The sequence below is a fragment of the Electrophorus electricus genome, chromosome 6, assembly GCF_041902795.1.
Source record: "Electrophorus electricus isolate QZ-2024a chromosome 6, ASM4190279v1, whole genome shotgun sequence".
Lineage (NCBI taxonomy): Eukaryota > Metazoa > Chordata > Actinopteri > Gymnotiformes > Gymnotidae > Electrophorus > Electrophorus electricus.
This window is the reverse complement of record NC_137502.1, coordinates 33,425,530-33,497,618: the sequence shown is the minus strand read 5'-3', so window position 1 is coordinate 33,497,618 and position 72,089 is coordinate 33,425,530. Positions and strand designations below refer to the sequence as shown.

At 42.1% G+C, this 72,089-nt stretch overlaps 8 long non-coding RNA genes across 8 annotated transcripts; all 8 read left to right on the top strand.

Annotated features, from left to right (window-relative positions):
• The first annotated feature begins 16,689 nt into the window (after nucleotides 1-16,689).
• Nucleotides 16,690-17,453, top strand: LOC145658453 (uncharacterized). The gene is made up of 4 exons (XR_014124022.1): nucleotides 16,690-16,770; nucleotides 16,862-16,939; nucleotides 17,080-17,179; nucleotides 17,306-17,453. It is a non-coding gene; the product is annotated as an uncharacterized LOC145658453 (long non-coding RNA).
• Nucleotides 17,454-23,721: 6,268 nt separating this feature from the next.
• On the top strand, nucleotides 23,722-24,501 carry LOC145658448 (uncharacterized). The gene is made up of 4 exons (XR_014124017.1): nucleotides 23,722-23,818; nucleotides 23,910-23,987; nucleotides 24,128-24,227; nucleotides 24,354-24,501. It is a non-coding gene; the product is annotated as an uncharacterized LOC145658448 (long non-coding RNA).
• A 6,268-nt stretch (nucleotides 24,502-30,769) lies between these two features.
• LOC145658450 (uncharacterized) lies at nucleotides 30,770-31,549 on the top strand. Its single transcript, XR_014124019.1, has 4 exons — nucleotides 30,770-30,866; nucleotides 30,958-31,035; nucleotides 31,176-31,275; nucleotides 31,402-31,549. It is a non-coding gene; the product is annotated as an uncharacterized LOC145658450 (long non-coding RNA).
• Nucleotides 31,550-37,817: 6,268 nt separating this feature from the next.
• LOC118241174 (uncharacterized) lies at nucleotides 37,818-38,597 on the top strand. Its single transcript, XR_004775882.2, has 4 exons — nucleotides 37,818-37,914; nucleotides 38,006-38,083; nucleotides 38,224-38,323; nucleotides 38,450-38,597. It is a non-coding gene; the product is annotated as an uncharacterized LOC118241174 (long non-coding RNA).
• A 3,561-nt stretch (nucleotides 38,598-42,158) lies between these two features.
• On the top strand, nucleotides 42,159-42,938 carry LOC118241173 (uncharacterized). The gene is made up of 4 exons (XR_004775881.2): nucleotides 42,159-42,255; nucleotides 42,347-42,424; nucleotides 42,565-42,664; nucleotides 42,791-42,938. It is a non-coding gene; the product is annotated as an uncharacterized LOC118241173 (long non-coding RNA).
• A 3,561-nt stretch (nucleotides 42,939-46,499) lies between these two features.
• Nucleotides 46,500-47,261, top strand: LOC145658447 (uncharacterized). Its single transcript, XR_014124016.1, has 4 exons — nucleotides 46,500-46,596; nucleotides 46,688-46,765; nucleotides 46,906-47,005; nucleotides 47,132-47,261. It is a non-coding gene; the product is annotated as an uncharacterized LOC145658447 (long non-coding RNA).
• Nucleotides 47,262-50,836: 3,575 nt separating this feature from the next.
• LOC145658437 (uncharacterized) lies at nucleotides 50,837-51,628 on the top strand. The gene is made up of 4 exons (XR_014124006.1): nucleotides 50,837-50,933; nucleotides 51,025-51,102; nucleotides 51,243-51,354; nucleotides 51,481-51,628. It is a non-coding gene; the product is annotated as an uncharacterized LOC145658437 (long non-coding RNA).
• Nucleotides 51,629-55,192: 3,564 nt separating this feature from the next.
• LOC145658436 (uncharacterized) lies at nucleotides 55,193-55,984 on the top strand. Its single transcript, XR_014124005.1, has 4 exons — nucleotides 55,193-55,289; nucleotides 55,381-55,458; nucleotides 55,599-55,710; nucleotides 55,837-55,984. It is a non-coding gene; the product is annotated as an uncharacterized LOC145658436 (long non-coding RNA).
• The last annotated feature ends 16,105 nt before the right edge of the window (nucleotides 55,985-72,089 follow it).

Below are 72,089 nucleotides of genomic sequence, written 5' to 3'. Positions count from 1 at the left end.
TCATTCCACTGAATTGGTGTGTTGGCAAAGGACCCATTATCTTGGCCACTGTAGTGGAAACTATGCCAAAATTCACACATTCCATGTAAGAAAGCTCTCAAAACAAATGGGGTGGTTTATATGCACTGACTTGATCAATGTAAGGGCAGGTTTTTTTGTTTTGTTCCCCCCCCCCCCTTTTAGTTGTACTACAACAAACAATCTTCCAGAAATGACTGACTGACTTGGGGCAAACATGATTACACACCACAATCAATGAGGTCTTGCCTGACCTTCCAGAGATGATGAAGGATATTCTAGAAGAGACCTTCCATTCCCTTGGGCTGGTGACATATGATTTTCAGTTCAAGCCTGCAAAGTCCTGGCTGCGTGGGAGCTGAGATAGTAGGCTGCATTCAAGAGAAAGCTAAAATATAAAAGCATTCACATTGTATTCTTACACAGAAAATTATTTATTTTATTTGCAGCCTAGGCTCCTGAAACCAGTAGCACTTCTGTTGATGCCTCCCCAGGACCACCTGCATTCTTGCAGTCACTTTCACCTACAAGTTAATTCTCAACCTCGTCCAACAGCTGCCAAAACCCTCATACAGAATGGATGGATACCTTTATGATCCATGGGCTACATTCCCAGACAAATTGATGCGATCATTCGACAGAGGAAAAAAACCTACCTAGACCACGAATGAGAAAGGAAGCGATCTGGATTGTAGTGTGTGAGATGATGTCCAAGACTTTATGCATAAATCAAAGGAACTCTACTGATGGTGGCAAAATATCCTCCATCTGTGCAAGACAGAATAGAGATGTGATTGGGCTGGATGAATAAATGGAGATATTGGCTTGGTGCTAACACAAAATAAATATGTGAAGGATCTACTTCATTTAGAGGCTGAACAAATTTAACCTTACCCCTAATATCACCAACTACCAAAAACAAGGACTTCAATATAATTTTTTAAAAACTGATGCAGTAGAATCTTTTTAAACTTGATCTGGTGATAGCCAAGGGCCGCCATTCTCGCAGTCAAACTTGCCCTAGAGCAATGGAGACACTGGTCAGAAGGGGCTGAACACCGCTTCTTGGTATACACAGACCATCGAAACCTAGAGTGTCTACGGTCAGCTCGATGACTCAATCCAAGACAAGCTAGGTGGTCTCCCGGTTTAACTTCACTGTTTCTTACAGACCCGGTTCCAAGAATCAAAAGGTAGATGCCTTGTCACAGATCTATGACAAGAGAGAGACCAACCCGAATCCAGAGACCATCCTGCCTATTAGTTGCTTCCTAGCTCCCATACGTTGGCGCTTCCAAGACGACCTGGAGAATGCTCTGAAGGATGACCCTAGCCCAGAGGAATGCCCCCCAGAAAAACAATACATTTCAGCTTCCCACAGAGGAACATTACTAGAATGGGCTCATACGACCTTATGTAACGGACATCTGGGTATCACTCGCACCACGTAAGTTTTGGTGGCCCTCCCTTCCTCACGATATGTGTGCTTTACATGATGTCTTGTGTAGTCTGTGCCCAGTCACGCACCCATCGCACTATCCCTGCTGGAAAGCTACAGTCCCCGCCACATCGCCCCTGGACCCACATTGCAACAGACTTCATCACAGACTTACCTGCCTCTGAGAGAAACATGGTCATAATGCTGATAGTGGACAAGCTGTCTAACATGTCGCCTCATTCCTTTTCCTCACTTGCCTATGGCCTTGGAAACCGCAGAAGCCATGTTCGCTTATGTATTTTGCATATTTGGTCTACCAGAAGAGATCTGATCATGGTTCCAAATTTACATCAAGACTGGAGGAAGTTTTGTAAACTAGGAATATAACTATGAATCTCTCCTCTGGTCATCATCCCCAGTCGACTGGGTAACTCAAGAGGTCGGAAGGTTCCTCAACCAGTGGTGTACCTCACAAACTGACTGGCACAAATTCCTCACATGGGCGGAATACGCCCGCAACTCGCTCACGCACTCCTCCACTTGGCTCACTCCCTTTGAATGCGTCCACGGTCATCTAAGATGCTCCTAGTCTGCCTGTAGTGTTGAGGAATAGTACATTATTAAAGCAAGTGACAGTACATTATGTAAAAAACAAACAAACAAACAAAAAACAGTTAAATGAGTCATATAATGAGGATTTGACAATTAAATAATGCTGTTTGAAATGCCACCTGCATAGAAGTATTACTGAAATGATTCTCTTAAGAGTGTGATCATGTTAATTTATCAAAAAAAAACCTCTATTGGATTTATTGGTTCTAAATGTACTATTTTGTCAATTGCACTAGTTTTAAACTGTACAATTTATAAATTGTTCTGTAAAGTTGTTTACATGGTTACTGTATTGTCAGAATATCTCAGCAAAAATCACAGGTTCTAGGTTGTGTTTTGTTTTTTCTTCGTAAAAACAACATTTTTTATTTTCTACAGCGTGCGTTTCAGAAGTGGTCAATCAACTATTATTTTTAGCATTTATCATTTACTAAACTATAGTCTTGTTTAGATTGTGTGCATTTTCCTGATGCCTCACGATTAGCGTAGGCATATTCGTTATACATTTGGCTTTCTTTTGGCACATAGGAGAGCTGGTATTCACAATGAGAGTTCAAGGCTGCAATGCCTTACCATGAACTACTTGGTAGCTTATTCTGTTACCATCATACATTGTTAACGGGCACAGTCATTCCACTGAATTGGTGTGTTGGCAAAGGACCCATTATCTTGGCCACTGTAGTGGAAACTATGCCAAAATTCACACATTCCATGTAAGAAAGCTCTCAAAACAAATGGGGTGGTTTATATGCACTGACTTGATCAATGTAAGGGCAGGTTTTTTTGTTTTGTTCCCCCCCCCCCCCCCTTTTAGTTGTACTACAACAAACAATCTTCCAGAAATGACTGACTGACTTGGGGCAAACATGATTACACACCACAATCAATGAGGTCTTGCCTGACCTTCCAGAGATGATGAAGGATATTCTAGAAGAGACCTTCCATTCCCTTGGGCTGGTGACATATGATTTTCTGTTCAAGCCTGCAAAGTCCTGGCTGCGTGGGAGCTGAGATAGTAGGCTGCATTCAGGAGAAAGCTAAAATATAAAAGCATTCACATTGTATTCTTACACAGAAAATTATTTATTTTATTTGCAGCCTAGGCTCCTGAAACCAGTAGCACTTCTGTTGATGCCTCCCCAGGACCACCTGCATTCTTGCAGTCACTTTCACCTACAAGTTAATTCTCAACCTCATCCAACAGCTGCCAAAACCCTCATACAGAATGGATGGATACCTTTATGATCCATGGGCTACATTCCCAGACAAATTGATGCGATCATTCGACAGAGGAAAAAAACCTACCTAGACCACGAATGAGAAAGGAAGCGATCTGGATTGTAGTGTGTGAGATGATGTCCAAGACTTTATGCATAAATCAAAGGAACTCTACTGATGGTGGCAAAATATCCTCGATCTGTGCAAGACAGAATAGAGATGTGATTGGGCTGGATGAATAAATGGAGATATTGGCTTGGTGCTAACACAAAATAAATATGTGAAGGATCTACTTCATTTAGAGGCTGAACAAATTTAACCTTACCCCTAATATCACCAACTACCAAAAACAAGGACTTCAATATAATTTTTTAAAAACTGATGCAGTAGAATCTTTTTAAACTTGATCTGGTGATAGCCAAGGGCCGCCATTCTCGCAGTCAAACTTGCCCTAGAGCAATGGAGACACTGGTCAGAAGGGGCTGAACACCGCTTCTTGGTATACACAGACCATCGAAACCTAGAGTGTCTACGGTCAGCTCGATGACTCAATCCAAGACAAGCTAGGTGGTCTCCCGGTTTAACTTCACTGTTTCTTACAGACCCGGTTCCAAGAATCAAAAGGTAGATGCCTTGTCACAGATCTATGACAAGAGAGAGACCAACCCGAATCCAGAGACCATCCTGCCTATTAGTTGCTTCCTAGCTCCCATACGTTGGCGCTTCCAAGACGACCTGGAGAATGCTCTGAAGGATGACCCTAGCCCAGAGGAATGCCCCCCAGAAAAACAATACATTTCAGCTTCCCACAGAGGAACATTACTAGAATGGGCTCATACGACCTTATGTAACGGACATCTGGGTATCACTCGCACCACGTAAGTTTTGGTGGCCCTCCCTTCCTCACGATATGTGTGCTTTACATGATGTCTTGTGTAGTCTGTGCCCAGTCACGCACCCATTGCACTATCCCTGCTGGAAAGCTACAGTCCCTGCCACATCGCCCCTGGACCTACATTGCAACAGACTTCATCACAGACTTACCTGCCTCTGAGAGAAACATGGTCATAATGCTGATAGTGGACAAGCTGTCTAACATGTCGCCTCATTCCTTTTCCTCACTTGCCTATGGCCTTGGAAACCGCAGAAGCCATGTTCGCTTATGTATTTTGCATATTTGGTCTACCAGAAGAGATCTGATCATGGTTCCAAATTTACATCAAGACTGGAGGAAGTTTTGTAAACTAGGAATATAACTATGAATCTCTCCTCTGGTCATCATCCCCAGTCGACTGGGTAACTCAAGAGGTCGGAAGGTTCCTCAACCAGTGGTGTACCTCACAAACTGACTGGCACAAATTCCTCACATGGGCGGAATACGCCCGCAACTCGCTCACGCACTCCTCCACTTGGCTCACTCCCTTTGAATGCGTCCACGGTCATCTAAGATGCTCCTAGTCTGCCTGTAGTGTTGAGGAATAGTACATTATTAAAGCAAGTGACAGTACATTATGTAAAAAACAAACAAACAAACAAAAAACAGTTAAATGAGTCATATAATGAGGATTTGACAATTAAATAATGCTGTTTGAAATGCCACCTGCATAGAAGTATTACTGAAATGATTCTCTTAAGAGTGTGATCATGTTAATTTATCAAAAAAAAACCTCTATTGGATTTATTGGTTCTAAATGTACTATTTTGTCAATTGCACTAGTTTTAAACTGTACAATTTACAAATTGTTCTGTAAAGTTGTTTACATGGTTACTGTATTGTCAGAATATCTCAGCAAAAATCACAGGTTCTAGGTTGTGTTTTGTTTTTTCTTTGTAAAAACAACATTTTTTATTTTCTACAGCGTGCGTTTCAGAAGTGGTCAATCAACTATTATTTTTAGCATTTATCATTTACTAAACTATAGTCTTGTTTAGATTGTGTGCATTTTCCTGATGCCTCACGATTAGCGTAGGCATATTCGTTATACATTTGGCTTTCTTTTGGCACATAGGAGAGCTGGTATTCACAATGAGAGTTCAAGGCTGCAATGCCTTACCATGAACTACTTGGTAGCTTATTCTGTTACCATCATACATTGTTAACGGGCACAGTCATTCCACTGAATTGGTGTGTTGGCAAAGGACCCATTATCTTGGCCACTGTAGTGGAAACTATGCCAAAATTCACACATTCCATGTAAGAAAGCTCTCAAAACAAATGGGGTGGTTTATATGCACTGACTTGATCAATGTAAGGGCAGGTTTTTTTGTTTTGTTCCCCCCCCCCCCTTTTAGTTGTACTACAACAAACAATCTTCCAGAAATGACTGACTGACTTGGGGCAAACATGATTACACACCACAATCAATGAGGTCTTGCCTGACCTTCCAGAGATGATGAAGGATATTCTAGAAGAGACCTTCCATTCCCTTGGGCTGGTGACATATGATTTTCAGTTCAAGCCTGCAAAGTCCTGGCTGCGTGGGAGCTGAGATAGTAGGCTGCATTCAAGAGAAAGCTAAAATATAAAAGCATTCACATTGTATTCTTACACAGAAAATTATTTATTTTATTTGCAGCCTAGGCTCCTGAAACCAGTAGCACTTCTGTTGATGCCTCCCCAGGACCACCTGCATTCTTGCAGTCACTTTCACCTACAAGTTAATTCTCAACCTCGTCCAACAGCTGCCAAAACCCTCATACAGAATGGATGGATACCTTTATGATCCATGGGCTACATTCCCAGACAAATTGATGCGATCATTCGACAGAGGAAAAAAACCTACCTAGACCACGAATGAGAAAGGAAGCGATCTGGATTGTAGTGTGTGAGATGATGTCCAAGACTTTATGCATAAATCAAAGGAACTCTACTGATGGTGGCAAAATATCCTCCATCTGTGCAAGACAGAATAGAGATGTGATTGGGCTGGATGAATAAATGGAGATATTGGCTTGGTGCTAACACAAAATAAATATGTGAAGGATCTACTTCATTTAGAGGCTGAACAAATTTAACCTTACCCCTAATATCACCAACTACCAAAAACAAGGACTTCAATATAATTTTTTAAAAACTGATGCAGTAGAATCTTTTTAAACTTGATCTGGTGATAGCCAAGGGCCGCCATTCTCGCAGTCAAACTTGCCCTAGAGCAATGGAGACACTGGTCAGAAGGGGCTGAACACCGCTTCTTGGTATACACAGACCATCGAAACCTAGAGTGTCTACGGTCAGCTCGATGACTCAATCCAAGACAAGCTAGGTGGTCTCCCGGTTTAACTTCACTGTTTCTTACAGACCCGGTTCCAAGAATCAAAAGGTAGATGCCTTGTCACAGATCTATGACAAGAGAGAGACCAACCCGAATCCAGAGACCATCCTGCCTATTAGTTGCTTCCTAGCTCCCATACGTTGGCGCTTCCAAGACGACCTGGAGAATGCTCTGAAGGATGACCCTAGCCCAGAGGAATGCCCCCCAGAAAAACAATACATTTCAGCTTCCCACAGAGGAACATTACTAGAATGGGCTCATACGACCTTATGTAACGGACATCTGGGTATCACTCGCACCACGTAAGTTTTGGTGGCCCTCCCTTCCTCACGATATGTGTGCTTTACATGATGTCTTGTGTAGTCTGTGCCCAGTCACGCACCCATCGCACTATCCCTGCTGGAAAGCTACAGTCCCCGCCACATCGCCCCTGGACCCACATTGCAACAGACTTCATCACAGACTTACCTGCCTCTGAGAGAAACATGGTCATAATGCTGATAGTGGACAAGCTGTCTAACATGTCGCCTCATTCCTTTTCCTCACTTGCCTATGGCCTTGGAAACCGCAGAAGCCATGTTCGCTTATGTATTTTGCATATTTGGTCTACCAGAAGAGATCTGATCATGGTTCCAAATTTACATCAAGACTGGAGGAAGTTTTGTAAACTAGGAATATAACTATGAATCTCTCCTCTGGTCATCATCCCCAGTCGACTGGGTAACTCAAGAGGTCGGAAGGTTCCTCAACCAGTGGTGTACCTCACAAACTGACTGGCACAAATTCCTCACATGGGCGGAATACGCCCGCAACTCGCTCACGCACTCCTCCACTTGGCTCACTCCCTTTGAATGCGTCCACGGTCATCTAAGATGCTCCTAGTCTGCCTGTAGTGTTGAGGAATAGTACATTATTAAAGCAAGTGACAGTACATTATGTAAAAAACAAACAAACAAACAAAAAACAGTTAAATGAGTCATATAATGAGGATTTGACAATTAAATAATGCTGTTTGAAATGCCACCTGCATAGAAGTATTACTGAAATGATTCTCTTAAGAGTGTGATCATGTTAATTTATCAAAAAAAAACCTCTATTGGATTTATTGGTTCTAAATGTACTATTTTGTCAATTGCACTAGTTTTAAACTGTACAATTTATAAATTGTTCTGTAAAGTTGTTTACATGGTTACTGTATTGTCAGAATATCTCAGCAAAAATCACAGGTTCTAGGTTGTGTTTTGTTTTTTCTTCGTAAAAACAACATTTTTTATTTTCTACAGCGTGCGTTTCAGAAGTGGTCAATCAACTATTATTTTTAGCATTTATCATTTACTAAACTATAGTCTTGTTTAGATTGTGTGCATTTTCCTGATGCCTCACGATTAGCGTAGGCATATTCGTTATACATTTGGCTTTCTTTTGGCACATAGGAGAGCTGGTATTCACAATGAGAGTTCAAGGCTGCAATGCCTTACCATGAACTACTTGGTAGCTTATTCTGTTACCATCATACATTGTTAACGGGCACAGTCATTCCACTGAATTGGTGTGTTGGCAAAGGACCCATTATCTTGGCCACTGTAGTGGAAACTATGCCAAAATTCACACATTCCATGTAAGAAAGCTCTCAAAACAAATGGGGTGGTTTATATGCACTGACTTGATCAATGTAAGGGCAGGTTTTTTTGTTTTGTTCCCCCCCCCCCCCCTTTTAGTTGTACTACAACAAACAATCTTCCAGAAATGACTGACTGACTTGGGGCAAACATGATTACACACCACAATCAATGAGGTCTTGCCTGACCTTCCAGAGATGATGAAGGATATTCTAGAAGAGACCTTCCATTCCCTTGGGCTGGTGACATATGATTTTCTGTTCAAGCCTGCAAAGTCCTGGCTGCGTGGGAGCTGAGATAGTAGGCTGCATTCAGGAGAAAGCTAAAATATAAAAGCATTCACATTGTATTCTTACACAGAAAATTATTTATTTTATTTGCAGCCTAGGCTCCTGAAACCAGTAGCACTTCTGTTGATGCCTCCCCAGGACCACCTGCATTCTTGCAGTCACTTTCACCTACAAGTTAATTCTCAACCTCGTCCAACAGCTGCCAAAACCCTCATACAGAATGGATGGATACCTTTATGATCCATGGGCTACATTCCCAGACAAATTGATGCGATCATTCGACAGAGGAAAAAAACCTACCTAGACCACGAATGAGAAAGGAAGCGATCTGGATTGTAGTGTGTGAGATGATGTCCAAGACTTTATGCATAAATCAAAGGAACTCTACTGATGGTGGCAAAATATCCTCGATCTGTGCAAGACAGAATAGAGATGTGATTGGGCTGGATGAATAAATGGAGATATTGGCTTGGTGCTAACACAAAATAAATATGTGAAGGATCTACTTCATTTAGAGGCTGAACAAATTTAACCTTACCCCTAATATCACCAACTACCAAAAACAAGGACTTCAATATAATTTTTTAAAAACTGATGCAGTAGAATCTTTTTAAACTTGATCTGGTGATAGCCAAGGGCCGCCATTCTCGCAGTCAAACTTGCCCTAGAGCAATGGAGACACTGGTCAGAAGGGGCTGAACACCGCTTCTTGGTATACACAGACCATCGAAACCTAGAGTGTCTACGGTCAGCTCGATGACTCAATCCAAGACAAGCTAGGTGGTCTCCCGGTTTAACTTCACTGTTTCTTACAGACCCGGTTCCAAGAATCAAAAGGTAGATGCCTTGTCACAGATCTATGACAAGAGAGAGACCAACCCGAATCCAGAGACCATCCTGCCTATTAGTTGCTTCCTAGCTCCCATACGTTGGCGCTTCCAAGACGACCTGGAGAATGCTCTGAAGGATGACCCTAGCCCAGAGGAATGCCCCCCAGAAAAACAATACATTTCAGCTTCCCACAGAGGAACATTACTAGAATGGGCTCATACGACCTTATGTAACGGACATCTGGGTATCACTCGCACCACGTAAGTTTTGGTGGCCCTCCCTTCCTCACGATATGTGTGCTTTACATGATGTCTTGTGTAGTCTGTGCCCAGTCACGCACCCATTGCACTATCCCTTCTGGAAAGCTACAGTCCCTGCCACATCGCCCCTGGACCTACATTGCAACAGACTTCATCACAGACTTACCTGCCTCTGAGAGAAACATGGTCATAATGCTGATAGTGGACAAGCTGTCTAACATGTCGCCTCATTCCTTTTCCTCACTTGCCTATGGCCTTGGAAACCGCAGAAGCCATGTTCGCTTATGTATTTTGCATATTTGGTCTACCAGAAGAGATCTGATCATGGTTCCAAATTTACATCAAGACTGGAGGAAGTTTTGTAAACTAGGAATATAACTATGAATCTCTCCTCTGGTCATCATCCCCAGTCGACTGGGTAACTCAAGAGGTCGGAAGGTTCCTCAACCAGTGGTGTACCTCACAAACTGACTGGCACAAATTCCTCACATGGGCGGAATACGCCCGCAACTCGCTCACGCACTCCTCCACTTGGCTCACTCCCTTTGAATGCGTCCACGGTCATCTAAGATGCTCCTAGTCTGCCTGTAGTGTTGAGGAATAGTACATTATTAAAGCAAGTGACAGTACATTATGTAAAAAACAAACAAACAAACAAAAAACAGTTAAATGAGTCATATAATGAGGATTTGACAATTAAATAATGCTGTTTGAAATGCCACCTGCATAGAAGTATTACTGAAATGATTCTCTTAAGAGTGTGATCATGTTAATTTATCAAAAAAAAACCTCTATTGGATTTATTGGTTCTAAATGTACTATTTTGTCAATTGCACTAGTTTTAAACTGTACAATTTACAAATTGTTCTGTAAAGTTGTTTACATGGTTACTGTATTGTCAGAATATCTCAGCAAAAATCACAGGTTCTAGGTTGTGTTTTGTTTTTTCTTTGTAAAAACAACATTTTTTATTTTCTACAGCGTGCGTTTCAGAAGTGGTCAATCAACTATTATTTTTAGCATTTATCATTTACTAAACTATAGTCTTGTTTAGATTGTGTGCATTTTCCTGATGCCTCACGATTAGCGTAGGCATATTCGTTATACATTTGGCTTTCTTTTGGCACATAGGAGAGCTGGTATTCACAATGAGAGTTCAAGGCTGCAATGCCTTACCATGAACTACTTGGTAGCTTATTCTGTTACCATCATACATTGTTAACGGGCACAGTCATTCCACTGAATTGGTGTGTTGGCAAAGGACCCATTATCTTGGCCACTGTAGTGGAAACTATGCCAAAATTCACACATTCCATGTAAGAAAGCTCTCAAAACAAATGGGGTGGTTTATATGCACTGACTTGATCAATGTAAGGGCAGGTTTTTTTGTTTTGTTCCCCCCCCCCCCTTTTAGTTGTACTACAACAAACAATCTTCCAGAAATGACTGACTGACTTGGGGCAAACATGATTACACACCACAATCAATGAGGTCTTGCCTGACCTTCCAGAGATGATGAAGGATATTCTAGAAGAGACCTTCCATTCCCTTGGGCTGGCGACATATGATTTTCAGTTCAAGCCTGCAAAGTCCTGGCTGCGTGGGAGCTGAGATAGTAGGCTGCATTCAAGAGAAAGCTAAAATATAAAAGCATTCACATTGTATTCTTACACAGAAAATTATTTATTTTATTTGCAGCCTAGGCTCCTGAAACCAGTAGCACTTCTGTTGATGCCTCCCCAGGACCACCTGCATTCTTGCAGTCACTTTCACCTACAAGTTAATTCTCAACCTCGTCCAACAGCTGCCAAAACCCTCATACAGAATGGATGGATACCTTTATGATCCATGGGCTACATTCCCAGACAAATTGATGTGATCATTCGACAGAGGAAAAAAACCTACCTAGACCACGAATTAGAAAGGAAGCGATCTGGATTGTAGTGTGTGAGATGATGTCCAAGACTTTATGCATAAATCAAAGGAACTCTACTGATGGTGGCAAAATATCCTCCATCTGTGCAAGACAGAATAGAGATGTGATTGGGCTGGATGAATAAATGGAGATATTGGCTTGGTGCTAACACAAAATAAATATGTGAAGGATCTACTTCATTTAGAGGCTGAACAAATTTAACCTTACCCCTAATATCACCAACTACCAAAAACAAGGACTTCAATATAATTTTTTAAAAACTGATGCAGTAGAATCTTTTTAAACTTGATCTGGTGATAGCCAAGGGCCGCCATTCTCGCAGTCAAACTTGCCCTAGAGCAATGGAGACACTGGTCAGAAGGGGCTGAACACCGCTTCTTGGTATACACAGACCATCGAAACCTAGAGTGTCTACGGTCAGCTCGATGACTCAATCCAAGACAAGCTAGGTGGTCTCCCGGTTTAACTTCACTGTGTCTTACAGACCCGGTTCCAAGAATCAAAAGGTAGATGCCTTGTCACAGATCTATGACAAGAGAGAGACCATTCTGCCTAATAGCTGCTTCCTAGCTCCCATACGTTGGCGCTTCCAAGACGACCTGGAGAATGCTCTGAAGGATGACCCTAGCCCAGAGGAATGCCCCCCAGAAAAACAATACATTTCAGCTTCCCACAGAGGAACATTACTAGAATGGGCTCATACGACCTTATGTAACGGACATCTGGGTATCACTCGCACCACGTAAGTTTTGGTGGCCCTCCCTTCCTCACGATATGCGTGCTTTACATGATGTCTTGTGTAGTCTGTGCCCAGTCACGCACCCATCGCACTATCCCTGCTGGAAAGCTACAGTCCCCGCCACATCGCCCCTGGACCCACATTGCAACAGACTTCATCACAGACTTACCTGCCTCTGAGAGAAACATGGTCATAATGCTGGTAGTGGACAAGCTGTCTAACATGTCGCCTCATTCCTTTTCCTCACTTGCCTATGGCCTTGGAAACCGCAGAAGCCATGTTCACTTATGTATTTTGCATATTTGGTCTACCAGAAGAGATCTGATCATGGTTCCAAATTTACATCAAGTCTGGAGGCAGTTTTGTAAACTAGGAATATAACTATGAATCGCTCCTCTGGTCATCATCCCCAGTCGACTGGGTAACTCAAGAGGTCGGAAGGTTCCTCCACCAGTAGTGTACCTCACAAACTGACTGGCACAAATTCCTCACATGGGTGGAATACGCCCGCAACTCGCTCAGGCACTCCTCCACTTGGCTCACTCCCTTGGAATGCGTCCACGGTCATCTAAGATGCTCCTAGTCTGCCTGTAGTGTTGAGGAATAGTACATTATAAAAGCAAGTGACAGTACATTATTTAAAAAACAAACAAACAAACAAACAAACAAAACAGTTAAATGAGTCATATAATGAGGATTTGACAATTAAATAATGCTGTTTGATATGCCAACTGCATAGAAATATTACTGAAATGATTCTCTTAACAGTGTGATCATGTTAATTTATCATAAAAAAGGCAATTGGATTTATTGGTTCCAAATGCACTTTTTTGTCAATTGCACTAGTTTTAAACTGTACAATTTATAAATTGTTCTGTAAAGTTGTTTACATGTTTACTGTATTGTCAGAATATCTCAGCAAAAATCACAGGTTCTAGGTTGTGTTTTGTTTTTTCTTCATAAAAACAACATTTTTTATTTTCTACAGCGTGCGTTTCAGAAGTGGTCAATCAACTATTATTTTTAGCATTTATCATTTACTAAACTATAGTCTTGTTTAGATTGTGTGCATTTTCCTGATGCCTCACGATAAGCGTAGGCATATTCGTTATACATTTGGCTTTCTTTTGGCACAGAGGAGAGCTGGTATTCACAATGAGAGTTCAAGGCTGCAATGCCTTACCATGAACTACTTGGTAGCTTATTCTGTTACCATCATACATTGTTAACGGGCACAGTCATTCCACTGAATTGGTGTTGGCAAAGGACCCATTATCTTGGCCACTGTAGTGGAAACTATGCCAAAATTCACACATTCCATGTAGGAAAGCTCTCAAAACAAATGGGGTGGTTTATATGCACTGACTTGATCAATGTAAGGGCAGGTTTTTTTGTTTTGTTTCCCCCCCCCCCCCCTTTTAGTTGTACTACAACAAACAATCTTCCAGAAATGACTGACTGACTTGGGGCAAACATGATTACACACCACAATCAATGAGGTCTTGCCTGACCTTCCAGAGATGATGAAGGATATTCTAGAAGAGACCTTCCATTCCCTTGGGCTGGCGACATATGATTTTCAGTTCAAGCCTGCAAAGTCCTGGTTGCGTGGGAGCTGAGATAGTAGGCGGCATTCAAGAGAAAGCTAAAATATAAAAGCATTCACATTGTATTCTTACACAGAAAATTATTTATTTTATTTGCAGCCTAGGCTCCTGAAACCAGTAGCACTTCTGTTGATACCTCCCCAGGACCACCTGCATTCTTGCAGTCACTTTAACCTACAAGTTAATTCTCAACCTCGTCCAACAGCTGCCAAAACCCTCATACAGAATGGATGGATACCTTTATGATCCATGGGCTACATTCCCAGACAAATTGATGTGATCATTCGACAGAGGAAAAAAACCTACCTAGGCCACGAATGAGAAAGGAAGCGATCTGGATTGTAGTGTGTGAGATGATGTCCAAGACTTTATGCATCAATCAAAGGAACTCTACTGATGGTGGCAAAATATCCTCCATCTGTGCAAGACAGAATAGAGACGTGATTGGGCTGGATGAATAAATGGAGATATTGGCTTGGTGCTAACACAAAATAAATATGTGAAGGATCTACTTCATGAAGAGGCTGAACAAATTTAACCTTACCCCTAATATCACCAACTACCAAAAACAAGGACTTCAATATAATTTATTAAAAACTGATGCAGTAGAATCTTTTTAAACTTGATCTGGTGATAGCCAAGGGCTGCCATTCTCGCAGTCAAAGTTGCCCTAGAGCAATGGAGACACTGGTCAGAAGGGGCTGAACACCCCTTCTTGGTATACACAGACCATCGAAACCTAGAGTACCTACGGTCAGCTCGATGACTCAATCCAAGACAAGCTAGGTGGTCTCCCGGTTTAACTTCACTGTGTCTTACAGACCCGGTTCCAAGAATCAAAAGGTAGATGCCTTGTCACAGATCTATGACAAGAGAGAGACCAACCCGAATCGAGAGACCATCCTGCCTAATAGCTGCTTCCTAGCTCCCATACGTTGGCGCTTCCAAGACGACCTGGAGAATGCTCTGAAGGATGACCCTAGCCCAGAGGAATGCCCCCCAGAAACACAATACATTTCAGCTTCCCACAGAGGAACATGACTAGAATGGGCTCATACGACCTTATGTAACGGACATCTGGGTATCACTCGCACCACTTAAGTTTTGGTGGCCCTCCCTTTCTCACGATATGTGTGCGTTACATGATGTCTTGTGTAGTTTGTGCCCAGTCACGCACCCATCGCACTATCCCTGCTGGAAAGCTACAGTCCCCGCCACATCGCCCCTGGACCCACATTGCAACAGACTTCATCACAGACTTACCTGCCTCTGAGAGAAACATGGTCATAATGCTGGAAGTGGACAAGCTGTCTAACATGTCGCCTCATTCCTTTTCCTCACTTGCCTATTGCCTTGGAAACCGCAGAAGCCATGTTCACTTATGTATTTTGCATATTTGGTCTACCAGAAGAGATCTGATCATGGTTCCAAATTTACATCAAGTCTGGAGGCAGTTTTGTAAACTAGGAATATAACTATGAATCTCTCCTCTGGTCACCATCCTCAGTCGACTGGGTAACTCAAGAGGTCGGAAGGTTCCTCCACCAGTAGTGTACCTCACAAACTGACTGGCACAAATTCCTCACATGGACGGAATACGCCCGCAACTCGCTCACGCACTCCTCCACTTGGCTCACTCCCTTTGAATGCGTCCACGGTCATCTAAGATGCTCCTAGTCTGCCTTTAGTGTTGAGGAATAGTACATTATAAAAGCAAGTGACAGTACATTATGTAAAAAACAAACAAACAAAAAAAAACAGTTAAATGAGTCATATAATGAGGATTTGCCAATTAAATAATGCTGTTTGATATGCTACCTGCATAGAAATATTACTGAAATGATTCTCTTAACAGTGTGATCATGTTAATTTATCATAAAAAAGGCAATTGGATTTATTGGTTCCAAATGCACTTTTTTGTCAATTGCACTAGTTTTAAACTGTACAATTTATAAATTGTTCTGTAAAGTTGTTTACATGGTTACTGTATTGTCAGAATATCTCAGCAATAATCACAGGTTCTAGGTTTTGTTTTGTTTTTTCTTCATAAAAACAACATTTTTTATTTTCTACAGCGTGCGTTTCAGAAGTGGTCAATCAACTATTATTTTTAGCATTTATCATTTACTAAACTATAGTCTTGTTTAGATTGTGTGCATTTTCCTGATGCCTCACGATTAGCGTAGGTATATTCGTTATACATTGTTGTATATTGCGCAAATAAAATCTTCATTTAACAGGGAAATGTTTCATAGCCTAGAATCACAAAAGGTCTCATTCCAGCCCTACTATGGCGCTCAGGAATAACATTAATGCAGCCGCAGTTTTGAATTGTCGGTTGAACTGTTGCTTCGTTTATCTTAAAGCAACGTTTTTTTTTCACTGACGGCATGTTAGTAAAGTGTTCAGCAACACTTTAACTGATAACACATGTTAAACAACTATGTTGAACAAAACTGCCATGAAATCGTTACATCAGCGCCTCGCTTCATAAACAAGTGGTCATTTCAAAGTGACAACCGTGTGCTAAGGCATCGCGTTTTATCGCTCCTTCAATCTGGCGTTCATTTCCCAGAGGAGAGGAGCACTACGACATAAGGAAAGCAATCGAGGACGAACAATTCATAAAGGTATTATGTCTACACATTGTCCCCCGTTAGAATTCGTCACATCGAACAAGCTCGTAACAGCAGATTCGCTGTTTGGCGCACACAATAACTGAACACTATTGTTAAATTAACATTATTGTTAATGAAGGCCAGGTGAGATGGGCACCTCGTCTCGGATTGTGTTCAGCTATTTAAAGCCCGGTTCGATTCATGGAAATAGCTAGTCTTCCTTATTATCAGTCTCTCTAAACTTTTGTTTGGCTCTAATGGATGCATCAAGAGTCTTTGTGTTTGTGCTCCTGATTGCTGTCCTTAGTCTTGGTAAGTGTATTTTGGTGTTTCCTTTTTTCTTATGTGTTTCAGTGGATGACTTCTCCTGATAATCAACTTGACCACCCATCTCATGTTGTAGTATTAAGTTCTCCAGCAGAGCGACAGCAGCGAGGTGAAACTGGCTTGTTGCTATCACGAGTGATCAGAGACCACGAAGGTTTGAGTGCTCTTGACATTACGGTGTCTTTTTGGGATTTAACTACCAGGGCTCGGATGACCACTGTAGTTGTATCTGCAACTTATTTTGGCTAGGGTTAATGTCTACATCTTGCAGCTACCTGTGTCGTGTCTGTTTAGATGCTCATGGTGACCTACTTCAGCTCCAGGATGAGGAAGGTGGCAGTTCAGCTTTTGAACGTTCTGTAGTGGTGAAGGGAGGAACTAAGGGTGTTTGAAGGTAAAGTGTAAGCACTGGAGTGCTCCAGTCTGTTTTGGAGAACCTGTGTAGTAGCAAACCACTCACTCATGTGGGTGTAATCCTCCAGGATTTGAAATGGTTCATCAAGGAATGTTCTGCTTTCAGGTGGTGTGAGTCTAAGGGATGGCGTTCTCTGCAGCTATTGCCCTGTGCTGTGAACTTGCAGCAGGCCACCAGTACATGCCATCTGAATTGTCATGTGGGTCTGCATGGTCACAGGCTCTGGCAATTGAGTCTACCCTGCAAATGGTTTCTGAATAAATGTTCTCAAACTACTGGTCAACTTGCTTTCTTTTCCCAAAGACAAGTTTGCCTGGAGTGGTCTGGATCTTTTAAAAGCAGTATTTAAATTCCTGATTACATGAAGCCTACATTCCTGCCAATCTTGACTTAAATGGACCAAAAGACAGGTGAATTTACTGTTAATTCAGCTTGAATGAGTGGGGTGGATGTGTAATATGTCTGTATTTTGGAATGGAAGTACAGAAAGCTGGCTTTCTTTTGGCACAGAGGAGAGCTGGTATTCATAATGAGAGTTCAAGGCTGCAATGCCTTACCATGAACTACTTGGTAGCTTATTCTGTTACCATCATACATTGTTAACGGGCACAGTCATTCCACTGAATTGGTGTTGGCAAAGGACCCATTATCTTGGCCACTGTAGTGGAAACTATGCCAAAATTCACACATTCCATGTAAGAAAGCTCTCAAAACAAATGGGGTGGTTTATATGCACTGACTTGATCAATGTAAGGGCAGGTTTTTTTGTTTTGTTTCCCCCCCCCTTTTAGTTGTACTACAACAAACAATCTTCCAGAAATGACTGACTGACTTGGGGCAAACATGATTACACACCACAATCAATGAGGTCTTGCCTGACCTTCCAGAGATGATGAAGGATATTCTAGAAGAGACCTTCCATTCCCTTGGGCTGGCGCCATATGATTTTCTGTTCAAGCCTGCAAAGTCCTGGTTGCGTGGGAGTTGAGATAGTAGGCGGCATTCAAGAGAAAGCTAAAATATAAAAGCATTCACATTGTATACTTACGCAGAAAATTATTTATTTTATTTGCAGCCTAGGCTCCTGAAACCAGTAGCACTTGTGTTGATGCCTCCCCAGGACCACCTGCATTCTTGCAGTCACTTTCACCTACAAGTTAATTCTCAACCTCGTCCAACAGCTGCCAAAACCCTCATAAAGAATGGATGGATACCTTTATGATCCATGGGCTACATTCCCAGACAAATTGATGCGATCATTCGACAGAGGAAAAAAACCTACCTAGACCACGAATGAGAAAGGAAGCGATCTGGATTGTAGTGTGTGAGATGATGTCCAAGACTTTATGCATAAATCAAAGGAACTCTACTGATGGTGGCAAAATATCCTCCATCTGTGCAAGACAGAATAGAGACTTGATTGGGCTGGATGAATAAATGGAGATATTGGCTTGGTGCTAACACAAAATAAATATGTGAAGGATCTACTTCATGAAGAGGCTGAACAAATTTAACCTTACCCCTAATATCACCAACTACCAAAAACAAGGACTTCAATATAATTTATTAAAAACTGATGCAGTAGAATCTTTTTAAACTTGATCTGGTGATAGCCAAGGGCTGCCGTTCTCGCAGTCAAACTTGCCCTAGAGCAATGGAGACACTGGTTAGAAGGGGCTGGAGACACTGGTTAGAAGGGGCTGAACACCCCTTCTTGGTATACACAGACCATCGAAACCTAGAGTACCTACGGTCAGCTCGATGACTCAATCCACGACAAGCTAGGTGGTCTCCCGGTTTAACTTCACTGTGTCTTACAGACCCGGTTCCAAGAATCAAAAGGTAGATGCCTTGTCACAGATCTATGACAAGAGAGAGACCAACCTGAATCCAGAGACCATCCTGCCTAATAGCTGCTTCCTAGCTCCCATACGTTGGCTCTTCCAAGACGACCTGGAGAATGCTCTGAAGGATGAACTTAGCCCAGAGGAATGCCCCCCAGAAACACAATACATTTCAGCTTCCCACAGAGGAACATGACTAGAATGGGCTCATACGACCTTATGTAACGGACATCTGGGTATCACTCGCACCACGTACGTTTTGGTGGCCCTCCCTTCCTCACGATATGCGTGCGTTACATGATGTCTTGTGTAGTTTGTGCCCAGACACGCACCCATCGCAATATCCCTGCTGGAAAGCTACAGTCCCCGCCACATCGCCCCTGGACCCACATTGCAACAGACTTCATCACAGACTTACCTGCCTCTGAGAGAAACATGGTCATAATGCTGGTAGTGGACAAGCTGTCTAACATGTCGTCTCATTCCTTTTCCTCACTTGCCTATGGCCTTGGAAACCGCAGAAGCCATGTTCACTTATGTATTTTGCATATTTGGTCTACCAGAAGAGATCTGATCATGGTTCCAAATTTACATCAAGTCTGGAGGCAGTTTTGTAAACTAGGAATATAACTATGAATCTCTCCTCTGGTCACCATCCTCAGTCGACTGGGTAACTCAAGAGGTCGGAAGGTTCCTCCACCAGTAGTGTACCTCACAAACTGACTGGCACAAATTCCTCACATGGACGGAATACGCCCGCAACTCGCTCACGCACTCCTCCACTTGGCTCACTCCCTTTGAATGCGTCCACGGTCATCTAAGATGCTCCTAGTCTGCCTTTAGTGTTGAGGAATAGTACATTATAAAAGCAAGTGACAGTACATTATGTAAAAAACAAACAAACAAAAAAAAACAGTTAAATGAGTCATATAATGAGGATTTGCCAATTAAATAATGCTGTTTGATATGCTACCTGCATAGAAATATTACTGAAATGATTCTCTTAACAGTGTGATCATGTTAATTTATCATAAAAAAGGCAATTGGATTTATTGGTTCCAAATGCACGTTTTTGTCAATTGCACTAGTTTTAAACTACAATTTATAAATTGTTCTGTAAAGTTGTTTACATGGTTACTGTATTGTCAGAATATCTCAGCAATAATCACAGGTTCTAGGTTTTGTTTTGTTTTTTCTTCATAAAAACAACATTTTTTATTTTCTACAGCGTGCGTTTCAGAAGTGGTCAATCAACTATTATTTTTAGCATTTATCATTTACTAAACTATAGTCTTGTTTAGATGGTGTGCATTTTCCTGATGCCTCACGATTAGCGTAGGCATATACGTTATACATTTGGCTTTCTTTTGGCACAGAGGAGAGCAGGTATTCACAATGAGAGTTCAAGGCTGCAATGCCTTACCATGAACTACTTGGTAGCTTATTCTGTTACCATCATACATTGTTAACGGGCACAGTCATTCCACTGAATTGGTGTGTTGGCAAAGGACCCATTATCTTGGCCACTGTAGTGGACACTATGCCAAAATTCACACATTCCATGTAAGAAAGCTCTCAAAACAAATGGGGTGGTTTATATGCACTGACGATCAATGTAAGGGCAGGTTTTTTTGTTTTGTTTCCCTCCCCCCCTTTTAGTTGTACTACAACAAACAATCTTCCAGAAATGACTGACTGACTTGGGGCAAACATGATTACACATCACAATCAATGAGTTCTTGCCTGACCTTCTAGAGATGATGAAGGATATTCTAGAAGAGACCTTCCATTCCCTTGGGCTGGCGACATATGATTTTCAGTTCAAGCCTGCAAAGTCCTGGCTGCGTGGGAGCTGAGATAGTAGGCTGCATTCAAGAGAAAGCTAAAATATAAAAGCATTCACATTGTATACTTACACAGAAAATTATTTATTTTATTTGCAGCCTAGGCTCCAGAAACCAGTAGCACTTGTGTTGATGCCTCCCCAGGACCACCTGCATTCTTGCAGTCACTTTCACCTACAAGTTAATTCTCAACCTCGTCCAACAGCTGCCAAAACCCTCATAAAGAATGGATGGATACCTTTATGATCCATGGGCTACATTCCCAGACAAATTGATGCGATCATTCGACAGAGGAAAAAAACCTACCTAGACCACGAATGAGAAAGGAAGCGATCTGGATTGTAGTGTGTGAGATGATGTCCAAGACTTTATGCATAAATCAAAGGAACTCTACTGATGGTGGCAAAATATCCTCCATCTGTGCAAGACAGAATAGAGACGTGATTGGGCTGGATGAATAAATGGAGATATTGGCTTGGTGCTAACACAAAATAAATATGTGAAGGATCTACTTCATGAAGAGGCTGAACAAATTTAACCTTACCCCTAATATCACCAACTACCAAAAACAAGGACTTCAATATAATTTATTAAAAACTGATGCAGTAGAATCTTTTTAAACTTGATCTGGTGATAGCCAAGGGCCGCCATTCTCGCAGTCAAACTTGCCCTAGAGCAATGGAGACACTGGTTAGAAGGGGCTGAACACCCCTTCTTGGTATACACAGACCATCGAAACCTAGAGTACCTACGGTCAGCTCGATGACTCAATCCAAGACAAGCTAGGTGGTCTCCCGGTTTAACTTCACTGTGTCTTACAGACCCGGTTCCAAGAATCAAAAGGTAGATGCCTTGTCACAGATCTATGACAAGAGAGAGACCAACCCGAATCCAGAGACCATCCTGCCTAATAGCTGCTTCCTAGCTCCCATACGTTGGCGCTTCCAAGACGACCTGGAGAATGCTCGGAAGGATGACCCTAGCCCAGAGGAATGCCCCCCAGAAACACAATACATTTCAGCTTCCCACAGAGGAACATGACTAGAATGGGCTCATACGACCTTATGTAACGGACATCTGGGTATCACTCGCACCACGTAAGTTTTGGTGGCCCTCCCTTCCTCACGATATGCGGGCGTTACATGATGTCTTGTGTAGTTTGTGCCCAGTCACGCACCCATCGCACTATCCCTGCTGGAAAGCTACAGTCCCCGCCACATCGCCCCTGGACCCACATTGCAACAGACTTCATCACAGACTTACCTGCCTCTGAGAGAAACATGGTCATAATGCTGGTAGTGGACAAGCTGTCTAACATGTCGCCTCATTCCTTTTCCTCACTTGCCTATGGCCTTGGAAACCGCAGAAGCCATGTTCGCTTATGTATTTTGCATATTTGGTCTACCAGAAGAGATCTGATCATGGTTCCAAATTTACATCAAGTCTGGAGGCAGTTTTGTAAACTAGGAATATAACTATGAATCTCTCCTCTGGTCATCATCCCCAGTCGACTGGGTAACTCAAGAGGTCGGAAGGTTCCTCCACCAGTAGTGTACCTCACAAACTGACTGGCACAAATTCCTCACATGGACGGAATACGCCCGCAACTCGCTCACGCACTCCTCCACTTGGCTCACTCCCTTTGAATGCGTCCACGGTCATCTAAGATGCTCCTAGTCTGCCTTTAGTGTTGAGGAATAGTACATTATAAAAGCAAGTGACAGTACATTATGTAAAAAACAAACAAACAAAAAAAAACAGTTAAATGAGTCATATAATGAGGATTTGCCAATTAAATAATGCTGTTTGATATGCTACCTGCATAGAAATATTACTGAAATGATTCTCTTAACAGTGTGATCATGTTAATTTATCATAAAAAAGGCAATTGGATTTATTGGTTCCAAATGCACTTTTTTGTCAATTGCACTAGTTTTAAACTGTACAATTTATAAATTGTTCTGTAAAGTTGTTTACATGGTTACTGTATTGTCAGAATATCTCAGCACTAATCACAGGTTCTAGGTTTTGTTTTGTTTTTTCTTCATAAAAACAACATTTTTTATTTTCTACAGCGTGCGTTTCAGAAGTGGTCAATCAACTATTATTTTTAGCATTTATCATTTACTAAACTATAGTCTTGTTTAGATGGTGTGCATTTTCCTGATGCCTCACGATTAGCGTAGGTATATTCGTTATACATTGTTGTATATTGCGCAAATAAAATCTTCATTTAACAGGGAAATGTTTCATAGCCTAGAATCACAAAAGCTCTCATTCCAGCCCTACTATGGCGCTCAGGAATAACATTAATGCAGCCGCAGTTTTGAATTGTCGGTTGAACTGTTGCTTCGTTTATCTTAAAGCAACGTTTTTTTTTCACTGACGGCATGTTAGTAAAGTGTTCAGCAACACTTTAACTGATAACACATGTTAAACAACTATGTTGAACAAAACTGCCATGAAATCGTTACATCAGCGCCTCGCTTCATAAACAAGTGGTCATTTCAAAGTGACAACCGTGTGCTAAGGCATCGCGTTTTATCGCTCCTTCAATCTGGCGTTCATTTCCCAGAGGAGAGGAGCACTACGACATAAGGAAAGCAATCGAGGACGAACAATTCATAAAGGTATTATGTCTACACATTGTCCCCCGTTAGAATTCGTCACATCGAACAAGCTCGTAACAGCAGATTCGCTGTTTGGCGCACACAATAACTGAACACTATTGTTAAATTAACATTATTGTTAATGAAGGCCAGGTGAGATGGGCACCTCGTCTCGGATTGTGTTCAGCTATTTAAAGCCCGGTTCGATTCAAGGAAATAGCTAGTCTTCCTTATTATCAGTCTCTCTAAACTTTTGTTTGGCTCTAATGGATGCATCAAGAGTCTCTGTGTTTGTGCTCCTGATTGCTGTCCTTAGTCTTGGTAAGTGTATTTTGGTGTTTCCTTTTTTCTTATGTGTTTCAGTGGATGACTTCTCCTGATAATCAACTTGACCACCCATCTCATGTTGTAGTATTAAGTTCTCCAGCAGAGCGACAGCAGCGAGGTGAAACTGGCTTGTTGCTATCACGAGTGATCAGAGACCACGAAGGTTTGAGTGCTCTTGACATTACGGTGTCTTTTTGGGATTTAACTACCAGGGCTCGGATGACCACTGTAGTTGTATCTGCAACTTATTTTGGCTAGGGTTAATGTCTACATCTTACAGCTACCTGTGTCGTGTCTGTTTAGATGCTCATGGTGACCTACTTCAGCTCCAGGATGAGGAAGGTGGCAGTTCAGCTTTTGAACGTTCTGTAGTGGTGAAGGGAGGAACTAAGGGTGTTTGAAGGTAAAGTGTAAGCACTGGAGTGCTCCAGTCTGTTTTGGAGAACCTGTGTAGTAGCAAACCACTCACTCATGTGGGTGTAATCCTCCAGGATTTGAAATGGTTCATCAAGGAATGTTCTGCTTTCAGGTGGTGTGAGTCTAAGGGATGGCGTTCTCTGCAGCTATTGCCCTGTGCTGTGAACTTGCAGCAGGCCACCAGTACATGCCATCTGAATTGTCATGTGGGTCTGCATGGTCACAGGCTCTGGCAATTGAGTCTACCCTGCAAATGGTTTCTGAATAAATGTTCTCAAACTACTGGTCAACTTGCTTTCTTTTCCCAAAGACAAGTTTGCCTGGAGTGGTCTGGATCTTTTAAAAGCAGTATTTAAATTCCTGATTACATGAAGCCTACATTCCTGCCAATCTTGACTTAAATGGACCAAAAGACAGGTGAATTTACTGTTAATTCAGCTTGAATGAGTGGGGTGGATGTGTAATATGTCTGTATTTTGGAATGGAAGTACAGAAAGCTGGCTTTCTTTTGGCACAGAGGAGAGCTGGTATTCATAATGAGAGTTCAAGGCTGCAATGCCTTACCATGAACTACTTGGTAGCTTATTCTGTTACCATCATACATTGTTAACGGGCACAGTCATTCCACTGAATTGGTGTTGGCAAAGGACCCATTATCTTGGCCACTGTAGTGGAAACTATGCCAAAATTCACACATTCCATGTAAGAAAGCTCTCAAAACAAATGGGGTGGTTTATATGCACTGACTTGATCAATGTAAGGGCAGGTTTTTTTGTTTTGTTTCCCCCCCCCTTTTAGTTGTACTACAACAAACAATCTTCCAGAAATGACTGACTGACTTGGGGCAAACATGATTACACACCACAATCAATGAGGTCTTGCCTGACCTTCCAGAGATGATGAAGGATATTCTAGAAGAGACCTTCCATTCCCTTGGGCTGGCGCCATATGATTTTCTGTTCAAGCCTGCAAAGTCCTGGTTGCGTGGGAGTTGAGATAGTAGGCGGCATTCAAGAGAAAGCTAAAATATAAAAGCATTCACATTGTATACTTACGCAGAAAATTATTTATTTTATTTGCAGCCTAGGCTCCTGAAACCAGTAGCACTTGTGTTGATGCCTCCCCAGGACCACCTGCATTCTTGCAGTCACTTTCACCTACAAGTTAATTCTCAACCTCGTCCAACAGCTGCCAAAACCCTCATAAAGAATGGATGGATACCTTTATGATCCATGGGCTACATTCCCAGACAAATTGATGCGATCATTCGACAGAGGAAAAAAACCTACCTAGACCACGAATGAGAAAGGAAGCGATCTGGATTGTAGTGTGTGAGATGATGTCCAAGACTTTATGCATAAATCAAAGGAACTCTACTGATGGTGGCAAAATATCCTCCATCTGTGCAAGACAGAATAGAGACTTGATTGGGCTGGATGAATAAATGGAGATATTGGCTTGGTGCTAACACAAAATAAATATGTGAAGGATCTACTTCATGAAGAGGCTGAACAAATTTAACCTTACCCCTAATATCACCAACTACCAAAAACAAGGACTTCAATATAATTTATTAAAAACTGATGCAGTAGAATCTTTTTAAACTTGATCTGGTGATAGCCAAGGGCTGCCGTTCTCGCAGTCAAACTTGCCCTAGAGCAATGGAGACACTGGTTAGAAGGGGCTGGAGACACTGGTTAGAAGGGGCTGAACACCCCTTCTTGGTATACACAGACCATCGAAACCTAGAGTACCTACGGTCAGCTCGATGACTCAATCCACGACAAGCTAGGTGGTCTCCCGGTTTAACTTCACTGTGTCTTACAGACCCGGTTCCAAGAATCAAAAGGTAGATGCCTTGTCACAGATCTATGACAAGAGAGAGACCAACCTGAATCCAGAGACCATCCTGCCTAATAGCTGCTTCCTAGCTCCCATACGTTGGCTCTTCCAAGACGACCTGGAGAATGCTCTGAAGGATGAACTTAGCCCAGAGGAATGCCCCCCAGAAACACAATACATTTCAGCTTCCCACAGAGGAACATGACTAGAATGGGCTCATACGACCTTATGTAACGGACATCTGGGTATCACTCGCACCACGTACGTTTTGGTGGCCCTCCCTTCCTCACGATATGCGTGCGTTACATGATGTCTTGTGTAGTTTGTGCCCAGACACGCACCCATCGCAATATCCCTGCTGGAAAGCTACAGTCCCCGCCACATCGCCCCTGGACCCACATTGCAACAGACTTCATCACAGACTTACCTGCCTCTGAGAGAAACATGGTCATAATGCTGGTAGTGGACAAGCTGTCTAACATGTCGTCTCATTCCTTTTCCTCACTTGCCTATGGCCTTGGAAACCGCAGAAGCCATGTTCACTTATGTATTTTGCATATTTGGTCTACCAGAAGAGATCTGATCATGGTTCCAAATTTACATCAAGTCTGGAGGCAGTTTTGTAAACTAGGAATATAACTATGAATCTCTCCTCTGGTCACCATCCTCAGTCGACTGGGTAACTCAAGAGGTCGGAAGGTTCCTCCACCAGTAGTGTACCTCACAAACTGACTGGCACAAATTCCTCACATGGACGGAATACGCCCGCAACTCGCTCACGCACTCCTCCACTTGGCTCACTCCCTTTGAATGCGTCCACGGTCATCTAAGATGCTCCTAGTCTGCCTTTAGTGTTGAGGAATAGTACATTATAAAAGCAAGTGACAGTACATTATGTAAAAAACAAACAAACAAAAAAAAACAGTTAAATGAGTCATATAATGAGGATTTGCCAATTAAATAATGCTGTTTGATATGCTACCTGCATAGAAATATTACTGAAATGATTCTCTTAACAGTGTGATCATGTTAATTTATCATAAAAAAGGCAATTGGATTTATTGGTTCCAAATGCACGTTTTTGTCAATTGCACTAGTTTTAAACTACAATTTATAAATTGTTCTGTAAAGTTGTTTACATGGTTACTGTATTGTCAGAATATCTCAGCAATAATCACAGGTTCTAGGTTTTGTTTTGTTTTTTCTTCATAAAAACAACATTTTTTATTTTCTACAGCGTGCGTTTCAGAAGTGGTCAATCAACTATTATTTTTAGCATTTATCATTTACTAAACTATAGTCTTGTTTAGATGGTGTGCATTTTCCTGATGCCTCACGATTAGCGTAGGCATATACGTTATACATTTGGCTTTCTTTTGGCACAGAGGAGAGCAGGTATTCACAATGAGAGTTCAAGGCTGCAATGCCTTACCATGAACTACTTGGTAGCTTATTCTGTTACCATCATACATTGTTAACGGGCACAGTCATTCCACTGAATTGGTGTGTTGGCAAAGGACCCATTATCTTGGCCACTGTAGTGGACACTATGCCAAAATTCACACATTCCATGTAAGAAAGCTCTCAAAACAAATGGGGTGGTTTATATGCACTGACGATCAATGTAAGGGCAGGTTTTTTTGTTTTGTTTCCCTCCCCCCCTTTTAGTTGTACTACAACAAACAATCTTCCAGAAATGACTGACTGACTTGGGGCAAACATGATTACACATCACAATCAATGAGTTCTTGCCTGACCTTCTAGAGATGATGAAGGATATTCTAGAAGAGACCTTCCATTCCCTTGGGCTGGCGACATATGATTTTCAGTTCAAGCCTGCAAAGTCCTGGCTGCGTGGGAGCTGAGATAGTAGGCTGCATTCAAGAGAAAGCTAAAATATAAAAGCATTCACATTGTATACTTACACAGAAAATTATTTATTTTATTTGCAGCCTAGGCTCCAGAAACCAGTAGCACTTGTGTTGATGCCTCCCCAGGACCACCTGCATTCTTGCAGTCACTTTCACCTACAAGTTAATTCTCAACCTCGTCCAACAGCTGCCAAAACCCTCATAAAGAATGGATGGATACCTTTATGATCCATGGGCTACATTCCCAGACAAATTGATGCGATCATTCGACAGAGGAAAAAAACCTACCTAGACCACGAATGAGAAAGGAAGCGATCTGGATTGTAGTGTGTGAGATGATGTCCAAGACTTTATGCATAAATCAAAGGAACTCTACTGATGGTGGCAAAATATCCTCCATCTGTGCAAGACAGAATAGAGACGTGATTGGGCTGGATGAATAAATGGAGATATTGGCTTGGTGCTAACACAAAATAAATATGTGAAGGATCTACTTCATGAAGAGGCTGAACAAATTTAACCTTACCCCTAATATCACCAACTACCAAAAACAAGGACTTCAATATAATTTATTAAAAACTGATGCAGTAGAATCTTTTTAAACTTGATCTGGTGATAGCCAAGGGCCGCCATTCTCGCAGTCAAACTTGCCCTAGAGCAATGGAGACACTGGTTAGAAGGGGCTGAACACCCCTTCTTGGTATACACAGACCATCGAAACCTAGAGTACCTACGGTCAGCTCGATGACTCAATCCAAGACAAGCTAGGTGGTCTCCCGGTTTAACTTCACTGTGTCTTACAGACCCGGTTCCAAGAATCAAAAGGTAGATGCCTTGTCACAGATCTATGACAAGAGAGAGACCAACCCGAATCCAGAGACCATCCTGCCTAATAGCTGCTTCCTAGCTCCCATACGTTGGCGCTTCCAAGACGACCTGGAGAATGCTCGGAAGGATGACCCTAGCCCAGAGGAATGCCCCCCAGAAACACAATACATTTCAGCTTCCCACAGAGGAACATGACTAGAATGGGCTCATACGACCTTATGTAACGGACATCTGGGTATCACTCGCACCACGTAAGTTTTGGTGGCCCTCCCTTCCTCACGATATGCGGGCGTTACATGATGTCTTGTGTAGTTTGTGCCCAGTCACGCACCCATCGCACTATCCCTGCTGGAAAGCTACAGTCCCCGCCACATCGCCCCTGGACCCACATTGCAACAGACTTCATCACAGACTTACCTGCCTCTGAGAGAAACATGGTCATAATGCTGGTAGTGGACAAGCTGTCTAACATGTCGCCTCATTCCTTTTCCTCACTTGCCTATGGCCTTGGAAACCGCAGAAGCCATGTTCGCTTATGTATTTTGCATATTTGGTCTACCAGAAGAGATCTGATCATGGTTCCAAATTTACATCAAGTCTGGAGGCAGTTTTGTAAACTAGGAATATAACTATGAATCTCTCCTCTGGTCATCATCCCCAGTCGACTGGGTAACTCAAGAGGTCGGAAGGTTCCTCCACCAGTAGTGTACCTCACAAACTGACTGGCACAAATTCCTCACATGGACGGAATACGCCCGCAACTCGCTCACGCACTCCTCCACTTGGCTCACTCCCTTTGAATGCGTCCACGGTCATCTAAGATGCTCCTAGTCTGCCTTTAGTGTTGAGGAATAGTACATTATAAAAGCAAGTGACAGTACATTATGTAAAAAACAAACAAACAAAAAAAAACAGTTAAATGAGTCATATAATGAGGATTTGCCAATTAAATAATGCTGTTTGATATGCTACCTGCATAGAAATATTACTGAAATGATTCTCTTAACAGTGTGATCATGTTAATTTATCATAAAAAAGGCAATTGGATTTATTGGTTCCAAATGCACTTTTTTGTCAATTGCACTAGTTTTAAACTGTACAATTTATAAATTGTTCTGTAAAGTTGTTTACATGGTTACTGTATTGTCAGAATATCTCAGCACTAATCACAGGTTCTAGGTTTTGTTTTGTTTTTTCTTCATAAAAACAACATTTTTTATTTTCTACAGCGTGCGTTTCAGAAGTGGTCAATCAACTATTATTTTTAGCATTTATCATTTACTAAACTATAGTCTTGTTTAGATGGTGTGCATTTTCCTGATGCCTCACGATTAGCGTAGGTATATTCGTTATACATTGTTGTATATTGCGCAAATAAAATCTTCATTTAACAGGGAAATGTTTCATAGCCTAGAATCACAAAAGCTCTCATTCCAGCCCTACTATGGCGCTCAGGAATAACATTAATGCAGCCGCAGTTTTGAATTGTCGGTTGAACTGTTGCTTCGTTTATCTTAAAGCAACGTTTTTTTTTCACTGACGGCATGTTAGTAAAGTGTTCAGCAACACTTTAACTGATAACACATGTTAAACAACTATGTTGAACAAAACTGCCATGAAATCGTTACATCAGCGCCTCGCTTCATAAACAAGTGGTCATTTCAAAGTGACAACCGTGTGCTAAGGCATCGCGTTTTATCGCTCCTTCAATCTGGCGTTCATTTCCCAGAGGAGAGGAGCACTACGACATAAGGAAAGCAATCGAGGACGAACAATTCATAAAGGTATTATGTCTACACATTGTCCCCCGTTAGAATTCGTCACATCGAACAAGCTCGTAACAGCAGATTCGCTGTTTGGCGCACACAATAACTGAACACTATTGTTAAATTAACATTATTGTTAATGAAGGCCAGGTGAGATGGGCACCTCGTCTCGGATTGTGTTCAGCTATTTAAAGCCCGGTTCGATTCAAGGAAATAGCTAGTCTTCCTTATTATCAGTCTCTCTAAACTTTTGTTTGGCTCTAATGGATGCATCAAGAGTCTCTGTGTTTGTGCTCCTGATTGCTGTCCTTAGTCTTGGTAAGTGTATTTTGGTGTTTCCTTTTTTCTTATGTGTTTCAGTGGATGACTTCTCCTGATAATCAACTTGACCACCCATCTCATGTTGTAGTATTAAGTTCTCCAGCAGAGCGACAGCAGCGAGGTGAAACTGGCTTGTTGCTATCACGAGTGATCAGAGACCACGAAGGTTTGAGTGCTCTTGACATTACGGTGTCTTTTTGGGATTTAACTACCAGGGCTCGGATGACCACTGTAGTTGTATCTGCAACTTATTTTGGCTAGGGTTAATGTCTACATCTTACAGCTACCTGTGTCGTGTCTGTTTAGATGCTCATGGTGACCTACTTCAGCTCCAGGATGAGGAAGGTGGCAGTTCAGCTTTTGAACGTTCTGTAGTGGTGAAGGGAGGAACTAAGGGTGTTTGAAGGTAAAGTGTAAGCACTGGAGTGCTCCAGTCTGTTTTGGAGAACCTGTGTAGTAGCAAACCACTCACTCATGTGGGTGTAATCCTCCAGGATTTGAAATGGTTCATCAAGGAATGTTCTGCTTTCAGGTGGTGTGAGTCTAAGGGATGGCGTTCTCTGCAGCTATTGCCCTGTGCTGTGAACTTGCAGCAGGCCACCAGTACATGCCATCTGAATTGTCATGTGGGTCTGCATGGTCACAGGCTCTGGCAATTGAGTCTACCCTGCAAATGGTTTCTGAATAAATGTTCTCAAACTACTGGTCAACTTGCTTTCTTTTCCCAAAGACAAGTTTGCCTGGAGTGGTCTGGATCTTTTAAAAGCAGTATTTAAATTCCTGATTACATGAAGCCTACATTCCTGCCAATCTTGACTTAAATGGACCAAAAGACAGGTGAATTTACTGTTAATTCAGCTTGAATGAGTGGGGTGGATGTGTAATATGTCTGTATTTTGGAATGGAAGTACAGAAAGCTGGCTTTCTTTTGGCACAGAGGAGAGCTGGTATTCATAATGAGAGTTCAAGGCTGCAATGCCTTACCATGAACTACTTGGTAGCTTATTCTGTTACCATCATACATTGTTAACGGGCACAGTCATTCCACTGAATTGGTGTTGGCAAAGGACCCATTATCTTGGCCACTGTAGTGGAAACTATGCCAAAATTCACACATTCCATGTAAGAAAGCTCTCAAAACAAATGGGGTGGTTTATATGCACTGACTTGATCAATGTAAGGGCAGGTTTTTTTGTTTTGTTTCCCCCCCCCTTTTAGTTGTACTACAACAAACAATCTTCCAGAAATGACTGACTGACTTGGGGCAAACATGATTACACACCACAATCAATGAGGTCTTGCCTGACCTTCCAGAGATGATGAAGGATATTCTAGAAGAGACCTTCCATTCCCTTGGGCTGGCGCCATATGATTTTCTGTTCAAGCCTGCAAAGTCCTGGTTGCGTGGGAGTTGAGATAGTAGGCGGCATTCAAGAGAAAGCTAAAATATAAAAGCATTCACATTGTATACTTACGCAGAAAATTATTTATTTTATTTGCAGCCTAGGCTCCTGAAACCAGTAGCACTTGTGTTGATGCCTCCCCAGGACCACCTGCATTCTTGCAGTCACTTTCACCTACAAGTTAATTCTCAACCTCGTCCAACAGCTGCCAAAACCCTCATAAAGAATGGATGGATACCTTTATGATCCATGGGCTACATTCCCAGACAAATTGATGCGATCATTCGACAGAGGAAAAAAACCTACCTAGACCACGAATGAGAAAGGAAGCGATCTGGATTGTAGTGTGTGAGATGATGTCCAAGACTTTATGCATAAATCAAAGGAACTCTACTGATGGTGGCAAAATATCCTCCATCTGTGCAAGACAGAATAGAGACTTGATTGGGCTGGATGAATAAATGGAGATATTGGCTTGGTGCTAACACAAAATAAATATGTGAAGGATCTACTTCATGAAGAGGCTGAACAAATTTAACCTTACCCCTAATATCACCAACTACCAAAAACAAGGACTTCAATATAATTTATTAAAAACTGATGCAGTAGAATCTTTTTAAACTTGATCTGGTGATAGCCAAGGGCTGCCGTTCTCGCAGTCAAACTTGCCCTAGAGCAATGGAGACACTGGTTAGAAGGGGCTGGAGACACTGGTTAGAAGGGGCTGAACACCCCTTCTTGGTATACACAGACCATCGAAACCTAGAGTACCTACGGTCAGCTCGATGACTCAATCCACGACAAGCTAGGTGGTCTCCCGGTTTAACTTCACTGTGTCTTACAGACCCGGTTCCAAGAATCAAAAGGTAGATGCCTTGTCACAGATCTATGACAAGAGAGAGACCAACCTGAATCCAGAGACCATCCTGCCTAATAGCTGCTTCCTAGCTCCCATACGTTGGCTCTTCCAAGACGACCTGGAGAATGCTCTGAAGGATGAACTTAGCCCAGAGGAATGCCCCCCAGAAACACAATACATTTCAGCTTCCCACAGAGGAACATGACTAGAATGGGCTCATACGACCTTATGTAACGGACATCTGGGTATCACTCGCACCACGTACGTTTTGGTGGCCCTCCCTTCCTCACGATATGCGTGCGTTACATGATGTCTTGTGTAGTTTGTGCCCAGACACGCACCCATCGCAATATCCCTGCTGGAAAGCTACAGTCCCCGCCACATCGCCCCTGGACCCACATTGCAACAGACTTCATCACAGACTTACCTGCCTCTGAGAGAAACATGGTCATAATGCTGGTAGTGGACAAGCTGTCTAACATGTCGTCTCATTCCTTTTCCTCACTTGCCTATGGCCTTGGAAACCGCAGAAGCCATGTTCACTTATGTATTTTGCATATTTGGTCTACCAGAAGAGATCTGATCATGGTTCCAAATTTACATCAAGTCTGGAGGCAGTTTTGTAAACTAGGAATATAACTATGAATCTCTCCTCTGGTCACCATCCTCAGTCGACTGGGTAACTCAAGAGGTCGGAAGGTTCCTCCACCAGTAGTGTACCTCACAAACTGACTGGCACAAATTCCTCACATGGACGGAATACGCCCGCAACTCGCTCACGCACTCCTCCACTTGGCTCACTCCCTTTGAATGCGTCCACGGTCATCTAAGATGCTCCTAGTCTGCCTTTAGTGTTGAGGAATAGTACATTATAAAAGCAAGTGACAGTACATTATGTAAAAAACAAACAAACAAAAAAAAACAGTTAAATGAGTCATATAATGAGGATTTGCCAATTAAATAATGCTGTTTGATATGCTACCTGCATAGAAATATTACTGAAATGATTCTCTTAACAGTGTGATCATGTTAATTTATCATAAAAAAGGCAATTGGATTTATTGGTTCCAAATGCACGTTTTTGTCAATTGCACTAGTTTTAAACTACAATTTATAAATTGTTCTGTAAAGTTGTTTACATGGTTACTGTATTGTCAGAATATCTCAGCAATAATCACAGGTTCTAGGTTTTGTTTTGTTTTTTCTTCATAAAAACAACATTTTTTATTTTCTACAGCGTGCGTTTCAGAAGTGGTCAATCAACTATTATTTTTAGCATTTATCATTTACTAAACTATAGTCTTGTTTAGATGGTGTGCATTTTCCTGATGCCTCACGATTAGCGTAGGCATATACGTTATACATTTGGCTTTCTTTTGGCACAGAGGAGAGCAGGTATTCACAATGAGAGTTCAAGGCTGCAATGCCTTACCATGAACTACTTGGTAGCTTATTCTGTTACCATCATACATTGTTAACGGGCACAGTCATTCCACTGAATTGGTGTGTTGGCAAAGGACCCATTATCTTGGCCACTGTAGTGGACACTATGCCAAAATTCACACATTCCATGTAAGAAAGCTCTCAAAACAAATGGGGTGGTTTATATGCACTGACGATCAATGTAAGGGCAGGTTTTTTTGTTTTGTTTCCCTCCCCCCCTTTTAGTTGTACTACAACAAACAATCTTCCAGAAATGACTGACTGACTTGGGGCAAACATGATTACACATCACAATCAATGAGTTCTTGCCTGACCTTCTAGAGATGATGAAGGATATTCTAGAAGAGACCTTCCATTCCCTTGGGCTGGCGACATATGATTTTCAGTTCAAGCCTGCAAAGTCCTGGCTGCGTGGGAGCTGAGATAGTAGGCTGCATTCAAGAGAAAGCTAAAATATAAAAGCATTCACATTGTATACTTACACAGAAAATTATTTATTTTATTTGCAGCCTAGGCTCCAGAAACCAGTAGCACTTGTGTTGATGCCTCCCCAGGACCACCTGCATTCTTGCAGTCACTTTCACCTACAAGTTAATTCTCAACCTCGTCCAACAGCTGCCAAAACCCTCATAAAGAATGGATGGATACCTTTATGATCCATGGGCTACATTCCCAGACAAATTGATGCGATCATTCGACAGAGGAAAAAAACCTACCTAGACCACGAATGAGAAAGGAAGCGATCTGGATTGTAGTGTGTGAGATGATGTCCAAGACTTTATGCATAAATCAAAGGAACTCTACTGATGGTGGCAAAATATCCTCCATCTGTGCAAGACAGAATAGAGACGTGATTGGGCTGGATGAATAAATGGAGATATTGGCTTGGTGCTAACACAAAATAAATATGTGAAGGATCTACTTCATGAAGAGGCTGAACAAATTTAACCTTACCCCTAATATCACCAACTACCAAAAACAAGGACTTCAATATAATTTATTAAAAACTGATGCAGTAGAATCTTTTTAAACTTGATCTGGTGATAGCCAAGGGCCGCCATTCTCGCAGTCAAACTTGCCCTAGAGCAATGGAGACACTGGTTAGAAGGGGCTGAACACCCCTTCTTGGTATACACAGACCATCGAAACCTAGAGTACCTACGGTCAGCTCGATGACTCAATCCAAGACAAGCTAGGTGGTCTCCCGGTTTAACTTCACTGTGTCTTACAGACCCGGTTCCAAGAATCAAAAGGTAGATGCCTTGTCACAGATCTATGACAAGAGAGAGACCAACCCGAATCCAGAGACCATCCTGCCTAATAGCTGCTTCCTAGCTCCCATACGTTGGCGCTTCCAAGACGACCTGGAGAATGCTCGGAAGGATGACCCTAGCCCAGAGGAATGCCCCCCAGAAACACAATACATTTCAGCTTCCCACAGAGGAACATGACTAGAATGGGCTCATACGACCTTATGTAACGGACATCTGGGTATCACTCGCACCACGTAAGTTTTGGTGGCCCTCCCTTCCTCACGATATGCGGGCGTTACATGATGTCTTGTGTAGTTTGTGCCCAGTCACGCACCCATCGCACTATCCCTGCTGGAAAGCTACAGTCCCCGCCACATCGCCCCTGGACCCACATTGCAACAGACTTCATCACAGACTTACCTGCCTCTGAGAGAAACATGGTCATAATGCTGGTAGTGGACAAGCTGTCTAACATGTCGCCTCATTCCTTTTCCTCACTTGCCTATGGCCTTGGAAACCGCAGAAGCCATGTTCGCTTATGTATTTTGCATATTTGGTCTACCAGAAGAGATCTGATCATGGTTCCAAATTTACATCAAGTCTGGAGGCAGTTTTGTAAACTAGGAATATAACTATGAATCTCTCCTCTGGTCATCATCCCCAGTCGACTGGGTAACTCAAGAGGTCGGAAGGTTCCTCCACCAGTAGTGTACCTCACAAACTGACTGGCACAAATTCCTCACATGGACGGAATACGCCCGCAACTCGCTCACGCACTCCTCCACTTGGCTCACTCCCTTTGAATGCGTCCACGGTCATCTAAGATGCTCCTAGTCTGCCTTTAGTGTTGAGGAATAGTACATTATAAAAGCAAGTGACAGTACATTATGTAAAAAACAAACAAACAAAAAAAAACAGTTAAATGAGTCATATAATGAGGATTTGCCAATTAAATAATGCTGTTTGATATGCTACCTGCATAGAAATATTACTGAAATGATTCTCTTAACAGTGTGATCATGTTAATTTATCATAAAAAAGGCAATTGGATTTATTGGTTCCAAATGCACTTTTTTGTCAATTGCACTAGTTTTAAACTGTACAATTTATAAATTGTTCTGTAAAGTTGTTTACATGGTTACTGTATTGTCAGAATATCTCAGCACTAATCACAGGTTCTAGGTTTTGTTTTGTTTTTTCTTCATAAAAACAACATTTTTTATTTTCTACAGCGTGCGTTTCAGAAGTGGTCAATCAACTATTATTTTTAGCATTTATCATTTACTAAACTATAGTCTTGTTTAGATGGTGTGCATTTTCCTGATGCCTCACGATTAGCGTAGGTATATTCGTTATACATTGTTGTATATTGCGCAAATAAAATCTTCATTTAACAGGGAAATGTTTCATAGCCTAGAATCACAAAAGCTCTCATTCCAGCCCTACTATGGCGCTCAGGAATAACATTAATGCAGCCGCAGTTTTGAATTGTCGGTTGAACTGTTGCTTCGTTTATCTTAAAGCAACGTTTTTTTTTCACTGACGGCATGTTAGTAAAGTGTTCAGCAACACTTTAACTGATAACACATGTTAAACAACTATGTTGAACAAAACTGCCATGAAATCGTTACATCAGCGCCTCGCTTCATAAACAAGTGGTCATTTCAAAGTGACAACCGTGTGCTAAGGCATCGCGTTTTATCGCTCCTTCAATCTGGCGTTCATTTCCCAGAGGAGAGGAGCACTACGACATAAGGAAAGCAATCGAGGACGAACAATTCATAAAGGTATTATGTCTACACATTGTCCCCCGTTAGAATTCGTCACATCGAACAAGCTCGTAACAGCAGATTCGCTGTTTGGCGCACACAATAACTGAACACTATTGTTAAATTAACATTATTGTTAATGAAGGCCAGGTGAGATGGGCACCTCGTCTCGGATTGTGTTCAGCTATTTAAAGCCCGGTTCGATTCAAGGAAATAGCTAGTCTTCCTTATTATCAGTCTCTCTAAACTTTTGTTTGGCTCTAATGGATGCATCAAGAGTCTCTGTGTTTGTGCTCCTGATTGCTGTCCTTAGTCTTGGTAAGTGTATTTTGGTGTTTCCTTTTTTCTTATGTGTTTCAGTGGATGACTTCTCCTGATAATCAACTTGACCACCCATCTCATGTTGTAGTATTAAGTTCTCCAGCAGAGCGACAGCAGCGAGGTGAAACTGGCTTGTTGCTATCACGAGTGATCAGAGACCACGAAGGTTTGAGTGCTCTTGACATTACGGTGTCTTTTTGGGATTTAACTACCAGGGCTCGGATGACCACTGTAGTTGTATCTGCAACTTATTTTGGCTAGGGTTAATGTCTACATCTTACAGCTACCTGTGTCGTGTCTGTTTAGATGCTCATGGTGACCTACTTCAGCTCCAGGATGAGGAAGGTGGCAGTTCAGCTTTTGAACGTTCTGTAGTGGTGAAGGGAGGAACTAAGGGTGTTTGAAGGTAAAGTGTAAGCACTGGAGTGCTCCAGTCTGTTTTGGAGAACCTGTGTAGTAGCAAACCACTCACTCATGTGGGTGTAATCCTCCAGGATTTGAAATGGTTCATCAAGGAATGTTCTGCTTTCAGGTGGTGTGAGTCTAAGGGATGGCGTTCTCTGCAGCTATTGCCCTGTGCTGTGAACTTGCAGCAGGCCACCAGTACATGCCATCTGAATTGTCATGTGGGTCTGCATGGTCACAGGCTCTGGCAATTGAGTCTACCCTGCAAATGGTTTCTGAATAAATGTTCTCAAACTACTGGTCAACTTGCTTTCTTTTCCCAAAGACAAGTTTGCCTGGAGTGGTCTGGATCTTTTAAAAGCAGTATTTAAATTCCTGATTACATGAAGCCTACATTCCTGCCAATCTTGACTTAAATGGACCAAAAGACAGGTGAATTTACTGTTAATTCAGCTTGAATGAGTGGGGTGGATGTGTAATATGTCTGTATTTTGGAATGGAAGTACAGAAAGCTGGCTTTCTTTTGGCACAGAGGAGAGCTGGTATTCACAATGAGAGTTCAAGGCTGCAATGCCTTACCATGAACTACTTGGTAGCTTATTCTGTTACCATCATACATTGTTAACGGGCACAGTCATTCCACTGAATTGGTGTTGGCAAAGGACCCATTATCTTGGCCACTGTAGTGGAAACTATGCCAAAATTCACACATTCCATGTAAGAAAGCTCTCAAAACAAATGGGGTGGTTTATATGCACTGACTTGATCAATGTAAGGGCAGGTTTTTTTGTTTTGTTTCCCCCCCCCCCCCCTTTTAGTTGTACTACAACAAATAATCTTCCAGAAATGACTGACTGACTTGGGGCAAACATGATTACACACCACAATCAATGAGGTCTTGCCTGACCTTCCAGAGATGATGAAGGATATTCTAGAAGAGACCTTCCATTCCCTTGGGCTGGTGACATATGATTTTCAGTTCAAGCCTGCAAAGTCCTGGCTGCGTGGGAGCTGAGATAGTAGGCTGCATTCAAGAGAAAGCTAAAATATAAAAGCATTCACATTGTATTCTTACACAGAAAATTATTTATTTTATTTGCAGCCTAGGCTCCTGAAACCAGTAGCACTTCTGTTGATGCCTCCCCAGGACCACCTGCATTCTTGCAGTCACTTTCACCTACAAGTTAATTCTCAACCTCGTCCAACAGCAGCCAAAACCCTCATACAGAACGGATGGATACCTTTATGATCCATGGGCTACATTCCCAGACAAATTGACGCAATCATTCGACAGAGGAAAAAAACCTACCTAGACCACGAATGAGAAAGAAAGCGATCTGGATTGTAGTGTGTGAGATGATGTCCAAGACTTTATGCATAAATCAAAGGAACTCTACTGATGGTGGCAAAATAATCTCCATCTGTGTAAGACAGAATAGAGACATGATTGGGTTGGATGAATAAATGGAGATATTGGCTTGGTGCTAACACAAAATAAATATGTGAAGGATCTACTTCATGAAGAGGCTGAACGAATTTAACCTTACCCCTAATATCACCAACTACCAAAAACAAGGACTTCAATATAATTTATTAAAAACTGAGGCAGTAGAATCTTTTTAAACTTGATGTGGTGATAGCCAAGGGCCGCCATTCTCGCAGTCAAACTTGCCCTAGAGCAATGGAGACACTGGTTAGAAGGGGCTGAACACCCCTTCTTGGTATACACAGACCATCGAAACCTAGAGTACCTACGGTCAGCTCGATGACTCAATCCAAGACAAGCTAGGTGGTCTCCCGGTTTAACTTCACTGTGTCTTACAGACCCGGTTCCAAGAATCAAAAGGTAGATGCCTTGTCACAGATCTATGACAAGAGAGAGACCAACCCGAATCGAGAGACCATCCTGCCTAATAGCTGCTTCCTAGCTCCCATACGTTGGCGCTTCCAAGACGACCTGGAGAATGCTCTGAAGGATGACACTAGCCCAGAGGATTGCCCCCCAGAAAAACAATACATTTCAGCTTCCCACAGAGGAACATGACTAGAATGGGCTCATACGACCTTATGTAACGGACATCTGGGTATCACTCGCACCACGTACGTTTTGGTGGCCCTCCCTTCCTCACGATATGCGTGCGTTACATGATGTCTTGTGTAGTTTGTGCCCAGACACGCACCCATCGCACTATCCCTGCTGGAAAGCTACAGTCCCCGCCACATCGCCCCTGGACCCACATTGCAACAGACTTCATCACAGACTTACCTGCCTCTGAGAGAAACATGGTCATAATGCTGGTAGTGGACAAGCTGTCTAACATGTCGCCTCATTCCTTTTCCTCACTTGCCTATTGCCTTGGAAACCGCAGAAGCCATGTTCACTTATGTATTTTGCATATTTGGTCTACCAGAAGAGATCTGATCATGGTTCCAAATTTACATCAAGTCTGGAGGCAGTTTTGTAAACTAGGAATATAACTATGAATCTCTCCTCTGGTCACCATCCTCAGTCGACTGGGTAACTCAAGAGGTCGGAAGGTTCCTCCACCAGTAGTGTACCTCACAAACTGACTGGCACAAATTCCTCACATGGACGGAATACGCCCGCAACTCGCTCACGCACTCCTCCACTTGGCTCACTCCCTTTGAATGCGTCCACGGTCATCTAAGATGCTCCTAGTCTGCCTTTAGTGTTGAGGAATAGTACATTATAAAAGCAAGTGACAGTACATTATGTAAAAAACAAACAAACAAAAAAAAACAGTTAAATGAGTCATATAATGAGGATTTGCCAATTAAATAATGCTGTTTGATATGCTACCTGCATAGAAATATTACTGAAATGATTCTCTTAACAGTGTGATCATGTTAATTTATCATAAAAAAGGCAATTGGATTTATTGGTTCCAAATGCACTTTTTTGTCAATTGCACTAGTTTTAAACTGTACAATTTATAAATTGTTCTGTAAAGTTGTTTACATGGTTACTGTATTGTCAGAATATCTCAGCAATAATCACAGGTTCTAGGTTTTGTTTTGTTTTTTCTTCATAAAAACAACATTTTTTATTTTCTACAGCGTGCGTTTCAGAAGTGGTCAATCAACTATTATTTTTAGCATTTATCATTTACTAAACTATAGTCTTGTTTAGATTGTGTGCATTTTCCTGATGCCTCACGATTAGCGTAGGTATATTCGTTATACATTGTTGTATATTGCGCAAATAAAATCTTCATTTAACAGGGAAATGTTTCATAGCCTAGAATCACAAAAGCTCTCATTCCAGCCCTACTATGGCGCTCAGGAATAACATTAATGCAGCCGCAGTTTTGAATTGTCGGTTGAACTGTTGCTTCGTTTATCTTAAAGCAACGTTTTTTTTTCACTGACGGCATGTTAGTAAAGTGTTCAGCAACACTTTAACTGATAACACATGTTAAACAACTATGTTGAACAAAACTGCCATGAAATCGTTACATCAGCGCCTCGCTTCATAAACAAGTGGTCATTTCAAAGTGACAACCGTGTGCTAAGGCATCGCGTTTTATCGCTCCTTCAATCTGGCGTTCATTTCCCAGAGGAGAGGAGCACTACGACATAAGGAAAGCAATCGAGGACGAACAATTCATAAAGGTATTATGTCTACACATTGTCCCCCGTTAGAATTCGTCACATCGAACAAGCTCGTAACAGCAGATTCGCTGTTTGGCGCACACAATAACTGAACACTATTGTTAAATTAACATTATTGTTAATGAAGGCCAGGTGAGATGGGCACCTCGTCTCGGATTGTGTTCAGCTATTTAAAGCCCGGTTCGATTCAAGGAAATAGCTAGTCTTCCTTATTATCAGTCTCTCTAAACTTTTGTTTGGCTCTAATGGATGCATCAAGAGTCTCTGTGTTTGTGCTCCTGATTGCTGTCCTTAGTCTTGGTAAGTGTATTTTGGTGTTTCCTTTTTTCTTATGTGTTTCAGTGGATGACTTCTCCTGATAATCAACTTGACCACCCATCTCATGTTGTAGTATTAAGTTCTCCAGCCGAGCGACAGCAGCGAGGTGAAACTGGCTTGTTGCTATCACGAGTGATCAGAGACCACGAAGGTTTGAGTGCTCTTGACATTACGGTGTCTTTTTGGGATTTAACTACCAGGGCTCGGATGACCACTGTAGTTGTATCTGCAACTTATTTTGGCTAGGGTTAATGTCTACATCTTACAGCTACCTGTGTCGTGTCTGTTTAGATGCTCATGGTGACCTACTTCAGCTCCAGGATGAGGAAGGTGGCAGTTCAGCTTTTGAACGTTCTGTAGTGGTGAAGGGAGGAACTAAGGGTGTTTGAAGGTAAAGTGTAAGCACTGGAGTGCTCCAGTCTGTTTTGGAGAACCTGTGTAGTAGCAAACCACTCACTCATGTGGGTGTAATCCTCCAGGATTTGAAATGGTTCATCAAGGAATGTTCTGCTTTCAGGTGGTGTGAGTCTAAGGGATGGCGTTCTCTGCAGCTATTGCCCTGTGCTGTGAACTTGCAGCAGGCCACCAGTACATGCCATCTGAATTGTCATGTGGGTCTGCATGGTCACAGGCTCTGGCAATTGAGTCTACCCTGCAAATGGTTTCTGAATAAATGTTCTCAAACTACTGGTCAACTTGCTTTCTTTTCCCAAAGACAAGTTTGCCTGGAGTGGTCTGGATCTTTTAAAAGCAGTATTTAAATTCCTGATTACATGAAGCCTACATTCCTGCCAATCTTGACTTAAATGGACCAAAAGACAGGTGAATTTACTGTTAATTCAGCTTGAATGAGTGGGGTGGATGTGTAATATGTCTGTATTTTGGAATGGAAGTACAGAAAGCTGGCTTTCTTTTGGCACAGAGGAGAGCTGGTATTCACAATGAGAGTTCAAGGCTGCAATGCCTTACCATGAACTACTTGGTAGCTTATTCTGTTACCATCATACATTGTTAACGGGCACAGTCATTCCACTGAATTGGTGTTGGCAAAGGACCCATTATCTTGGCCACTGTAGTGGAAACTATGCCAAAATTCACACATTCCATGTAAGAAAGCTCTCAAAACAAATGGGGTGGTTTATATGCACTGACTTGATCAATGTAAGGGCAGGTTTTTTTGTTTTGTTTCCCCCCCCCCCCCCTTTTAGTTGTACTACAACAAATAATCTTCCAGAAATGACTGACTGACTTGGGGCAAACATGATTACACACCACAATCAATGAGGTCTTGCCTGACCTTCCAGAGATGATGAAGGATATTCTAGAAGAGACCTTCCATTCCCTTGGGCTGGTGACATATGATTTTCAGTTCAAGCCTGCAAAGTCCTGGCTGCGTGGGAGCTGAGATAGTAGGCTGCATTCAAGAGAAAGCTAAAATATAAAAGCATTCACATTGTATTCTTACACAGAAAATTATTTATTTTATTTGCAGCCTAGGCTCCTGAAACCAGTAGCACTTCTGTTGATGCCTCCCCAGGACCACCTGCATTCTTGCAGTCACTTTCACCTACAAGTTAATTCTCAACCTCGTCCAACAGCAGCCAAAACCCTCATACAGAACGGATGGATACCTTTATGATCCATGGGCTACATTCCCAGACAAATTGACGCAATCATTCGACAGAGGAAAAAAACCTACCTAGACCACGAATGAGAAAGAAAGCGATCTGGATTGTAGTGTGTGAGATGATGTCCAAGACTTTATGCATAAATCAAAGGAACTCTACTGATGGTGGCAAAATAATCTCCATCTGTGTAAGACAGAATAGAGACATGATTGGGTTGGATGAATAAATGGAGATATTGGCTTGGTGCTAACACAAAATAAATATGTGAAGGATCTACTTCATGAAGAGGCTGAACGAATTTAACCTTACCCCTAATATCACCAACTACCAAAAACAAGGACTTCAATATAATTTATTAAAAACTGAGGCAGTAGAATCTTTTTAAACTTGATGTGGTGATAGCCAAGGGCCGCCATTCTCGCAGTCAAACTTGCCCTAGAGCAATGGAGACACTGGTTAGAAGGGGCTGAACACCCCTTCTTGGTATACACAGACCATCGAAACCTAGAGTACCTACGGTCAGCTCGATGACTCAATCCAAGACAAGCTAGGTGGTCTCCCGGTTTAACTTCACTGTGTCTTACAGACCCGGTTCCAAGAATCAAAAGGTAGATGCCTTGTCACAGATCTATGACAAGAGAGAGACCAACCCGAATCGAGAGACCATCCTGCCTAATAGCTGCTTCCTAGCTCCCATACGTTGGCGCTTCCAAGACGACCTGGAGAATGCTCTGAAGGATGACACTAGCCCAGAGGATTGCCCCCCAGAAAAACAATACATTTCAGCTTCCCACAGAGGAACATGACTAGAATGGGCTCATACGACCTTATGTAACGGACATCTGGGTATCACTCGCACCACGTACGTTTTGGTGGCCCTCCCTTCCTCACGATATGCGTGCGTTACATGATGTCTTGTGTAGTTTGTGCCCAGACACGCACCCATCGCACTATCCCTGCTGGAAAGCTACAGTCCCCGCCACATCGCCCCTGGACCCACATTGCAACAGACTTCATCACAGACTTACCTGCCTCTGAGAGAAACATGGTCATAATGCTGGTAGTGGACAAGCTGTCTAACATGTCGCCTCATTCCTTTTCCTCACTTGCCTATTGCCTTGGAAACCGCAGAAGCCATGTTCACTTATGTATTTTGCATATTTGGTCTACCAGAAGAGATCTGATCATGGTTCCAAATTTACATCAAGTCTGGAGGCAGTTTTGTAAACTAGGAATATAACTATGAATCTCTCCTCTGGTCACCATCCTCAGTCGACTGGGTAACTCAAGAGGTCGGAAGGTTCCTCCACCAGTAGTGTACCTCACAAACTGACTGGCACAAATTCCTCACATGGACGGAATACGCCCGCAACTCGCTCACGCACTCCTCCACTTGGCTCACTCCCTTTGAATGCGTCCACGGTCATCTAAGATGCTCCTAGTCTGCCTTTAGTGTTGAGGAATAGTACATTATAAAAGCAAGTGACAGTACATTATGTAAAAAACAAACAAACAAAAAAAAACAGTTAAATGAGTCATATAATGAGGATTTGCCAATTAAATAATGCTGTTTGATATGCTACCTGCATAGAAATATTACTGAAATGATTCTCTTAACAGTGTGATCATGTTAATTTATCATAAAAAAGGCAATTGGATTTATTGGTTCCAAATGCACTTTTTTGTCAATTGCACTAGTTTTAAACTGTACAATTTATAAATTGTTCTGTAAAGTTGTTTACATGGTTACTGTATTGTCAGAATATCTCAGCAATAATCACAGGTTCTAGGTTTTGTTTTGTTTTTTCTTCATAAAAACAACATTTTTTATTTTCTACAGCGTGCGTTTCAGAAGTGGTCAATCAACTATTATTTTTAGCATTTATCATTTACTAAACTATAGTCTTGTTTAGATTGTGTGCATTTTCCTGATGCCTCACGATTAGCGTAGGTATATTCGTTATACATTGTTGTATATTGCGCAAATAAAATCTTCATTTAACAGGGAAATGTTTCATAGCCTAGAATCACAAAAGCTCTCATTCCAGCCCTACTATGGCGCTCAGGAATAACATTAATGCAGCCGCAGTTTTGAATTGTCGGTTGAACTGTTGCTTCGTTTATCTTAAAGCAACGTTTTTTTTTCACTGACGGCATGTTAGTAAAGTGTTCAGCAACACTTTAACTGATAACACATGTTAAACAACTATGTTGAACAAAACTGCCATGAAATCGTTACATCAGCGCCTCGCTTCATAAACAAGTGGTCATTTCAAAGTGACAACCGTGTGCTAAGGCATCGCGTTTTATCGCTCCTTCAATCTGGCGTTCATTTCCCAGAGGAGAGGAGCACTACGACATAAGGAAAGCAATCGAGGACGAACAATTCATAAAGGTATTATGTCTACACATTGTCCCCCGTTAGAATTCGTCACATCGAACAAGCTCGTAACAGCAGATTCGCTGTTTGGCGCACACAATAACTGAACACTATTGTTAAATTAACATTATTGTTAATGAAGGCCAGGTGAGATGGGCACCTCGTCTCGGATTGTGTTCAGCTATTTAAAGCCCGGTTCGATTCAAGGAAATAGCTAGTCTTCCTTATTATCAGTCTCTCTAAACTTTTGTTTGGCTCTAATGGATGCATCAAGAGTCTCTGTGTTTGTGCTCCTGATTGCTGTCCTTAGTCTTGGTAAGTGTATTTTGGTGTTTCCTTTTTTCTTATGTGTTTCAGTGGATGACTTCTCCTGATAATCAACTTGACCACCCATCTCATGTTGTAGTATTAAGTTCTCCAGCCGAGCGACAGCAGCGAGGTGAAACTGGCTTGTTGCTATCACGAGTGATCAGAGACCACGAAGGTTTGAGTGCTCTTGACATTACGGTGTCTTTTTGGGATTTAACTACCAGGGCTCGGATGACCACTGTAGTTGTATCTGCAACTTATTTTGGCTAGGGTTAATGTCTACATCTTACAGCTACCTGTGTCGTGTCTGTTTAGATGCTCATGGTGACCTACTTCAGCTCCAGGATGAGGAAGGTGGCAGTTCAGCTTTTGAACGTTCTGTAGTGGTGAAGGGAGGAACTAAGGGTGTTTGAAGGTAAAGTGTAAGCACTGGAGTGCTCCAGTCTGTTTTGGAGAACCTGTGTAGTAGCAAACCACTCACTCATGTGGGTGTAATCCTCCAGGATTTGAAATGGTTCATCAAGGAATGTTCTGCTTTCAGGTGGTGTGAGTCTAAGGGATGGCGTTCTCTGCAGCTATTGCCCTGTGCTGTGAACTTGCAGCAGGCCACCAGTACATGCCATCTGAATTGTCATGTGGGTCTGCATGGTCACAGGCTCTGGCAATTGAGTCTACCCTACAAATGGTTTCTGAATAAATGTTCTCAAACTACTGGTCAACTTGCTTTCTTTTCCCAAAGACAAGTTTGCCTGGAGTGGTCTGGATCTTTTAAAAGCAGTATTTAAATTCCTGATTACATGAAGCCTACATTCCTGCCAATCTTGACTTAAATGGACCAAAAGACAGGTGAATTTACTGTTAATTCAGCTTGAATGAGTGGGGTGGATGTGTAATATGTCTGTATTTTGGAATGGAAGTACAGAAAGCTGGCTTTCTTTTGGCACAGAGGAGAGCTGGTATTCATAATGAGAGTTCAAGGCTGCAATGCCTTACCATGAACTACTTGGTAGCTTATTCTGTTACCATCATACATTGTTAACGGGCACAGTCATTCCACTGAATTGGTGTTGGCAAAGGACCCATTATCTTGGCCACTGTAGTGGAAACTATGCCAAAATTCACACATTCCATGTAAGAAAGCTCTCAAAACAAATGGGGTGGTTTATATGCACTGACTTGATCAATGTAAGGGCAGGTTTTTTTGTTTTGTTTCCCCCCCCCCTTTTAGTTGTACTACAACAAACAATCTTCCAGAAATGACTGACTGACTTGGGGCAAACATGATTACACACCACAATCAATGAGGTCTTGCCTGACCTTCCAGAGATGATGAAGGATATTCTAGAAGAGACCTTCCATTCCCTTGGGCTGGCGCCATATGATTTTCTGTTCAAGCCTGCAAAGTCCTGGTTGCGTGGGAGTTGAGATAGTAGGCGGCATTCAAGAGAAAGCTAAAATATAAAAGCATTCACATTGTATACTTACACAGAAAATTATTTATTTTATTTGCAGCCTAGGCTCCTGAAACCAGTAGCACTTGTGTTGATGCCTCCCCAGGACCACCTGCATTCTTGCAGTCACTTTCACCTACAAGTTAATTCTCAACCTCGTCCAACAGCTGCCAAAACCCTCATAAAGAATGGATGGATACCTTTATGATCCATGGGCTACATTCCCAGACAAATTGATGCGATCATTCGACAGAGGAAAAAAACCTACCTAGACCACGAATGAGAAAGGAAGCGATCTGGATTGTAGTGTGTGAGATGATGTCCAAGACTTTATGCATAAATCAAAGGAACTCTACTGATGGTGGCAAAATATCCTCCATCTGTGCAAGACAGAATAGAGACTTGATTGGGCTGGATGAATAAATGGAGATATTGGCTTGGTGCTAACACAAAATAAATATGTGAAGGATCTACTTCATGAAGAGGCTGAACAAATTTAACCTTACCCCTAATATCACCAACTACCAAAAACAAGGACTTCAATATAATTTATTAAAAACTGATGCAGTAGAATCTTTTTAAACTTGATCTGGTGATAGCCAAGGGCTGCCGTTCTCGCAGTCAAACTTGCCCTAGAGCAATGGAGACACTGGTTAGAAGGGGCTGAACACCCCTTCTTGGTATACACAGACCATCGAAACCTAGAGTACCTACGGTCAGCTCGATGACTCAATCCAAGACAAGCTAGGTGGTCTCCCGGTTTAACTTCACTGTGTCTTACAGACCCGGTTCCAAGAATCAAAAGGTAGATGCCTTGTCACAGATCTATGACAAGAGAGAGACCAACCCGAATCGAGAGACCATCCTGCCTAATAGCTGCTTCCTAGCTCCCATACGTTGGCGCTTCCAAGACGACCTGGAGAATGCTCTGAAGGATGACACTAGCCCAGAGGAATGCCCCCCAGAAAAACAATACATTTCAGCTTCCCACAGAGGAACATGACTAGAATGGGCTCATACGACCTTATGTAACGGACATCTGGGTATCACTCGCACCACGTACGTTTTGGTGGCCCTCCCTTCCTCACGATATGCGTGCGTTACATGATGTCTTGTGCAGTTTGTGCCCAGACACGCACCCATCGCACTATCCCTGCTGGAAAGCTACAGTCCCCGCCACATCGCCCCTGGACCCACATTGCAACAGACTTCATCACAGACTTACCTGCCTCTGAGAGAAACATGGTCATAATGCTGGTAGTGGACAAGCTGTCTAACATGTCGCCTCATTCCTTTTCCTCACTTGCCTATTGCCTTGGAAACCGCAGAAGCCATGTTCACTTATGTATTTTGCATATTTGGTCTACCAGAAGAGATCTGATCATGGTTCCAAATTTACATCAAGTCTGGAGGCAGTTTTGTAAACTAGGAATATAACTATGAATCTCTCCTCTGGTCACCATCCTCAGTCGACTGGGTAACTCAAGAGGTCGGAAGGTTCCTCCACCAGTAGTGTACCTCACAAACTGACTGGCACAAATTCCTCACATGGACGGAATACGCCCGCAACTCGCTCACGCACTCCTCCACTTGGCTCACTCCCTTTGAATGCGTCCACGGTCATCTAAGATGCTCCTAGTCTGCCTTTAGTGTTGAGGAATAGTACATTATAAAAGCAAGTGACAGTACATTATGTAAAAAACAAACAAACAAAAAAAAACAGTTAAATGAGTCATATAATGAGGATTTGCCAATTAAATAATGCTGTTTGATATGCTACCTGCATAGAAATATTACTGAAATGATTCTCTTAACAGTGTGATCATGTTAATTTATCATAAAAAAGGCAATTGGATTTATTGGTTCCAAATGCACTTTTTTGTCAATTGCACTAGTTTTAAACTGTACAATTTATAAATTGTTCTGTAAAGTTGTTTACATGGTTACTGTATTGTCAGAATATCTCAGCAATAATCACAGGTTCTAGGTTTTGTTTTGTTTTTTCTTCATAAAAACAACATTTTTTATTTTCTACAGCGTGCGTTTCAGAAGTGGTCAATCAACTATTATTTTTAGCATTTATCATTTACTAAACTATAGTCTTGTTTAGATTGTGTGCATTTTCCTGATGCCTCACGATTAGCGTAGGTATATTCGTTATACATTGTTGTATATTGCGCAAATAAAATCTTCATTTAACAGGGAAATGTTTCATAGCCTAGAATCACAAAAGCTCTCATTCCAGCCCTACTATGGCGCTCAGGAATAACATTAATGCAGCCGCAGTTTTGAATTGTCGGTTGAACTGTTGCTTCGTTTATCTTAAAGCAACGTTTTTTTTTCACTGACGGCATGTTAGTAAAGTGTTCAGCAACACTTTAACTGATAACACATGTTAAACAACTATGTTGAACAAAACTGCCATGAAATCGTTACATCAGCGCCTCGCTTCATAAACAAGTGGTCATTTCAAAGTGACAACCGTGTGCTAAGGCATCGCGTTTTATCGCTCCTTCAATCTGGCGTTCATTTCCCAGAGGAGAGGAGCACTACGACATAAGGAAAGCAATTGAGGACGAACAATTCATAAAGGTATTATGTCTACACATTGTCCCCCGTTAGAATTCGTCACATCGAACAAGCTCGTAACAGCAGATTCGCTGTTTGGCGCACACAATAACTGAACACTATTGTTAAATTAACATTATTGTTAATGAAGGCCAGGTGAGATGGGCACCTCGTCTCGGATTGTGTTCAGCTATTTAAAGCCCGGTTCGATTCAAGGAAATAGCTAGTCTTCCTTATTATCAGTCTCTCTAAACTTTTGTTTGGCTCTAATGGATGCATCAAGAGTCTCTGTGTTTGTGCTCCTGATTGCTGTCCTTAGTCTTGGTAAGTGTATTTTGGTGTTTCCTTTTTTCTTATGTGTTTCAGTGGATGACTTCTCCTGATAATCAACTTGACCACCCATCTCATGTTGTAGTATTAAGTTCTCCAGCAGAGCGACAGCAGCGAGGTGAAACTGGCTTGTTGCTATCACGAGTGATCAGAGACCACGAAGGTTTGAGTGCTCTTGACATTACGGTGTCTTTTTGGGATTTAACTACCAGGGCTCGGATGACCACTGTAGTTGTATCTGCAACTTATTTTGGCTAGGGTTAATGTCTACATCTTGCAGCTACCTGTGTCGTGTCTGTTTAGATGCTCATGGTGACCTGCCCCAGCTCAGACTACAGCTCCAGGATGAGGAAGGTGGCAATTCAGCTTTTGAACGTTCTGTAGTGGTGAAGGGAGGAACTAAGGGTGTTTGAAGGTAAAGTGTAAGCACTGGAGTGCTCCAGTCTGTTTTGGAGAACCTGTGTAGTAGCAAACCACTCACTCATGTGGGTGTAATCCTCCAGGATTTGAAATGGTTCATCAAGGAATGTTCTGCTTTCAGGTGGTGTGAGTCTAAGGGATGGCGTTCTCTGCAGCTATTGCCCTGTGCTGTGAACTTGCAGCAGGCCACCAGTACATGCCATCTGAATTGTCATGTGGGTCTGCATGGTCACAGGCTCTGGCAATTGAGTCTACCCTGCAAATGGTTTCTGAATAAATGTTCTCAAACTACTGGTCAACTTGCTTTCTTTTCCCAAAGACAAATTTGCCTGGAGTGGTCTGGATCTTTTAAAAGCAGTATTTAAATTCCTGATTACATGAAGCCTACATTCCTGCCAATCTTGACTTAAATGGACCAAAAGCCAGGCGAATTTACTGTTAATTCAGCTTGAATGAGTGGGGAGATGTGTAATATGTCTGTATTTTGGAATGGAAGTACAGAAAGCTGGCTTTCTTTTGGCACAGAGGAGAGCTGGTATTCACAATGAGAGTTCAAGGCTGCAATGCCTTACCATGAACTACTTGGTAGCTTATTCTGTTACCATCATACATTGTTAACGGGCACAGTCATTCCACTGAATTGGTGTTGGCAAAGGACCCATTATCTTGGCCACTGTAGTGGAAACTATGCCAAAATTCACACATTCCATGTAAGAAAGCTCTCAAAACAAATGGGGTGGTTTATATGCACTGACTTGATCAATGTAAGGGCAGGTTTTTTTGTTTTGTTTCCCCCCCCCCCCCCCCCCTTTTAGTTGTACTACAACAAATAATCTTCCAGAAATGACTGACTGACTTGGGGCAAACATGATTACACACCACAATCAATGAGGTCTTGCCTGACCTTCCAGAGATGATGAAGGATATTCTAGAAGAGACCTTCCATTCCCTTGGGCTGGTGACATATGATTTTCAGTTCAAGCCTGCAAAGTCCTGGCTGCGTGGGAGCTGAGATAGTAGGCTGCATTCAAGAGAAAGCTAAAATATAAAAGCATTCACATTGTATTCTTACACAGAAAATTATTTATTTTATTTGCAGCCTAGGCTCCTGAAACCAGTAGCACTTCTGTTGATGCCTCCCCAGGACCACCTGCATTCTTGCAGTCACTTTCACCTACAAGTTAATTCTCAACCTCGTCCAACAGCAGCCAAAACCCTCATACAGAATGGATGGATACCTTTATGATCCATGGGCTACATTCCCAGACAAATTGACGCAATCATTCGACAGAGGAAAAAAACCTACCTAGACCACGAATGAGAAAGAAAGCGAACTGGATTGTAGTGTGTGAGATGATGTCCAAGACTTTATGCATAAATCAAAGGAACTCTACTGATGGTGGCAAAATATCCTCCATCTGTGCAAGACAGAATAGAGACTTGATTGGGCTGGATGAATAAATGGAGATATTGGCTTGGTGCTAACACAAAATAAATATGTGAAGGATCTACTTCATGAAGAGGCTGAACAAATTTAACCTTACCCCTAATATCACCAACTACCAAAAACAAGGACTTCAATATAATTTATTAAAAACTGATGCAGTAGAATCTTTTTAAACTTGATCTGGTGATAGCCAAGGGCTGCCGTTCTCGCAGTCAAACTTGCCCTAGAGCAATGGAGACACTGGTTAGAAGGGGCTGAACACCCCTTCTTGGTATACACAGACCATCGAAACCTAGAGTACCTACGGTCAGCTCGATGACTCAATCCAAGACAAGCTAGGTGGTCTCCCGGTTTAACTTCACTGTGTCTTACAGACCCGGTTCCAAGAATCAAAAGGTAGATGCCTTGTCACAGATCTATGACAAGAGAGAGACCAACCCGAATCGAGAGACCATCCTGCCTAATAGCTGCTTCCTAGCTCCCATACGTTGGCGCTTCCAAGACGACCTGGAGAATGCTCTGAAGGATGACACTAGCCCAGAGGAATGCCCCCCAGAAAAACAATACATTTCAGCTTCCCACAGAGGAACATGACTAGAATGGGCTCATACGACCTTATGTAACGGACATCTGGGTATCACTCGCACCACGTTCGTTTTGGTGGCCCTCCCTTCCTCACGATATGCGTGCGTTACATGATGTCTTGTGTAGTTTGTGCCCAGACACGCACCCATCGCACTATCCCTGCTGGAAAGCTACAGTCCCCGCCACATCGCCCCTGGACCCACATTGCAACAGACTTCATCACAGACTTACCTGCCTCTGAGAGAAACATGGTCATAATGCTGGTAGTGGACAAGCTGTCTAACATGTCGCCTCATTCCTTTTCCTCACTTGCCTATTGCCTTGGAAACCGCAGAAGCCATGTTCACTTATGTATTTTGCATATTTGGTCTACCAGAAGAGATCTGATCATGGTTCCAAATTTACATCAAGTCTGGAGGCAGTTTTGTAAACTAGGAATATAACTATGAATCTCTCCTCTGGTCACCATCCTCAGTCGACTGGGTAACTCAAGAGGTCGGAAGGTTCCTCCACCAGTAGTGTACCTCACAAACTGACTGGCACAAATTCCTCACATGGACGGAATACGCCCGCAACTCGCTCACGCACTCCTCCACTTGGCTCACTCCCTTGGAATGCGTCCACGGTCATCTAAGATGCTCCTAGTCTGCCTTTAGTGTTGAGGAATAGTACATTATAAAAGCAAGTGACAGTACATTATGTAAAAAACAAACAAACAAAAAAAAACAGTTAAATGAGTCATATAATGAGGATTTGCCAATTAAATAATGCTGTTTGATATGCTACCTGCATAGAAATATTACTGAAATGATTCTCTTAACAGTGTGATCATGTTAATTTATCATAAAAAAGGCAATTGGATTTATTGGTTCCAAATGCACTTTTTTGTCAATTGCACTAGTTTTAAACTGTACAATTTATAAATTGTTCTGTAAAGTTGTTTACATGGTTACTGTATTGTCAGAATATCTCAGCAATAATCACAGGTTCTAGGTTTTGTTTTGTTTTTTCTTCATAAAAACAACATTTTTTATTTTCTACAGCGTGCGTTTCAGAAGTGGTCAATCAACTATTATTTTTAGCATTTATCATTTACTAAACTATAGTCTTGTTTAGATTGTGTGCATTTTCCTGATGCCTCACGATTAGCGTAGGTATATTCGTTATACATTGTTGTATATTGCGCAAATAAAATCTTCATTTAACAGGGAAATGTTTCATAGCCTAGAATCACAAAAGCTCTCATTCCAGCCCTACTATGGCGCTCAGGAATAACATTAATGCAGCCGCAGTTTTGAATTGTCGGTTGAACTGTTGCTTCGTTTATCTTAAAGCAACGTTTTTTTTTCACTGACGGCATGTTAGTAAAGTGTTCAGCAACACTTTAACTGATAACACATGTTAAACAACTATGTTGAACAAAACTGCCATGAAATCGTTACATCAGCGCCTCGCTTCATAAACAAGTGGTCATTTCAAAGTGACAACCGTGTGCTAAGGCATCGCGTTTTATCGCTCCTTCAATCTGGCGTTCATTTCCCAGAGGAGAGGAGCACTACGACATAAGGAAAGCAATTGAGGACGAACAATTCATAAAGGTATTATGTCTACACATTGTCCCCCGTTAGAATTCGTCACATCGAACAAGCTCGTAACAGCAGATTCGCTGTTTGGCGCACACAATAACTGAACACTATTGTTAAATTAACATTATTGTTAATGAAGGCCAGGTGAGATGGGCACCTCGTCTCGGATTGTGTTCAGCTATTTAAAGCCCGGTTCGATTCAAGGAAATAGCTAGTCTTCCTTATTATCAGTCTCTCTAAACTTTTGTTTGGCTCTAATGGATGCATCAAGAGTCTCTGTGTTTGTGCTCCTGATTGCTGTCCTTAGTCTTGGTAAGTGTATTTTGGTGTTTCCTTTTTTCTTATGTGTTTCAGTGGATGACTTCTCCTGATAATCAACTTGACCACCCATCTCATGTTGTAGTATTAAGTTCTCCAGCAGAGCGACAGCAGCGAGGTGAAACTGGCTTGTTGCTATCACGAGTGATCAGAGACCACGAAGGTTTGAGTGCTCTTGACATTACGGTGTCTTTTTGGGATTTAACTACCAGGGCTCGGATGACCACTGTAGTTGTATCTGCAACTTATTTTGGCTAGGGTTAATGTCTACATCTTGCAGCTACCTGTGTCGTGTCTGTTTAGATGCTCATGGTGACCTGCCCCAGCTCAGACTACAGCTCCAGGATGAGGAAGGTGGCAATTCAGCTTTTGAACGTTCTGTAGTGGTGAAGGGAGGAACTAAGGGTGTTTGAAGGTAAAGTGTAAGCACTGGAGTGCTCCAGTCTGTTTTGGAGAACCTGTGTAGTAGCAAACCACTCACTCATGTGGGTGTAATCCTCCAGGATTTGAAATGGTTCATCAAGGAATGTTCTGCTTTCAGGTGGTGTGAGTCTAAGGGATGGCGTTCTCTGCAGCTATTGCCCTGTGCTGTGAACTTGCAGCAGGCCACCAGTACATGCCATCTGAATTGTCATGTGGGTCTGCATGGTCACAGGCTCTGGCAATTGAGTCTACCCTGCAAATGGTTTCTGAATAAATGTTCTCAAACTACTGGTCAACTTGCTTTCTTTTCCCAAAGACAAGTTTGCCTGGAGTGGTCTGGATCTTTTAAAAGCAGTATTTAAATTCCTGATTACATGAAGCCTACATTCCTGCCAATCTTGACTTAAATGGACCAAAAGCCAGGCGAATTTACTGTTAATTCAGCTTGAATGAGTGGGGAGATGTGTAATATGTCTGTATTTTGGAATGGAAGTACAGAAAGCTGGCTTTCTTTTGGCACAGAGGAGAGCTGGTATTCACAATGAGAGTTCAAGGCTGCAATGCCTTACCATGAACTACTTGGTAGCTTATTCTGTTACCATCATACATTGTTAACGGGCACAGTCATTCCACTGAATTGGTGTTGGCAAAGGACCCATTATCTTGGCCACTGTAGTGGAAACTATGCCAAAATTCACACATTCCATGTAAGAAAGCTCTCAAAACAAATGGGGTGGTTTATATGCACTGACTTGATCAATGTAAGGGCAGGTTTTTTTGTTTTGTTTCCCCCCCCCCCCCCCTTTTAGTTGTACTACAACAAATAATCTTCCAGAAATGACTGACTGACTTGGGGCAAACATGATTACACACCACAATCAATGAGGTCTTGCCTGACCTTCCAGAGATGATGAAGGATATTCTAGAAGAGACCTTCCATTCCCTTGGGCTGGTGACATATGATTTTCAGTTCAAGCCTGCAAAGTCCTGGCTGCGTGGGAGCTGAGATAGTAGGCTGCATTCAAGAGAAAGCTAAAATATAAAAGCATTCACATTGTATTCTTACACAGAAAATTATTTATTTTATTTGCAGCCTAGGCTCCTGAAACCAGTAGCACTTCTGTTGATGCCTCCCCAGGACCACCTGCATTCTTGCAGTCACTTTCACCTACAAGTTAATTCTCAACCTCGTCCAACAGCAGCCAAAACCCTCATACAGAATGGATGGATACCTTTATGATCCATGGGCTACATTCCCAGACAAATTGACGCAATCATTCGACAGAGGAAAAAAACCTACCTAGACCACGAATGAGAAAGAAAGCGATCTGGATTGTAGTGTGTGAGATGATGTCCAAGACTTTATGCATAAATCAAAGGAACTCTACTGATGGTGGCAAAATAATCTCCATCTGTGTAAGACAGAATAGAGACATGATTGGGCTGGATGAATAAATGGAGATATTGGCTTGGTGCTAACACAAAATAAATATGTGAAGGATCTACTTCATGAAGAGGCTGAACGAATTTAACCTTACCCCTAATATCACCAACTACCAAAAACAAGGACTTCAATATAATTTATTAAAAACTGAGGCAGTAGAATCTTTTTAAACTTGATGTGGTGATAGCCAAGGGCCGCCATTCTCGCAGTCAAACTTGCCCTAGAGCAATGGAGACACTGGTCAGAAGGGGCTGAACACCCCTTCTTGGTATACACAGACCATCGAAACCTAGAGTACCTACGGTCAGCTCGATGACTCAATCCAAGACAAGCTAGGTGGTCTCCCGGTTTAACTTCACTGTGTCTTACAGACCCGGTTCCAAGAATCAAAAGGTAGATGCCTTGTCACAGATCTATGACAAGAGAGAGACCATCCTGCCTAATAGCTGCTTCCTAGCTCTCATACGTTGGCGCTTCCAAGACGACCTGGAGAATGCTCTGAAGGATGACCCTAGCCCAGAGGAATGCGCCCCAGAAAAACAATACATTTCAGCTTCCCACAGAGGAACATTACTAGAATGGGGTCATACGACCTTAAGTAACTGACATCTGGGTATCACTCGCACCACGTAAGTTTTGGTGGCCCTCCCTTCCTCACGATATGCGTGCTTTACATGATGTCTTGTGTAGTCTGTGCCCAGTCACGCACCCATCGCACTATCCCTGCTGGAAAGCTACAGTCCCTGCGACATCGCCCCTGGACCCACATTGCAACAGACTTCATCACAGACTTACCTGCCTCTGAGAGAAACATGGTCATAATGCTGGTAGTGGACAAGCTGTCTAACATGTCGCCTCATTCCTTTTCCTCACTTGCCTATGGCCTTGGAAACCGCAGAAGCCATGTTCACTTATGTATTTTGCATATTTGGTCTACCAGAAGAGATCTGATCATGGTTCCAAATTTACATCAAGTCTGGAGGCAGTTTTGTAAACTAGGAATATAACTATGAATCGCTCCTCTGGTCATCATCCCCAGTCGACTGGGTAACTCAAGAGGTCGGAAGGTTCCTCCACCAGTAGTGTACCTCACAAACTGACTGGCACAAATTCCTCACATGGGCGGAATACGCCCGCAACTCGCTCAGGCACTCCTCCACTTGGCTCACTCCCTTTGAATGCATCCACGGTCATCTAAGATGCTCCTAGTCTGCCTGTAGTGTTGAGGAATAGTACATTATAAAAGCAAGTGACTGTACATTATTTAAAAAACAAACAAACAAACAAACAAAAAAAACAGTTAAATTAGTCATATAATGAGGATTTGACAATTAAGTAATGCTGTTTGATATGCCAACTGCATAGAAATATTACTGAAATGATTCTCTTAACAGTGTGATCATGTTAATTTATCATAAAAAAGGCAATTGGATTCATTGGTTCCAAAGGCACTTTTTTGTCAATTGCACTAGTTTTAAACTGTACAATTTATAAATTGTTCTGTAAAGTTGTTTACATGGTTACTGTATTGTCAGAATATCTCAGCAAAAATCACAGGTTCTAGGTTGTGTTTTGTTTTTTCTTCGTAAAAACAACATTTTTTATTTTCTACAGCGTGCGTTTCAGAAGTGGTCAATCAACTATTATTTTTAGCATTTATCATTTACTAAACTATAGTCTTATTTAGATTGTGTGCATTTTCCTGATGCCTCACGATTAGCGTAGGCATATTCGTTATACATTTGGCTTTCTTTTGGCACAGAGGAGAGCTGGTATTCACAATGAGAGTTCAAGGCTGCAATGCCTTACCATGAACTACTTGGTAGCTTATTCTGTTACCATCATACATTGTTAACGGGCACAGTCATGCCACTGAATTGGTGTGTTGGCAAAGGACCCATTATCTTGGCCACTGTAGTGGAAACTATGCCAAAATTCACACATTCCATGTAAGAAAGCTCTCAAAACAAATGGGGTGGTTTATATGCACTGACTTGATCAATGTAAGGGCAGGTTTTTTTTGTTTTGTTTCCCTCCCCCCTTTTAGTTGTACTACAACAAACAATCTTCCAGAAATGACTGACTGACTTGGGGCAAACATGATTACACACCACAATCAATGAGGTCTTGCCTGACCTTCCAGAGATGATGAAGGATATTCTAGAAGAGACCTTCCATTCCCTTGGGCTGGTGACATATGATTTTCAGTTCAAGCCTGCAAAGTCCTGGCTGCGTGGGAGCTGAGATAGTAAACTGCATTCAAGAGAAAGCTAAAATATAAAAGCATTCACATTGTATTCTTACACAGAAAATTATTTATTTTATTTGCAGCCTAGGCTCCTGAAACCAGTAGCACTTCTGTTGATGCCTCCCCAGGACCACCTGCATTCTTGCAGTCACTTTCACCTACAAGTTAATTCTCAACCTCGTCCAACAGCTGCTAAAACCCTCATACAGAAAGGATGGATACCTTTATGATCCATGGGCTACATTCCCAGACAAATTGATGCGATCATTCGACAGAGGAAAAAAACCTACCTAGACCACGAATGAGAAAGAAAGCGATCTGGATTGTAATGTGTGAGATGATGTCCAAGACTTTATGCATAAATCAAAGGAACTCTACTGATGGTGGCAAAATATCCTCCATCTGTGCAAGACAGAATAGAGACGTGATTGGGCTGGATGAATAAATGGAGATATTGGCTTGGTGCTAACACAAAATAAATATCTGAAGGATCTACTTCATGAAGAGGCTGAACAAATTTAACCTTACCCCTAATATCACCAACTACCAAAAACAAGGACTTCAATATAATTTATTAAAAACTGATGCAGTAGAATCTTTTTAAACTTGATCTGGTGATAGCCAAGGGCCGCCATTCTCGCAGTCAAACTTGCCCTAGAGCAATGGAGACACTGTATAGAAGGGGCTGAACACCCCTTCTTGGTATACACAGACCATCGATACCTAGAGTGTCTACGGTCAGCTCGATGACTCAATCCAAGACAAGCTAGGTGGTCTCCCGGTTTAACTTCACTGTGTCTTACAGACCCGGTTCCAAGAATCAAAAGGTAGATGCCTTGTAACAGATCTATGACAAGAGAGAGACCAACCCGAATCCAGAGACCATCCTGCCTAATAGCTGCTTCCTAGCTCCCATACGTTGACGCTTCCAAGATGACCTGGAGAATGCTCTGAAGGATGACCCTAGCCCAGAGTAATGCCCCCCAGAAACACAATACATTTCAGCTTCCCACAGAGGAACATGACTAGAATGGGCTCATACGACCTTATGTAACGGACATCTGGGTATCAATCGCACCACGTAACTTTTGGTGGCCCTCCCTTCCTCACGATATGCTTGCTTTACATGATGTCTTGTGTAGTCAGTGCCCAGTCACGCACCCATCGCACTATCCCTGCTGGAAAGCTACAGTCCCCGCCACATCGCCCCTGGACTCACATTGCAACAGACTTCATCACAGACTTACCTGCCTCTGAGAGAAACATGGTCATAATGCTGGTAGTGGACAAGCTGTCTAACATGTCGCCTCATTCCTTTTCCTCACTTGCCTATTGCCTTGGAAACCGCAGAAGCCATGTTCACTTATGTATTTTGCATATTTGGTCTACCAGAAGAGATCTGATCATGGTTCCAAATTTACATCAAGTCTGGAGGCAGTTTTGTAAACTAGGAATATAACTATGAATCTCTCCTCTGGTCATCATCCCCAGTCGACTGGGTAACTCAAGAGGTCAGAAGGTTCCTCCACCAGTAGTGTACCTCACAAACTGACTGGCACAAATTCCTCACATGGGCGGAATACGCCCGCAACTCGCTCACGCACTCCTCCACTTGGCTCACTCCCTTTGAATGCATCCACGGTCATCTAAGATGCTCCTATTCTGCCTGTAGTGTTGAGGTATAGTACATTATAAAAGCAAGTGACAGTACATTATTTAAAAAACAAACAAACAAACAAACAAAAAAAAACTGTTAAATGAGTCATATAATGAGGATTTGACAATTAAATACTGCTGTTTGATATGCCACCTGCATAGAAGTATTACTGAAATGATTCTCTTAACAGTGTGATCATGTTAATTTATCAAAAAAAAACAAAACACTATTGGATTTATTGGTTCTAAATGTACTTTTTTGTCAATTGCACTAGTTTTAAACTGTACAATTTATAAATTGTTCTGTAAAGTTGTTTACATGGTTATGTATTGTCAGAATATCTCAGAAAAAATCACAGGTTCTAGGTTGTGTTTTGTTTTTTCTTCGTAAAAACAACATTTTTTATTTTCTACAGCGTGCGTTTCAGAAGTGGTCAATCAACTATTATTTTTAGCATTCATCATTTACTAAACTATAGTCTTGTTTAGATTGTGTGCATTTTCCTGATGCCTCACGATTAGCGTAGGCATATTCGTTATACATTTGGCTTTCTTTTGGCACAGAGGAGAGCTGGTATTCACAATGAGAGTTCAAGGCTGCAATGCCTTACCATGAACTACTTGGTAGCTTATTCTGTTACCATCATACATTGTTAACGGGCACAGTCATTCCACTGAATTGGTGTGTTGGCAAAGGACCCATTATCTTGGCCACTGTAGTGGAAACTATGCCAAAATTCACACATTCCATGTAAGAAACCTCTCAAAACAAATGGGCTGGCTTAAATGCACTGACTTGATCAATGTAAGGGCAGTTTTTTTTGTTTTGTTTCCCTCCCCCCTTTTAGTTGTACTACAACAAACAATCTTCCAGAAATGACTGACTGACTTGGGGCAAACATGATTACACACCACAATCAATGAGGTCTTGCCTGACCTTCCAGAGATGATGAAGGATATTCTAGAAGAGACCTTCCATTCCCTTGGGCTGGTGACATATGATTTTCAGTTCAAGCCTGCAAAGTCCTGGCTGCGTGGGAGCTGAGATAGTAAACTGCATTCAAGAGAAAGCTAAAATATAAAAGCATTCACATTGTATTCTTACACAGAAAATTATTTATTTTATTTGCAGCCTAGGCTCCTGAAACCAGTAGCACTTCTGTTGATGCCTCCCCAGGACCACCTGCATTCTTGCAGTCACTTTCACCTACAAGTTAATTCTCAACCTCGTCCAACAGCTGCTAAAACCCTCATACAGAAAGGATGGATACCTTTATGATCCATGGGCTACATTCCCAGACAAATTGATGCGATCATTCGACAGAGGAAAAAAACCTACCTAGACCACGAATGAGAAAGAAAGCGATCTGGATTGTAATGTGTGAGATGATGTCCAAGACTTTATGCATAAATCAAAGGAACTCTACTGATGGTGGCAAAATATCCTCCATCTGTGCAAGACAGAATAGAGACGTGATTGGGCTGGATGAATAAATGGAGATATTGGCTTGGTGCTAACACAAAATAAATATCTGAAGGATCTACTTCATGAAGAGGCTGAACAAATTTAACCTTACCCCTAATATCAGCAACTACCAAAAACAAGGACTTCAATATAATTTATTAAAAACTGATGCAGTAGAATCTTTTTAAACTTGATCTGGTGATAGCCAAGGGCCGCCATTCTCGCAGTCAAACTTGCCCTAGAGCAATGGAGACACTGTATAGAAGGGGCTGAACACCCCTTCTTGGTATACACAGACCATCGATACCTAGAGTACCTACGGTCAGCTCGATGACTCAATCCAAGACAAACTAGGTGGTCTCACGGTTTAACTTCACTGTGTCTTACAGACCCGGTTCCAAGAATCAAAAGGTAGATGCCTTGTCACAGATCTATGACAAGAGAGAGACCAACCCGAATCGAGAGACCATCCTGCCTAATAGCTGCTTCCTAGCTCCCATACGTTGACGCTTCCAAGATGACCTGGAGAATGCTCTGAAGGATGACCCTAGCCCAGAGGAATGCCCCCCAGAAACACAATACATTTCAGCTTCCCACAGAGGAACATGACTAGAATGGGTTCAAACGACCTTATGTAACGGACATCTGGGTATCAATCGCACCACGTAACTTTTGGTGGCCCTCCCTTCCTCACGATATGCGTGCTTTACATGATGTCTTGTGTAGTCTGTGCCCAGTCACGCACCCATCGCACTATCCCTGCTGGAAAGCTACAGTCCCCGCCACATCGCCCCTGGACTCACATTGCAACAGACTTCATCACAGACTTACCTGCCTCTGAGAGAAACATGGTCATAATGCTGGTAGTGGACAAGCTGTCTAACATGTTGCCTCATTCCTTTTCCTCACTTGCCTATGGCCTTGGAAACCGCAGAAGCCATGTTCACTTATGTATTTTGCATATTTGGTCTACCAGAAGAGATCTGATCATGGTTCCAAATTTACATCAAGTCAGGAGGCAGTTTTGTAAACTAGGAATATAACTATGAATCTCTCCTCTGGTCATCATCCCCAGTCGACTGGGTAACTCAAGAGGTCGGAAGGTTCCTCCACCAGTAGTGTACCTCACAAACTGACTGGCACAAATTCCTCACATGGGCGGAATACGCCCGCAACTCGCTCACGCACTCCTCCTCTTGGCTCACTCCCTTTGAATGCGTCCACGGTCATCTAAGATGCTCCTAGTCTGCCTGTAGTGTTGAGGAATAATACATTATAAAAGCAAGTGACAGTACATTATTTAAAAAACAAACAAACAAACAAACAAAAAAAACAGTTAAATGAGTCATATAATGAGGATTTGACAATTAAATAATGCTGTTTGATATGCCAACTGCATAGAAATATTACTGAAATGATTCTCTTAACAGTGTGATCATGTTAATTTATCATAAAAAAAGGCAATTGGATTTATTGGTTCCAAATGCACTTTTTTGTCAATTGCACTAGTTTTAAACTGTACAATTTATAAATTGTTCTGTAAAGTTGTTTACATGGTTACTGTATTGTCAGAATATCTCAGCAAAAATCACAGGTTCTAGGTTGTGTTTTGTTTTTTCTTCGTAAAAACAACATTTTTTATTTTCTACAGCGTGCGTTTCAGAAGTGGTCAATCAACTATTATTTTTAGCATTTATCATCTACTAAACTATAGTCTTGTTTAGATTGTGTGCATTTTCCTGATGCCTCACGATTAGCGTAGGCATATTCGTTATACATTTGGCTTTCTTTTGGCACATAGGAGAGCTGGTATTCACAATGAGAGTTCAAGGCTGCAATGCCTTACCATGAACTACTTGGTAGCTTATTCTGTTACCATCATACATTGTTAACGGGCACAGTCATTCCACTGAATTGGTGTGTTGGCAAAGGACCCATTATCTTGGCCACTGTAGTGGAAACTATGCCAAAATTAACACATTCCATGTAAGAAAGCTCTCAAAACAAATGGGGTGGTTTATATGCACTGACCTGATCAATGTAAGGGCAGGTTTTTTTGTTTTGTTTCACCCCCCCCCTTTTAGTTGTACTACAACAAACAATCTTCCAGAAATGACTGACTGACTTGGGGCAAACATGATTACACACCACAATCAATGAGGTCTTGCCTGACCATCCAGAGATGATGAAGGATATTCTAGAAGAGACCTTCCATTCCCTTGGGCTGGTGACATATGATTTTCAGTTCAAGCCTGCAAAGTCCTGGCTGCGTGGGAGCTGAGATAGTAGGCTGCATTCAAGAGAAAGTTAAAATATAAAAGCATTCACATTGTATTCTTACACAGAAAATTATTTATTTTATTTGCAGCCTAGGCTCCTGAAACCAGTAGCACTTCTGTTGATGCCTCCCCAGGACCACCTGCATTCTTGCAGTCACTTTCACCTACAAGTTAATTCTCAACCTCGTCCAACAGCTGCCAAAACCCTCATACAGAATGGATGGATACCTTTATGATCCATGGGCTACATTCCCAGACAAATTGATGCGATCATTCGACAGAGGAAAAAAACCTACCTAGACCACGAATGAGAAAGGAAGCGATCTGGATTGTAGTGTGTGAGATGATGTCCAAGACTTTATGCATAAATCAAAGGAACTCTACTAATGGTGGCAAAATATCCTCCATCTGTGCAAGACAGAATAGAGATGTGATTGGGCTGGATGAATAAATGGAGATATTGGCTTGGTGCTAACACAAAATAAATATGTGAAGGATCTACTTCATTTAGAGGCTGAACAAATTTAACCTTACCCCTAATATCACCAACTACCAAAAACAAGGACTTCAATATAATTTTTTAAAAACTGATGCAGTAGAATCTTTTTAAACTTGATCTGGTGATAGCCAAGGGCCGCCATTCTCGCAGTCAAACTTGCCCTAGAGCAATGGAGACACTGGTAAGAAGGGGCTGAACACCGCTTCTTGGTATACACAGACCATCGAAACCTAGAGTGTCTACGGTCAGCTCGATGACTCAATCCAAGACAAGCTAGGTGGTCTCCCGGTTTAACTTCACTGTGTCTTACAGACCCGGTTCCAAGAATCAAAAGGTAGATGCCTTGTCACAGATCTATGACAAGAGAGAGACCAACCCGAATCCAGAGACCATCCTGCCTAATAGCTGCTTCCTAGCTCCCATACGTTGACGCTTCCAAGATGACCTGGAGAATGCTCTGAAGGATCACCCTAGCCCAGAGGAATGCCCCCCAGAAACACAATACATTTCAGCTTCCCACAGAGGAACATGACTAGAATGGGTTCATACGACCTTATGTAACGGACATCTGGGTATCAATCGCACCATGTAACTTTTGGTGGCCCTCCCTTCCTCACGATATGCGTGCTTTACATGATGTCTTGTGTAGTCTGTGCCCAGTCACGCACCCATCGCACTATCCCTGCTGGAAAGCTACAGTCCCCGCCACATCGCCCCTGGACTCACATTGCAACAGACTTCATCACAGACTTACCTGCCTCTGAGAGAAACATGGTCATAATGCTGGTAGTGGACAAGCTGTCTAACATGTCGCCTCATTCCTTTTCCTCACTTGCCTATGGCCTTGGAAACCGCAGAAGCCATGTTCACTTATGTATTTTGCATATTTGGTCTACCAGAAGAGATCTGATCATGGTTCCAAATTTACATCAAGTCTGGAGGCAGTTTTGTAAACTAGGAATATAACTATGAATCTCTCCTCTGGTCATCATCCCCAGTCGACTGGGTAACTCAAGAGGTCGGAAGGTTCCTCCACCAGTAGTGTACCTCACAAACTGACTGGCACAAATTCCTCACATGGGCGGAATACGCCCGCAACTCGCTCACGCACTCCTCCTCTTGGCTCACACCCTTTGAATGCGTCCACGGTCATCTAAGATGCTCCTAGTCTGCCTGTAGTGTTGAGGAATAGTACATTATAAAAGCAAGTGACAGTACATTATTTAAAAAACAAACAAACAAACAAACAAAAAAAAACAGTTAAATGAGTCATATAATGAGGATTTGACAATTAAATAATGCTGTTTGATATGCCAACTGCATAGAAATATTACTGAAATGATTCTCTTAACAGTGTGATCATGTTAATTTATCATAAAAAAAGGCAATTGGATTTATTGGTTCCAAATGCAATTTTTTGTCAATTGCACTAGTTTTAAACTGTACAATTTATAAATTGTTCTGTAAAGTTGTTTACATGGTTACTGTATTGTCAGAATATCTCAGCAAAAATCACAGGTTCTAGGTTGTGTTTTGTTTTTTCTTCGTAAAAACAACATTTTTTATTTTCTACAGCGTGCGTTTCAGAAGTGGTCAATCAACTATTATTTTTAGCATTTATCATTTACTAAACTATAGTCTTGTTTAGATTGTGTGCATTTTCCTGATGCCTCACGATTAGCGTAGGCATATTCGTTATACATTTGGCTTTCTTTTGGCACATAGGAGAGCTGGTATTCACAATGAGAGTTCAAGGCTGCAATGCCTTACCATGAACTACTTGGTAGCTTATTCTGTTACCATCATACATTGTTAACGGGCACAGTCATTCCACTGAATTGGTGTGTTGGCAAAGGACCCATTATCTTGGCCACTGTAGTGGAAACTATGCCAAAATTCACACATTCCATGTAAGAAAGCTCTCAAAACAAATGGGGTGGTTTATATGCACTGACTTGATCAATGTAAGGGCAGGTTTTTTTGTTTTGTTTCCCTCCCCCCTTTTAGTTGTACTACAACAAACAATCTTCCAGAAATGACTGACTGACTTGGGGCAAACATGATTACACACCACAATCAATGAGGTCTTGCCTGACCTTCCAGAGATGATGAAGGATATTCTAGAAGAGACCTTCCATTCCCTTGGGCTGGCGACATATGATTTTCAGTTCAAGCCTGCAAAGTCCTGGCTGCGTGGGAGCTGAGATAGTAGGCTGCGTTCAAGAGAAAGCTAAAATATAAAAGCATTCACATTGTATTCTTACACAGAAAATTATTTATTTTATTTGCAGCCTAGGCTCCTGAAACCAGTAGCACTTCTGTTGATGCCTCCCCAGGACCACCTGCATTCTTGCAGTCACTTTCACCTACAAGTTCATTCTCAACCTCGTCCAACAGCTGCCAAAACCCTCATACAGAATGGATGGATACCTTTATGATCTATGGGCTACATTCCCAGACAAATTGACGCGATCATTTGACAGAGGAAAAAAACCTACCTAGACCACGAATGAGAAAGAAAGCGATCTGGATTGTAGTGTGTGAGATGATGTCCAAGACTTTATGCATAAATCAAAGGAACTCTACTGATGGTGGCAAAATAATCTCCATCTGTGCAAGACAGAATAGAGACGTGATTGGGCTGGATGAATAAATGGAGATATTAGCTTGGTGCTAACACAAAATAAATATGTGAAGGATCTACTTCATGAAGAGGCTGAACAAATTTAACCTTACCCCTAATATCACCAACTACCAAAAACAAGGACTTCAATATAATTTATAAAAACTGATGCAGTAGAATCTTTTTAAACTTGATCTGGTGATAGCCAAGGGCCGCCATTCTCGCAGTCAAACTTGCCCTAGAGCAATGGAGACACTGGTCAGAAGGGGCTGAACACCCCTTCTTGGTATACACAGACCATCGAAACCTAGAGTACCTACGGTCAGCTCGATGACTCAATCCAAGACAAGCTAGGTGGTCTCCCGGTTTAACTTCACTGTGTCTTACAGACCCGGTTCCAAGAATCAAAAGGTAGATGCTTTGTCACAGATCTATGACAAGAGAGAGACCAACCCGAATCCAGAGACCATCCTGCCTAATAGCTGCTTCCTAGCTCCCATACGTTGGCGCTTCCAAGACGACCTGGAGAATGCTCTGAAGGATGACCCTAGCCCAGAGGAATGCCCCCCAGAAAAACAATACATTTCAGCTTCCCACAGAGGAACATTACTAGAATGGGCTCATACGACCTTATGTAACGGACATCTGGGTATCACTCGCACCACATAAGTTTTGGTGGCCCTCCCTTCCTCACGATATGCGTGCTTTACATGATGTCTTGTGTAGTCTGTGCCCAGTCACGCACCCATCGCACTATCCCTGCTGGAAAGCTACAGTCCCCGCCACATCGCCCCTGGACCCACATTGCAACAGACTTCATCACAGACTTACCTGCCTCTGAGAGAAACATGGTCATAATGCTGGTAGTGGACAAGCTGTCTAACATGTCGCCTCATTCCTTTTCCTCACTTGCCTATGGCCTTGGAAACCGCAGAAGCCATGTTCACTTATGTATTTTGCATATTTGGTCTACCAGAAGAGATCTGATCATGGTTCCAAATTTACATCAAGTCAGGAGGCAGTTTTGTAAACTAGGAATATAACTATGAATCGCTCCTCTGGTCATCATCCCCAGTCGACTGGGTAACACAAGAGGTCGGAAGGTTCCTCCACCAGTAGTGTACCTCACAAACTGACTGGCACAAATTCCTCACATGGGCGGAATACGCCCGCAACTCGCTCACGCACTCCTCCACTTGGCTCACTCCCTTTGAATGCGTCCACGGTCATCTAAGATGCTCCTAGTCTGCCTGTAGTGTTGAGGAATAGTACATTATAAAAGCAAGTGACAGTACATTATTTAAAAAACAAACAAACAAACAAACAAAAAAACAGTTAAATGAGTCATATAATGAGGATTTGACAATTAAATAATGCTGTTTGATATGCCAACTGCATAGAAATATTACTGAAATGATTCTCTTAACAGTGTGATCATGTTAATTTATCATAAAAAAGGCAATTGGATTTATTGGTTCCAAATGCACTTTTTTGTCAATTGCACTAGTTTTAAACTGTACAATTTATAAATTGTTCTGTAAAGTTGTTTACATGGTTACTGTATTGTCAGAATATCTCAGCAAAAATCACAGGTTCTAGGTTGTGTTTTGTTTTTTCTTCGTAAAAACAACATTTTTTATTTTCTACAGCGTGCGTTTCAGAAGTGGTCAATCAACTATTATTTTTAGCATTTATCATTTACTAAACTATAGTCTTGTTTAGATTGTGTGCATTTTCCTGATGCCTCACGATTAGCGTAGGCATATTCGTTATACATTTGGCTTTCTTTTGGCACAGAGGAGAGCTGGTATTCACAATGAGAGTTCAAGGCTGCAATGCCTTACCATGAACTACTTGGTAGCTTATTCTGTTACCATCATACATTGTTAACGGGCACAGTCATTCCACTGAATTGGTGTGTTGGCAAAGGACCCATTATCTTGGCCACTGTAGTGGAAACTATGCCAAAATTCACACATTCCATGTAAGAAAGCTCTCAAAACAAATGGGGTGGTTTATATGCACTCACTTGATCAATGTAAGGGCAGGTTTTTTTGTTTTGTTTCACCCCCCCCCCCTTTTAGTTGTACTACAACAAACAATCTTCCAGAAATGACTGACTGACTTGGGGCAAACATGATTACACACCACAATCAATGAGGTCTTGCCTGACCTTCCAGAGATGATGAAGGATATTCTAGAAGAGACCTTCCATTCCCTTGGGCTGGCGACATATGATTTTCAGTTCAAGCCTGCAAAGTCCTGGCTGTGTGGGAGCTGAGATAGTAGGCTGCATTCAAGAGAAAGCTAAAATATAAAAGCATTCACATTGTATTCTTACACAGAAAATTATTTATTTTATTTGCAGCCTAGGCTCCTGAAACCAGTAGCACTTGTGTTGATGCCTCCCCAGGACCACCTGCATTCTTGCAGTCACTTTCACCTACAAGTTAATTCTCAACCTCGTCCAACAGCTGCCAAAACCCGCATACAGAATGGATGGATACCTTTATGAACCATGGGCTACATTCCCAGACAAATTGATGCGATAATTCGACAGAGGAAAAAAACCTACCTAGACCACGAATGAGAAAGGAAGCGATCTGGATTGTAGTGTGTGAGATGATGTGCAAGACTTTATGCATAAATCAAAGGAACTCTACTGATGGTGGCAAAATATCCTCCATCTGTGCAAGACAGAATAGAGACGTGATTGGGCTGGATGAATAAATGGAGATATTGGCTTGGTGCTAACACAAAATAAATATGTGAAGGATCTACTTCATGAAGAGGCTGAACAAATTTAACCTTACCCCTAATATCACCAACTACCAAAAACAAGGACTTCAATATAATTTATTAAAAACTGATGCAGTAGAATCTTTTTAAACTTGATCTGGTGATATCCAAGGGCCGCCATTCTCGCAGTCAAACTTGCCCTAGAGCAATGGAGACACTGGTTAGAAGGTGCTGAACACCCCTTCTTGGTATACACAGACCATCAATAACCTAGAGTACCTACGGTCAGCTCGATGACTCAATCCAAGACAAGCTAGGTGGTCTCCCGGTTTAACTTCACTGTGTCTTACAGACCCGGTTCCAAGAATCAAAAGGTAGATGCCTTGTCACAGATCTATGACAAGAGAGAGACCATCCTGCCTAATAGCTGCTTCCTAGCTCTCATACGTTGGCGCTTCCAAGACGACCTGGAGAATGCTCTGAAGGATGACCCTAGCCCAGAGGAATGCGCCCCAGAAAAACAATACATTTCAGCTTCCCACAGAGGAACATTACTAGAATGGGCTCATACGACCTTAAGTAACTGACATCTGGGTATCACTCGCACCACGTAAGTTTTGGTGGCCATCCCTTCCTCACGATATGCGTGCTTTACATGATGTCTTGTGTAGTCTGTGCCCAGTCACGCACCCATTGCACTATCCCTGCTGGAAAGCTACAGTCCCCGCCACATCGCCCCTGGACCCACATTGCAACAGACTTCATCACAGACTTACCTGCCTCTGAGAGAAACATGGTCATAATGCTGGTAGTGGACAAGCTGTCTAACATGTCGCCTCATTCCTTTTCCTCACTTGCCTATGGCCTTGGAAACCGCAGAAGCCATGTTCGCTTATGTATTTTGCATATTTGGTCTACCAGAAGAGATCTGATCATGGTTCCAAATTTACATCAAGTCTGGAGGCAGTTTTGTAAACTAGGAATATAACTATGATTCTCTCCTCTGGTCATCATCCCCAGTCGACTGGGTAACTGAAGAGGTCGGAAGGTTCCTCCACCAGTAGTGTACCTCACAAACTGACTGGCACAAATTCCTCACATGGGCGGAATACGCCCGCAACTCGCTCAGGCACTCCTCCACTTGGCTCACTCCCTTTGAATGCGTCCACGGTCATCTAAGATGCTCCTAGTCTGCCTGTAGTGTTGAGGAATAGTACACTATAAAAGCAAGTGACAGTACATTATGTAAAAAACAAACAAACAAAAAAAACCAGTTAAATGAGTCATAAAATGAGGATTTGACAATTAAATAATGCTGTTTGATATGCTACCTGCATAGAAATCTTACTTAAATGATTCTCTTAACAGTGTGATCATGTTAATTTATCAAAAAAAAAAACGCTATTGGATTTATTGGT